Consider the following 72,089-nt stretch of genomic DNA (forward strand, 5'->3'; position numbering starts at 1 on the left):
TGTGCATTTCAGGTAAAAGATCAACCCAATGCTTATATGTCAGGACAAATTAGCAAGCAACAGCAAGCAGGCCATCTAAATTACCATAAATGTTTAATGCTTTTTGAGCTGTCCCCAAATTAAAATAGTTGGTTGAGTTTGTTTTGATATTTCAAATTGCATGTCCTGATCGAGTCTGGTGTGGGTGGGCAAAAATCAACATGCACATGCAGTCTGGTCAGCATGTTATGGTTGCTGTCCTGTTGGAAGGTGAACCATCGCCCCAGTCTAAGGTCCTTAGAGCTATGGAGTAGGTTTTCATCAAGGATCTCTGTACTTTGCTCCGTTCATCTTTGCCTCGATCCTGACTAGTCTCCCAGTCCCTGCCGCTAAAAAAATCCCCATAGCATGATTCTGCCACCACCATTCTTCATCGTAGGGATGGTGCCAGGTTTCCTCCAGACGTGATGCTTGGCATTCATGCCAAAGAGTTCAATCTTGGTTTCATCAGACCAAAGACTCTTGTTTCTCATGGTCTCAGGTGCCTTTTGGCAAACTCCAAGCTACCTGTCATGTGCCTTTTACTGAGGAGTAGCTTCCGTCTGGCCACCCTACCATAAAGGCCTGATTGATGGAGGGCTGCAGAGATGGTTGTCCTTCTGGAAGGTTCTTTCATCTCCACAGAGGAACTCTGGAGCTCTGTCAGAGTGACTATCGGGTTCTTGGTCAACTCCCAGACCAAGGCCCTTCTCCCCTGATTGCTCTCTTTTGCCCTGCGACCAGCTCTAGGGAGTGTCTCAGTGGTTCCAAACTTCTTCCATATAGGAATGATGGAGGCCACTGTGCTTTTTGGGACCTTCAACGCTGCAGAAATGTTTTAGTACCCTTCCCCCAGATCTGTGTTTCGACACAATCCTGTCTCGACGATCTACGGACAATGATTTCAACCTCATGGCTTGGTTTTTGCTCTGACATGCACTGTCAACTGTGGGACCTTATATAGACAGGTGTGTGCCTTTCCAAATGATGCCCAATCAATTGAATTTACCAATCAAGTTGTACAAACATATCAAGGATGATCAATGGATGCACCGGAGCTCAATTTCGAGTATCATAGCAAAGGGTCTGAATACTTATTTATGTAAGGGTTTCTGGTTTTTAAAATGTTAATAAATTAGCTACATTTTCTAAAAACCTGTTTTCACTTTGACATTATGGGGTATTGTGTGTAGATTGCTGAGGATTTTTATTTAATCAATTTTAGAAAAAGGCTGTAACGTAACTACATGTGGAAAAAGTCAAGGGTTCTGAATACTTTCCGTAGGCACTGTATACTATTCTATCCTACGTATTCTACAGATACACTAAATATTCTTCCCACATACTGTCCATAATGTCTATCACACCCACACACAGGAGAGGCATTTGAACATTTATGATTTTTTTTTTTTTTTTTTTTTTTAATCTAAATGCGTTTTTTGGCAGAAATGCCTTATGGAACATTTGAACTTTCATGTGCCTTAACAAACTTGTATGCCATCTGTAAATATGAATAAAGTTGTTAAATTACAAGCCAAGTTGGTTTAGCAACAGAAAAAGACAGGACCTTTTCCGCTAGCCATGATGGCCTGAGATAATGAATGGGCTGGACTTGCCGAGAGATGAGTTTCGGATTGGTCAAACACATAGCATCTTATGTCTATTTGAGCTGGTCAGTAGGTGTAGATAATCCTTTCTACTGCAGTTTTTTCAAAATATATAATGTTAGCCATGGAGAAGTGAAAATGTGTTATTGAGAGCATTAGCAGCATTGCTGTCCTAAATTTATCAGGTGCTATCGACAAAGGTCAGTGGAAAAAAAGTTGTGATCGACTACTTTCAGGAGGACGATTGTAGCATGCTGACTCTCTCCAAAAGAAAACATTGTAGAATCTTCTGATGACAGCGACGGGGAAGAAACGGAGATCAACAGTGTTGTTGTCACGGAAGACGTTGACATGAGTTTTGAAATCTGGGGAATGTCTGGTAGAAGCAGAGTTTGATAAGGAGATTAATACAATTCTGGCGTTTGATTGCAAATGCAGAGGGAGTTGAAAAGAGAACACAGAAGGCGGTTGTATAAAACACTCTCCAGATTACATCTTCAAATTTAGGGCAACCATGGCATCCGTGACAGAGGGAGAAAGATCTGATGATTTTCATGGCATTGCACACGGTCAGTGTGAAACAGAGTGACTTGACAACGCGGGCCAAGCAAGTTGTACAAACAAAATGGAAATGACACAGGACGTGTCTTATTTAATGAAAGGGGTTGCAGTCTGCTGTGAAGCGTTCATCCATGTTTACGGGTGAGAGTCTAGCTATAGTTTCAGATATGTTTCTAATTTGTCCAAGTTGTTTTCATTGCAAGTTAATGCTTACTGTTAAGCTAGCTAGCTATCTGACGTTAGGTGACTGGCTCACTAGCTAACATTAGCATTAAGTGTATGATCTGTGTAGCAATATTATCTCATAAACTCATTTACATTGCTAGTTATAGCTTTCTAACATTAGGCTAACTAGCTAACATTGGTCCGATTTGGTTAACTTTAGCTAGCTACGACAATCTATTTTTATTGCTAGTACTCTATGGATTAGGATTATGGTTCCTGGTTTAGCTAGCTAGCTACATGATTACATGACCCATCAAGTTAGCCAGGTGTGTCTGACAGTGATTACGGCCATCAATTGTTTAATAATGCTAAAATGTGTGTCTGGAATGTCTTTCAGCATCAGTAGAGCACGCCTGACTCTCCTCCACCAGTCATACAAGGAGAATGGTCTAATGCCTCCCATCAAAAAGAGAGCTGGCCCAAGCAAGAACAGGTTACACCTGAAGCATGAGGACTTGCAGAAAGTTGTGAACTTTAACTATGCAGAGAATAATGCAATAGTATTACCAGGACACAAATACTTTGGTAGAAAGCTGTTGCCATCTCATGTGACAAAAGCAGCGGTGTGGTGTCTCCACAAGGAATCGATGACAACACTTGGTATGTAAAGCATAAACACGTTTTCATTATTTAATTTACCTCTAACATGATTGGCACTACTTTTATTGATCTCACATTATTTCTGTATTCCCCAGAGGTATGTGTAGTCGGGTTGTCAAATGCTCCACAGAGTTCAAGTAACAGACATCTCAACATCATCTGTTCAGGGGAGACTGTGTGAATCAGTCCTTCATGGTCAAATTGCTGCAAAGAAACCACTACTAAAGGACACCAATAAGAAGAGACTTGCTTGGGCCAAGAAACACAAGCAATGGACATTAGACTGGTGGAAATCTGTCCTTTGGTCTGATGAGTCCAAATTTGAGATTTTTGGTTGGGACCGCCGTGTCTTTGTGAGACGCAGAGTAGGTGAATGGACGGATGATCTCTGCATGTGTGGTTCCCACCGCGTGAAGCATAGACGAGGAGGTGTGATGGTGCTTTGCTGGTGACACGGTCTGTAATTTATTTAGCAATCAAGGCACACTTAACCACCATGGTGACCACAGCATTCTGCAGCGATACGGCATCCCATCTGGTTTGCACTTAGTGGGACTATCATTTGTTTTTCAACAGGACAATGACCCAACACACCTCCAGGCTGTGTAAGGGCTATTTGACCAAGAAGGAGAGTGATGGAGTGCTGCATCAGATGATCTGGCCTCCACAATCACCCGACCTCAACCCAATTGAGACGGTTTGGGATGAGTTGGACAGTAGAGTGAAGGAAAAGCAGCCAACAAGTACTCAGCATGGTTGAGAGAATGCCAAAAGTGTGCAAAGCTGTCATCTAGCCAAAGGGTGGCTATTTTGAAAAATATAAAATATACTTACATTTTTTTTTAACACTTTTTTGGTTACGACATGATTCCATATGTTAATTTCATAGTTTGATGTCTTCACTATTATTCTACAATGCAGAAAATAGTAAAAAAAAATATTTTAAAAATAACCTTGAATGAGTGCAAACTTTTGACTGGTACTGCATGCATTTGATATATATTTATATTATATATACACAGTTGAAGTCAGAAGTTTACAAGCACCTTAGCCAAATACATTTAAACTCAGTTTTTCACAATTCCTGACATTTAATCCTAGTAAACATTCCCTGTCTTAGGTCAGTTAGAGTCACCACTTGATTTTAAGAATGTGAAATATAGGAATAATAGCAGAGAGAATGATTTATTTTAGCTTTTATTTCTTTCATCACATTCCCAGTGGGTCAGAAGTTTACATGAACTCAATTAGTATTTGGTAGCATTGCCTTTAAACTGTTTAACTTGGGTCAAACGTTTCGGGTAGCCTTCCACAAGCTTCCCACAATAAGTTGGGTGAATTTTGGCCCATTCCTCCTGACAGCTGGTGTAACTGAGTCAGGTTTGTAGGCCTCCTTGCTCACACATGCTTTTTCAGTTCTGCCCACAATTTTCTATGGGTTGAGGTCAGAGCTTTGTGAAGGCCACTCCCAACATCTTGACTTTGTTATCCTTAAGCCATTTTGCCACAACTTTGGAAGTATACTTGGGGTCAATGTCCATTTGGAAGACCCATTTGCCACCAAGCTTTAACTTCCTGATTGATGTCTTGAGATATTGCTTCAATATATCCACATAATTTTCCTACCTCATGATGCCATCTATTTTGTGAAGTGCACCAGTTCCTCCTGCAGCAAACCACCCCCACAACATGATGCTGCCACCCCCGTGCTTCATGGTTGGGATGGTGTTCTTCAGCTTGCAAGCCTCCCCTTTTTCCTCCAAACATAACGATGGTCATTATGTACATTTTCATTTCATCAGACCAGAGGACATTTCTCCAAAAAGTACAATCTTTGTCCCCATGTGCAGTTGCAAACCGTAGTCTGGCTTTTTAATGGCGGTTTGGAGCAGTGGCATCTTCCTTGCTGAGCTGTCTTTCGGGTTATGTCGACTCGTTTTGCTGTGGATATAGATACTTTTGTAATTGTTTCCTCCAGCATCTTCACAAGCTCCTTTGCTGTTGTTCTGGGATTGATTTGCACTTTTCACACCAAAGTATGTTCATCTCCAGGATTCAGAAAGCGTCTCCTTCCTGCGTGGTCCCATGGTATTTATACTTGCATACTATTGTTTGTACAGATGAACGTGGTACCTTCAGGCGTTTGGAAATTGCTCCCAAGGATGAACCAGACTTGTAGAGGTCTACAATTTTGAGGTCTTGGCTGATTTCTTTTGATTTTCCCATGATGTCAAGCAAATAGGCACTGAGTTTGAAGGTAGGCCTTGAAATATATCCACAGGTACACCTCCAATTGACTTAAATTATGTCAATTAGCCTATCAGTAGTTTCTAAAGACAAGACATCATTTTCTGGAAATGTCAAAGTTGTTTAAAGGCACAGTCAACGTAGTGTATGTAAACTTCTGACCGACTTTAATTGTGATACAGTGAATTATAGGGGAAATAATCTGTCTGTAAACAATTGTTGTAAAAATGACTTGTGTCATGCACAAAGTAGAGGTCCTAACCGACTTGCCAAAACTCTAGTTTGATAACAAGAAATTTGTGGTGGTTGAAAAATGAGTTTTAATGACTCCAACCTAAGTGTATGTAAACTTCCGACTTCAACTGTATATACTCCGACAGAGCTCGTCAGAGCATGTCTCTGTACTGAAGCATGTCTCTGTACTGAAGCATGTGCCAACCATCCGTAGGCCAACAGCCATGTGAGTGTGTGTGTGTGTGTGTGTGTGCACGCAGCATGCCAAAGCATGTCCCTGTGCTGAAGCATGTGCCAACCCTTCCACATTAAGGGCAACAGCCTTCCCAATATAGCCTTCACACAAACTGCCAATAGCTAAATAATTTAACAATTGAAATGTGTCAAACACAAATCCTTCAATATGTATATCTTAAAATGGCCATAACTGATGAACATAAGCTATTCACCATTTAGCTTTGAATATGACACAATATGAAGGAACAGATTGGTTCCATCCAGCGAAAGTCTTTAAGGACAAATCTAGCTGGATATAAAATGTAAGGCAGAGCCGGCCCGCTCACTAGGCGGACGCCTATGGCGGTAGATTGACAAGGGCGGCATTTTCTAAGCTTAACTGGCCAACACGCGCCTCCAACAACACATCATACCTCACATGATTCTGCCCAAAAACAATGACAAGTTCTCTCAACCAGTGGCATATGGGCTTTTTAGGTGAGCGCTGATGCCGCCCTATGATTAGCAGTGCCCACTTTGTCAATGGCAGGGACACAAAATATTTATCTTGTCCATTCCCAGCGCACGTCTCCAGGGTGCTGTTGGAGAGACGGATGGCTGCGGCACTCAACCAACATTCCGCCCCCCACCCCAAAAAAATCCAACATAAACCATGTAGCAGATATGGAATAAAGAGTGTGTGGCCTTTTCTGTAGCCTTCAGGCTGGAGATAAAATGGATGACAATGTAATGGAAACTTTTTAGGATATATCATGCAGGTTTCTCTGATCAAATAGCCTAACCTAAATGGCACCCAATCAAAAAAAAATAAAAAAATGCACTGACATGTTAACAAACAACATATCCTAAAAACAGGACAGGTCAAAGTAAAATTGACAATATGGAATGGACAATCACAACTGTTGTCCAGGAGTTTTACCCGGTTGTCATGATCAGTGGTTTCAAGTTTGTATCAGTATATTTTTGACAAGCGAAAAAGCAAATACAAATACTGCATTTCCCACTGTGTAAACACATTGCAAATAGGCTCAGGATAACTCCTGATAAAGTTGGGTAGCTGATATTTAGCACTTAAATAGACTAATTGATTAGTCACAGGAATCAGGAGTAATAAAGCCAATGCAACGGCCTGTTTTACAAAACGTGGTAGACTACACCCCAGTAAGCACGGTCCGACATCTTTTGGACATCCGTTTTTGGTCCTGTCCGGACCGGCCATCTTTTTTGGGGTGTTTTACAAAATAATAGGCCTACCACATAGATGGGCACCTGAAATAACATTTCAAATGCCACTGTAGGCCAGGGATGCACAACTCCAGTCCTCTGGGCCCTGATTGGCGTCACACTAACACATCTGACAGCAACAGTGAACTAATAATGATCCTCAGTTTAGAATGCAATTAGTTTCATCAGCTGTGTTGATTAGGGAAGGGGAAAAAGTGTGACACCACTCTGCCCCCCCAAGGACTGGAGTTTCCCCATCCCTGTTGTAGGCTATACCTCAGTAAACACAGACCGATGTTGATGCCTTCTGGACGTCGTTTTTTTTGCCCTGTCCAGACCGGACTTGTATTTTTGGTGCAGTCCGGACCGACCTTGGATTTACACAAAAGTTGTTTTTTGGTCCGGTCTGAACCAATCAGATTTTGGCTGGTCTGGACCAGCTTTGATTTGGCCCAAACATAGACATCTAAAAATGACATATTTTCAACTTTCATTCAGAACCAAAAACAAACCTGATTTCAACTTCTGGAAAATTTATATTTTCACCTTTCACTCAGAACCTAAATTGAATAACTTCAATATCTGGACAAATACGTATTTTAGACATCTTTACAACGACATTTTGCTTACTGTCACGATCCTTGTAGGGGCTGCAATTTTTTGGGTCTCACCTACGGTAGCAGAAAGGCCAGGACCGGCCCTGATGCATGGCTTGGTAATCCCCCCCATTACGATATTTCTCTAATTCAATCTGAACGAATGTGGACTAGAGCGCGACAGTGAGTGCATTTTGTTGTTACAACGTTTACATGCACACTCATAATTAAATATTAAACGGATTATGGGCAGTAGGTAGATTACACAAATCATGTAAACACCATACTCTGTTTATCTTAATCGGCACAAGGTCAATATCGCCGATTAAAACACCTGGTTTTCTGAGTAATCTTTGTAACTATTAGAACATGTAAACACCTTAATCGGCGTTCCAGTGTTGCATTCAATCTGCGAATGTGCACCAGCCGAGCGAGCTTCCCTCTTTAGCGCGAGTGAGTTGTGTTCTGAACAACTGAATGTATCCATCTTTTAGAAGTAGTTTTCACATATAAACTTTAATGTCCGAACATGTTCGCTGTTGTAGAAAGAGCGTTTATTTTGGATTGGCGATGTTCTACATTTTATAGAGCCATTATGTAGCCTGATTTCAGATGTGTCCATGTAAACAGGATTAGTATGGAAATCGTTCGTGCAAAGCATGTACACGTTTTAATCGAACTATTATTAATCTGATTATGTACAATCACATTATTATGTGCATGTAACCGTACTAATTAATGTTCCAACGGTGTAATAGCATTAACGTCCGCTATATGGCAACATTGTAATCACATTTGTGGCGATGTATCATTTGCAAAACAAGGGGACGAGATTCAACCGGCCTAAATCAAAACACCAGAAAATATCGGTTAGTATTGACAAATACTTCTCTACAATCTGTAGTTTGACAGCCTTTGAGACACAGCGAAAGCGGCACCATTTAAACCGATTACATACACCGAAACTTGACACGTTATAAAATCTTACCCTGTGTGTGTGTTGAGGACTTCCAAACAAGCTGCTTTGCACCGTTAATCACACAGCGACATAAGCGGTCGTTTGTTTTCTGTCGCATCTACAGATGCAACTGGACCTCTTCTGGCGCACGTGGGCATGACGTTTGGGCGCTGGGCACTGCTCGTGCACTAGCTCGCCTGTTCAATTAGGCTACTAATGCAATATGTATTTTAATACATGTCATTCAATTACGTTATTCTTTTTATTTCTTAGCCTAATAATTGATGTTCCAACACGACTCAATATCAGATAAAAAACGTCCTATAGGTCTACTATTTGGAATGAAAAACTACAGACCGTGTGTGTGTGTGTCATAGAAAGCGAGTCAGTCAGAGAAAGCGCGCACTGAGCAGTCTTTTTTAAATTGTTAATTTCACATTTGTTTATTAGCAATTTCACTTGCTTTGGCAATGTAAACATATGTTCCCATGTCAATAAAGGCCATAAATTGACATTTAATTGATACTGACCGGCACAGACGAAGCAGGACCGAGTTTGGGAAAGCCAACGTCTGTTGTTACCTACCTCAATGGCTGCAACAGCATCAACCGACACAGACAAGCGAGATGGTGGGCTTTAAGGGTAAGACGTTTAACGCTAGTAATTCATACATTGAGGACATAACCAGCTATAGATTTGACTGTTTAATAAATATAGTTTTTTTTGTGTTGTTTTTCGGGAATTCTCTTTACCGACAACTTTCTTTGCTGTGTCTAGCCAAAACCGGGCGGACTAGTCTATGACTAGCTAGGGTGTTATGATAACACTGGTTGTTCGTAATGAAGGCATTGATTTGAATAGTTGATTGCTATTTGGTAACTCAGAAGCTATTTGATAGCCTTTACATGTAGACTACAGCGCTTGAGCAAAGGACGAAATGTATGCTTAGAATGGCAGCCTCATGCTAACCTTCAAGCCAACATCTACCGGTGGGTTTTTATTTATTTATTTAACCAGGTAGGCCAGTTGAGAACAAGTTCTCATTTACAACTGCGAGCTGGCCAAGATAAAAGGTTATTCCATCTCACAACCAAAATAAGAGCCTAAAAATGGGCCTGGTATAACCTACATGTATAAAGGTGCTCAATGTTGACCTATTTTTCAGACGTCCATGTCATCATCACAGGAAAAGATAAACGGTTTACTTTGATATACTTTAAAAGCTTACAAAAGGGGTTGCCAAACTATTTTATCATTTCTTTTAAAAAAAGCTTAAAATGTATGACTTTAACCTCAATTCTCAAAACAGTTTTTTTTCTTCTCATAAGCGTATGTTGTAGTTTAGACCCACATCTAAGGTGTTTGTTGTGCCTGCCATCGGTTGAAACACAACAAGCTCTTGAATACAGGGTAGGTGTCATTTTAATCATTGAAATAGATTTCATAAAATTGACCTATCCCTTCAAACCACTGCAGTTTAGCTGGTACATGAAATTTAAATTGAACTGACATTTTTACTTCCAATTACTACCACAAAGATGGCCGCCGGTCCACCCACCTTCGAATGTCTTCTTCTATGGTGTCATAGCGGTCCGCAAACAATCTTTTAAGTGCATGCTGCCACCTACTGTGCTGGAATGTACGCTCAATCATGATCTGCCCAATTCTGTACTGTCATGAAAATAAAATTGTAAAACAAATGAATCCCTAACTTCTACCTTCATTGTGTCTCAACCGATGGCAGGCACAGCACAAAAACCTCAGATGACATCAAATAGGGTCTAAGCTACAAGTTTACAGGTTTTTAGATAATTGATGTTTAATAGGTTAAAAATCTAAATTATTATTAAACAACATTTTAAAATAGTTAAGCTTTAATATGTTTTCAATCTCAACTGTAATTTTTTTCCAATGATGAAGACATGGATGTCTCATTGTATGGTGGATATGCAAAATAGGTAAACTTTTAGCACCTGTATTATCTTTGAGAACCTTTTATCTATTTTGACATTGAGGTCCAAAAAGTCACTTTTTGAGCACTTCTACCAGAGGAGGTTGGTGGCACCTTAATTGGGCAGTACGGGCTCGTGGTAATGGCCGGAGCGGCATAGGTGGAATGGTATCAAATACATCAAACAGAAGATTTCCCCTATATAGTCAACTATTTTATGCAGGTATTTATGCTATTTTGAACAAGTGGATTATAGTGTTTGTTACTTGAGTACGTTCAGCTTGTGATGTTGCAGACTGAGAATTTATAATAGAATTAGATAAAATACATTTCACATAAACCGACAAATGACATTGGGATTTAAAGAAGACGAAACACCCCATCCATTCCTTCCCGTACAGATGTGGAGGAGGCTCTACACTCCAATGGAGAGCTGATCCCTTGTAAGATCTATGGAAGGACCTTCTACACTACAGTCCTGGGAAGACACAAACACACAGATTTGTGTACAGATTCATGTTGCTTTCTCTGATGAGCCACAGCTGGTATACACATCCCCCAGGCTTCATAATTACACCCTTCCCTCTGCAGCAGAGTAAAACATGGATTATGTTTTGATATGCTTACCAAACACTGGTGAGGTTAAGTATCCATGTTTACAGCAGCTAAAAATATGGAGTCGGTGATGAAATAATGACCACTATCTGTGTTTTGTTGCCAGTTTCCACAGCAGTTGTCATCAGATGGAGGACCGAGGCAGCAGCTGCTAGTCATTCTGTTGCTGTATTGCTGACTGAGTTGAGGTGTGACTCCCTCCACAGATTAATCAGGGGTATTATGTACTGTATCAACGTACACACACAAGCAGCTCTATTTTTGTGAAATTTCAGACTTTTTGGGGAGTAAAAACATTTGACCATTAAATTGTATTTTCCCTACACCTAACCATTACCTTAACACAAAACCCTAAACTTAACCCTTGAGCTTAAAATAGCATTTGAACAAATTCAGGACATTAAAATAAGTCCTGACTTTTCAAAAAAGTTGTTTTCCTACGTTGTCAAGATATTCAGGTGAATTTGTTTGTACACTGGGGCCCTGATAAGGTAGGAAAACAAGTACATACACACACTATAGCAGTTGCATGCGTGTATTGCGGTTTAAACATCCCTGCCCCTTTCCTTGTCCCCCTGCCGAAGAAACATACCTCCCTATTTGTCAGCAAGCACCAGCTAAGACGAGGAAGATGTTTGATTATGGAAAGCAGAGAGCTGAGGGAACAGAGATCTACATTTTCAAACCCGTCAAACCAAAGGTGAGACAACACAACAGCACACGGTTCATAATAGGAGAACAGCTCCAATAATCATGCCAAAGCTTGCAACAGACTGCTGTGGAAGGGACCTAGTGATGAATTGAATGAAGACAAAAGACCCACTCTACTGTAATACAAGCCCACATTTATTAGCTAAATGTGAACGACACTATATATGCAAAAGTATGTGGACACCCCTTCAAATTAGTGGATTCTGTTATTTCAGCCACACCCGTTGCTGACAGGTGTATAAAATCGAGAAAGAAAAAAATCGGAGTTTACAGGTTTTTAGATAATTGATGTTTAATAGGTTAAAAAGTATTTTTTTATTAAACATTTTAAAATAGTTAAGCTTTAATGTGTTTTCAGTCTCAACCGTAATTTTTTTCCAATGATGAAGACATGGATGTCTCATTGTATGGTGGGTATGCAAAATAGGTCAACTTTGAGCACCTATATTATCTTTGTGAACCTTTATGTATTTTGGCAATGAGGTCCAAAAAGTCACTTTTTGAGCACTTCTACCAGAGGAGGTTGGTGGCACCTTAATTTGGGAGGATGGGCTCGTGGTAATGGCCGGAGCGGAATGGGTGGAATGGTATCAAATACATCAAACAGAAGATTTCCATGTATTTCCCCTATATAGTCAACTATTTTATGTAGTTAATTATGCTATCTATATTGTAAAACAAGCCTACATTTGTTAGCTAAATGTGAACCTACACTATATATGCAAAAGTATGTGGACACCCATTCAAATTAGTGGATTTGGCTATTTCAGCCACACCTGTTGCTGACAGGTGTATAAAATCGAACACACAGACATGCAATCTCCTTAAACAGACATTGGCAGTATGGTGGCCTTACTGAACGTGGCACCGTCATAGGATGCCACCTTTCCAACAAGTCAGTTTGTCAAATGTCTGCCCTGCTAGAGATGCCCCAGGCAACTGTAAGTGCTGTTATTGTGAAGTGGAAACTTCTAGGAGTAACAACGGCTCAGCCGCTTAAGCGGTAGGCCACACGAGCTCACGGAACGGGACCGCAGAGTACTAAAGCGCGTAGCAGGTAAAAATCGTCTGTCCTCGGTTGCAACACTCAGTACCGAGTTCCAAACTGCCTCTGGAAGTAACGTCAGCACAATACATTTTTTTATTTTTTAAATGAATGAAATGTATGCAATGTAAGTCGCTCTGGATAAGAGCGTCTGCTAAATGACTAAAATGTAAATGTAATAACTGTTCGTCGGAAGCTTCATGAAATGGGTTTCCATGGCCGAGCAGCCGCACACAAGACTAAGATCACCATGCGCAATGCCAAGCGTCGACTGGAGTGGTGTAAAGCTTGCTGCCATTGGACTCTGGAGCTGTGGAAATACGTTCTCTGGAATGATGAATCACGCTTTACCATCTGGCAGTCTGACGGAAGAATCTGGGTTTGGCGGATGCCAGGAGAACGCTATCTGCCTGAATGCATAGTGCCAACTGCAAAGTTTGGTGGAGGAGGAATAATGATCTGGGGCTGTTTTTCATGGTTCAGGCCCCTTAGTTCCAGTGAAGGGAATTCTTAACACTACAGCATACAATGATGTTCTAGACGATACGGTGCTTCCAACTTTGTGGCAACAGTTTGGGGAAGGCCCTTTCCTGTTTCAGCATGACAATGCCTATGTGCACAAAGCGAAGAACATACAGAAGTGATTTGTTGAGATCGGTGTGGAAGATCTTGACTGTCCTGCACAGATCCCTGACCTCAACTGCATCGAACACCTTTGGGATGAATTGAGCCAGGCCTAATCGCCCAGCATCAGTGCACAACTTAATTAATGCTCTTGTGTCTGAGTCCCCGCAGCAAAGGGGAGACCAACTCCATATTAATGCCCATGATTTTGTTCAACGAGCAGGTGTCCACATACTTTTGGTCATTTAGTGTATCATCATTTCTGTTTCCAGATTTGTTATATACCTTAAACCACTTATGTATTTCAGTCAAAACTTCTACCACCACCACTAGGGCTGTGAAAGTAAGTTGAATAGTTTTTCTTTTATGTATGTTTGTGTGGTTTTGAAACACATCATTGCTGTGTGTATTAGCTAGAGTATTCAAACGTGTATTGGCCTAGCCCTTTGGGCACTGCATCTTGCTCTATTGTGTCAGAAGCATAATTTAGAAACAGTAACCTGACATCGGTAGTGCTGGCCTGTAGCCTGACATTGGTACCCTGGGCATTAACAGTGCCTTAATGCCAATTCCATACATGAACCTACAGGCCAGCACTATATATGGAACAGATCATAACCATACATGAACCTACAGGCCAGCACTACATATGGAACAGATAATAACCATACATGAACCTACAGGCCAGCACTACATATGGAACAGATCATAACCATACATGAACCTACAGGCCAGCACTACATATGGAACAGATCATAACCATGAGAAGGAGACAAAGTATCTATCGTGTTGGAAAATCCTATGATCTCAGAATATCATATGACCAATTCAAGACTGTCGTCTGACAACTGCATGCACTAATCCACCGCTAAATTATCTCCCTATGTTTGAAATTCACTTTTTCAAACCAATCTATTTTGGGAAACTGGAAATGTAATTCTGGTCTAAAGCTGTATGTGCTTGGGCCTTCCAGAGCAGAGCTTGGCTCCTAGCCCTGTCCCAGATCTGTTATTTAGCTAAACTAGCTTGGTCCCAGATTTGTCTTTAGCTCAACTAGTCAGACTATTGCTTGTTGTGTAGACGGCAGTCCAATTGACAAGGAGTAGCTAGATGACTAGACTATTATCCACTGCTTCTGCCTGAGTTTGCCACGCTGCCTGAGTTTGCCACGCTGCCTGAGTTTGCCACGCTGCCTGAGTTTGCCACGCTCGTCACTTACTGTTGAACACTGAAAGAAGGTTTGTTGTTTTGGGAAATTTTGAAGTCTATTGAAAAAGTTGAGTTACTAGCTAGCTACCTTTTTTGAGTTTGAATCCTGCGATGTGATTGGCATCAGTTGCTGGGACCGTTATTATCTGTCCAGTGATCCTGCCAACCAAGGCCGGGTCTGAGGAGCAGTTTGTCGTAGCAAGTAACCTAGCTGCTACCTAGCTAGCTTGGTTTTCTTGAGGGCTTGAACGCAGCCCGCGATGCGGTTAGCCATTGTGGCTGGGACCGCGGATTGTGGCTGTCTAGATTCCTGCTGTTTGTTGTTGTTTTCAATCTTCCTTGCGACCTGCCATGTCTGGAACTGCGAGGAGTAACAGTGTAACCTACGTTGTTACCATGATAAAGACCAAAGCCAGCGGGAGTAACGTTACCATTGAGGACAGTGGTGTCTCTGTCACAGGGGAAGGATCTTTTAAACTAACAAGAATTGCAGCATCTTTATAGGAGACCTGGGTGGAGTCTGAGGACAAAGTGAGAGAAATGATCTCAGAGAAACTGAAGAGGGACCACGGGATGATTGAGGTGGAGCTGGCCCACAGGACTGGAAAACCCACCACCGGCCCAGATGACAGGCCCAGGCCATAGTGGTCAAGTTCCTGAGGTTCAAGGACAAGGTAGCTGTTCTGGAAAGAGCCAAGAACTTGAGAGGAACATATATCTTCCTCAATAAGGACTATCCTGAAGCTGAGCGCCAGAAGAGGAAAGAACTTATCCCAGCCAAGAAAGCTGCCAGATCCCATGGGGACTATGCTTACATCCAATATGACAGGCTCATTGTCCACCATCCCTCCCAAAAGCTTGGAAGGGATGAGAGAGCCCATGGGTTCGTAGCATTGACCCCGCAGCGCTCACACACACCAACTGATTAATGGAATGTATATGTTTTTCTCTTGCTTTGTTTGCTCTTTTTTTGATAACAGTCAGTATCTAATATGCTTGCTAATGTATGTGATGTAAACAGAGAGGTCTACTTTCTTGGGGACCTGAATATTGACAGTCCACTCAAGAGAACTTCTCACTGTAACCATTGCCAGTTATCTGGTTCAGGTTATTAATCAACCTACCAGGGTGTTTACAAACACTACAGGAACAAGATCATCCACATGTATTGATCACATTTGTACCAATGCTGTAGAACTTTGTTCTAAAGCTGTATCCGTACCCATGCAGTGATCACATATAGTGACTATATCCAGGAAAGCCAAAGTTCCAACAGCTGGGCCTAAAATAGTATATAAAAGATCATACACAAGAGTTTGCTGTGACTCTTATGTGGATGATGTTAAAAATATTTGTTGGTCTGATGTGATTAATGAGGAGCATCCAGATGCTGCACTTGACGAATTTATGAAATTGCTTCTTCCAATTATTGATAAACATGCACCTGTTAAGAAACCTTCCCTGTAGCTCAGTTGGTAGAGCATGGTGTTTGCAACGTCAGGGTTGTGGGTTCGATTCCCACGGGGGGCCAGCACAGGAAAAAAAAAAATGTATGAAATGTATGCATTCACTACTGTAAGTCACTCTGGATAAGAGCGTCTGCTAAATGACTAAAATGTAAACTGACTGTTAGAACTGTTAAGGCTCCATGGATTGATGAGGAATTGAAAAACTGTATGGTTGAAAGAGATAGGGCAAAAGGAGTGGCTAATAAGTCTGGCTGCAAATCTGACTTTCTGCAAATTGAGATATGATGTGACTAAACGAAGAAAATTACTAAAAGAATAATAAACTATATTATGAAGCCAAGATCAACGATATGAAGAATTTTAAATTAAAGTTATGGGCAGAAAGACAAGTTCAACTCCATCTTTCATTGAATCAGATTGTTTGTTTATTCATCACAAAACCATTTGATGTGGCCAATTATTTTGATGATTATTTAATTGTGGGCAAACTTAGGCAGGAAATGCGAACAGTGAGCCATTGTACTCATGCATAAAAGGAAAAACAAATAATGAAAGAAAAGCATTGAAAGTTGAATTTTGTAAAGTTAGTGTGGGAGACTTGGAAAAATGATTATTGATCAATAATGACAAACCTGGCATTGACAACTTAGATGGAAAGCTACTGAGGATGGTAGCTGACTCTATAGCCATTCCTGTCTGTCATATCTTTAATCTGAGCCTAGAGGAAAGTTTTTGTCCTCAGGCCTGGAGGGAAGCCAAAGTAATTCCGCTACCCAATAGTGGTAAAGCGACCTTTACTGGTTCTAACAGCAGACCAATCAGCTTGCGTGTGTTTGACCAAATAGAATGCTATTTCTCTGTTAACAAATTAACAACAGACTTTCAGCATGCTTATAGAGAAGGGCACTCAACATGTACTGCATTGACACAAATTACTGATGATTGGTTGAAAGAAATTGATAAGGAGATTGTTGGAGCTGTACTGTTAGATTTCAGTGAGCCTTTGATATTATCGACCATAACTGGTTGTTCAGAACTTTTTTTTTTTCTACCTCTGCAGTATCGTGGATTCAGAGCTATCTTTCTAATAGAACTGAGTGTTTTTATTTTAATTGAAGCTTCTCTAATGTCAAAGCCCATCTACTCTTTTGTATTTTTACCAATGACCTACCAATGGCAGTAGACAAACAAAGCATGTGTCCATGTATGCTGATGACTTAACCATATACACATCAGCAACCACACCTAATGAAGTCACTGAAACCCTTAATAACCTGTTGCATAGCGGAACGTCTAGCCAATATCCAATGGAACAGCGTGGCGCGAAATACAAAAACCTCAAATCCAATAATTTCAAATTTCTCAAACATACGACTATTTTACACCATTTTATAGATACACTTGTCCTTGATGTAACCACATTGTCCGATTTTTCAAAAAGGCTTTACAGCGAAAGCAAAACATTAGTTTATGTTAGGAGAGTACATAGACCAAAATAATCACACAGCCATTTTACAAGCAAGCATATATGTCACAAAAACCCAAAACACAGCTAAATGAAGCACTAACCTTTGATGATCTTCATCAGATGACACTCCTAGGACATTATGTTATACAATACATGTTTTGTTCAATCAAGTTCATATTTATATCCAAAAACAGCTTTTTACATTGGTGTGTGATGTTCAGAACATGTGTTCCCACCAAAAACTTCCAGTGAATTTACAAAATTACTCATCATAAATGTTGACAAAATACATAAATCATTTTAAGAATTAAAGATAATGAACTCCTTTATGCAATCGCTATGTCAGATTTTAAAATAGCTTTTCGGCGAAAGCACATTTTTCAATATTCTGAGTACATAGCTCAGCCATCACGGCTAGCTATTTTGACACCCGCCAAGTTCGGGGCAAACTAAACTCAGAATTAGTATTCGAAAAATTGTATTACCTTTGCTGATCTTCATCAGAATGCACTCCCAGGACTGCTACTTCCACAAGAAATGTTGTTTTTGTTCCAAATAATCCATAGATATGTCCAAATACCTCGTTTTGTTCGTGCGTTCAGGTCACTATCCAAAGGGTAACGCGCGAGCGCATTTCGAGACGAAAAAAGTAAAATTGTTCCATTACCGTACTTAGAAGCATGTCAAACGCTGTTTAAAATACATTTTGATGGTATTTTTCTCGTAAAATAGCGATAATATTCCAACCGGACAAGTGTATTCATTCAAGGAGGAAAAGAAAAAACAGCGTGCTCGCGTGAACGCTCATATAAAATCAAATGTATTTATATAGCCCTTCTTACATCAGCTGATATCTCAAAGTGCTGTACAGAAACCCAGCCTAAAACCCCAAACAGCAAGCAATGCAGGTGTAGAAGCACGGTGGCTAGGAAAAACTCCCTAGAAAGGCCGAAACCTAGAGAGGAACCAGGCTATGAGGGGTGGCCAATCCTCTTCTGGCTGTGCCGGGTGGAGATTATAACAGCACATGGCCTAGATGTTCAAATGTTCATAAATGACCAGCATTGTCAAATAATAATAATCATAGTAGTTGTCGAGGGTGCAACAAGTCAGTAACACAAGAGTAAGTGTCAGATCTTTGAGAGTATCTCTACCGCTCCTGCTGTCTCTAGAGAGTTGAAAACAGCAGGTCTGGGACAGGTAGCACGTCCGGTGAATAGGTCAGGGTTCCAGCAGGTCTGGGACAGGTAGCACGTCCGGTGAACAGGTCAGGGTTCCATAGCTGCAGGCAGAACAGTTGGAACTGGAGCAGCAGCACGGCCAGGTGAACTGGTTAGGTTAGTGATTAATTTTAGCTGTATTTCTGTTTTTTGTGACGCATCTCCTTGCTTGTAAAATGGCTGTGTGGTTTTTCTTGTCAAGGTGATGTGCTAACATAATCTAATGTTATGCTTTCGCCGTAAAGTCTTTTTGAAATCGGACAATGTGGTTGGATTAAGGAGAAGTGTATCTTTAAAATGGGATATAATAGTTGTATGTTTGAGAAATTTAAATTATGAGATTTTTGTTGTTTTGAATTTGGCGCCCTGCTATTTCACTGGCTGTTGAATAGTGTGTCCCGCAGGTGGGACGGTCACGTCCCACATACCCAAGAGAGGTTAAAGGGGTATAATGGATGTTCAGGACCAGTTTATTACTGGCCACCCATTCCAAAACAGACTGCAACTCTTTGTTAAAAACTGTTTAGGATAGGGGGCAGTATTTTCACGGCCGGATAAAAAACGTACCCGATTTATTCTGGTTACTACTCCTGCCCAGAAACTGGAATGTGCATATAATTAGTAGATTTGGATAGAAAACACTCTAAAGTTTCTAAAACTGTTTGAATGGTGTCTGTGAGTATAACAGAACTCATATGGCAGGCCAAAACCTGAGAAGATTCCATACAGGAAGTGCCCTGTCTGACAATTTGTTGTCCTTCTGTTGCATCTCTATCGAAAATACAGCATCTGTGCTGTAACGTGACATTTTCTAAGGCTTCCATTGGCTCTCTAAAGCTGGAAGTTTACGTACAATTGGGTTGGAGTCATTAAAACTCGTTTTTCAACCACTCCACAAATTTCTTGTTAACAAACTATAGTTTTGGCAAGTCGGTTAGGACATCTACTTTGTGCATGACATGACTAATTTTTCCAACAATTGTTTACAGACAGATTATTTCACTTACAATTCACTGTATCACAATTCCAGTGGGTCAGAAGTTTCCATACACTAAGTTGACTGTCCCTTTAAAAAGCTTGGAAAATTCCAGAAAATGATGTTGTGGCTTTAGAAGCTTCTGATAGGCTAATTGACATAATTTGAGTCAATTGGAGGTGTACCTGTGGATGTACTTCAAGGCCTACCTTCAAACTTAGTGCCTCTGTGCATGACATCATGGGAAAATCAAAAGAAATCAGCCAAGACCTCAGAAAAAAAATTGTAGACCTCCACAAGTCTTGTTCATCCTTGGGAGCAATTTCCAAATGCCTGAAGCTACCACATTCATATGTACAAACAATAGTACGCAAGTATGAACACCATGGGACCACGCAGCCATCATACCGCTCAGAAAGGAGACGTGTTCTGTCTCCTACAGATGAACGTACTTTCGTGCGAAAAGTGCAAATCAATCCCAGAACAACGGCAAAGGACCTTGTGAAGATGCTGGAGGAAACGGGTACAAAAGTATCAATAATCCACAGTAAAACGAGTCCTATATCGACATAACCTGAAAGGCCGCTCAGCAAGGAAGAAGCCACTGCTCCAAAACCGTCATAAAAAAGCCAGACTATGGTTTGCAACTGCACACGGGGACAAAAATCATACTTTTTGGAGAAATGTCCTCTGGTCTGATGAAACATAAATAGAACTGTTTGGCCATAATGACCATTCTTATGTTTGGAGGAAAAAGGGGGAGCCTTGCAAGCCGAAGAACACCATCCCAACTGTGAAGCATGGGGGTGGCAGCATCATGTTGTGGGGTTGCTTTGCTGCAGAAGGGACTGGTGCACTTCACTAAATAGATGGCATCATGAGCAAGGAAAATTGTTCTGTCTAGCAACAGAGATGCATTGGCTTTTCAGTTGTGGAGGAGAAGACTCAGCCTAGGCGAAAGGGTTAAATATCAGTGCTTGTGTGAAATGTGTTTTGTCTGAATTACAGCTGTAACGACCCTTTGGGAAGAATTAAACTTGGTTAAGCTTCTATAGTGTCTGTGATTTATGTACTCAAAATTAGAACCTAAAATGATCCTGCTGTTTAATCAGCTTCTTGATATGCCACACCTGTCAGGTGGCTGGATTATCTTGGCAATGGAGAAATGCTCACTAACAGGGATGTAAACAAATTAGTGCACACAATTTGAGAGAAATAAGCTTTTTGTGCATATGGCAAATTTCTGGGATATTTTATTTTAGCTCATGAAACATGGGACCAACACTTTTCATGTTGCATTTTTTTATATTTTTGTTCAGATTCAATGGTTGTATAGATTGGGCTCTGCTTTTTTGACACCTCACTCCACAAAGCAAGTCCTGCAGGCTCTAGTTGTATCTTATCTTGATCATTGTCCATTCTTGTGCTGCAAAGAAAGACCTAGTTAAGCTGCAGCTGGCCCAGAACAGAGCGGCACGTCTTGCTCTTCATTGTAATTAGAGGGATAATATTAATACTATGCATGCCAGTCTCTCTTGGCTAAGAGTTGAGGAAAGAATGGCTGCGTAATGTCATGTTTTTATAAGAAACATTCATGTGTTGTGAATTCCAAATTGTCTGCATAGTCAACTGACACACACACTTACCCCACCAGACAAATTCAAGGAAACGTACGGTATTATACAGAGCCATGAGTGCATTGAACTCCCTTCCATCTTATATAGAGCAAGTGAACAGCAAACCTGGTTTAAAAAAAATAAACAGAATAAAGCAACACGGCACAACGCCTCTACCCCATGTAACCTTCTTCTTGTGTGTCTGTACTGACATGTGACCTACTTGTTGTGTGTGTGTGTGTGTACTGACATGTGACCTACTTGTGTGTGTGTGTGTGTGTGTGTACTGACATGTGACCTACTTGTTGTGTGTCTGTACTGACATGTGACCTACTTGTTGTGTGTGTGTACTGACATGTGACCTACTTGTTGTGTGTGTGTACTGACATGTGACCTACTTGTTGTGTGTGTACTGACATGTGACCTACTTGTTGTGTGTGTGTGTACTGACATGTATGTGGAGCTGATAGATGCAAACACACTGTTAATGTTTTTAAATGTATGTATTGTAAAGTATTTTGTCTGTAATGTCTTTTTTGTTATGTGTCGGACCCCAGTAAGAATAGCTGTCACCATTGGTGTCGGCTAATGGGGATCCTAATAAATCAAATCAAAGCTAGTCACGCTGCCTGACAGCTAGCTGAGCTAGCCACGCTGCCTGACAGCTAGCTGAGCTAGCCACGCTGCCTGACAGCTAGCTGAGCTAGCCACGCTGCCTGACAGCTAGCTGAGCTAGCCACGCTGCCTGACAGCTAGCTGAGCTAGCCACGCTGCCTGACAGCTAGCTGAGCTAGCCACGCTGCCTGACAGCTAGCTGAGCTAGCCACGCTGCCTGACAGCTAACCCAAATTACACCCCATGTCCTATAGTGCAATACTTTTGGGACAGAACTAGGTGTGTTCTCCTGTAGTAACGTTTTCATGGGAGAAATCATATGTAGGTAGACTCTGTGTGTAATAGGTAGGCATGCACTTTGGTACCTATAACATTAATTCACATTTAGGAATCTAACTCACTGTCACTATTCTCCAGGGCTTGCAGGTGCTTAAACATTATGGTAAATGCAATGTCTTGGTACTGTCCTTTTAATGACCGTACTAAACCCGGAGCATGCAGATATCTAGAGGAGATAATGTGTTTTGAATTGGGACTGGTGAACTGCACTGCACTTTAAAGGGAGTATCCACTTATTGGATGTGCATATACAGTGTAGTCTGTATTAAACCCAGTTTAATCACTGAGGGATACAAGCGTGTGATCTGAGCTGTAACCAGATATGAGGTGACTGCGAGTGTCATGTGACCAACCGTGAAGTGGTATGACGCCAAACCACTTCTGTCACTAGTGGTACATCTCAGAGTCCAGGAAGACCTAAAGCACTGTTATAGAGGACTTTACAATATATGCTGGCCAAATATATCAGCATCACAATCAGTGGACAAAACAGTTTCTTAGAAGCAATTGAGAGACTTTGCTCAGAGGATTCTTGGTGTTGCTCAAGGCTAAAAAAAAACAACAGCCACCAACACACTGACGGCACCATCTCGGACCTAGTTAGCCCTTCATCATTCTATACCAATGGATCACTGAAGTGTGTGTGTGTGTGTGTGTGTGTTCCAGCCAGAGCCTTCCAAGAAGCAGTCCAACTGGCGTAGGAAACACGAGGACTTCATCGCCACCATCAGAGCTACCAAGGGCCTCACTCAGGTCAGGGGGGGGGCTCCTACGTACGTAACAGGTAACACCACCCTTATCTCCTCCTCCACCCCCCCACGTCCCAGTGACTGTGATTGTGTTCCAGATTATATCCAGTGACTGTGATTGTGTTCCAGATTATATCCAGTGACTGTGATTGTGTTCCAGATTATATCCAGTGACTGTGATTGTGTTCCAGATTATATCCAGTGACTGTGATTGTGTTCCAGATTATATCCAGTGACTGTGATTGTGTTCCAGATTATATCCAGTGACTGTGATTGTGTTCCAGATTATATCCAGTGACTGTGATTGTGTTCCAGATTATATCCAGTGACTGTGTTCCAGATTATATCCAGTGACTGTGATTGTGTTCCAGATTATATCCAGTGACTGTGTTGTTCCAGATTATATCCAGTGACTATGTGATTGTGGTGTTTTCAGATTCCATTCGGTGACTGTGTGATCAAATAAAATTGTATTTGTCACATGCGTTGTAAAAAACAGGTGTACATTTACAGTGAAATGCTCACTTACAGGCCATTTCCAACACTGCAAAGAGAGGAGAAATAATTGAAAAATAAAATCACAAGGAATAAATACGCAATGAGTAACGAAAACTTGGCTATATACACGGGGTAACAGTACCGAGTAAATGTGCTGGGGTACGAGGTAATTGAGGTAGATATGTACATGTACAGTGCATTCAGAAAGTATTCAGACCCCTTGACTTTTTCCACATTTTGTTACGTTACAGCCTTATTCTAAAATGGATGAAATAAAAAAAATCCTCAGCAATCTACACACAATACCCCATAATGACAAAGCGAAAACAGGTTTGGAAAAAGTTCTGAAAATGTATTAAAATAAATAACAGAAATAACTTACTTTCATAAGCATTCAGACTCTTTGCTATGAGATGCGAAATTGAGCTCAGGTGCATCCTGTTTCCATTGATCATCCTTGAGATGTTTATACTTGATTGGAGTCCACCTGTGGTAAATTCAGTTGATTGGACATGATTTGGAAAGGCACACCTGTCTATATAAGGTCCCACAGTTGACAGTGCATGTCAGAGCAAAAATCAAGCTATGAGGTTGAAGGAATTGTTTGTAGAGCGCAAAGACAGGATTGTTTCGAGGCACAGATCTGGGGAAGGGTACCAAAACATTTCTGCAGCATTGAAGGTCCCCAACAACACAGTGGCCTGTTGCATTCTTAAATGGAAGAAGTTTGGAACCACCAAGAATCTTCCTAGAGCTGGCTCCTGGCACAAACTGAGCAATCGGGGGAGAAAGGCCTTGGTCAGGGAGGTGACCAAGAACCCTATGGTCACTGACAGAGCTCCAGAGTTCCTCTTTGGAGATGGGAGAACCTTCCAGAAGGACAACCATCTTTGCAACACTCCACCGATCAGGCCTTTATGGTAGAGTGGCCAGACGGAAGCCACTCCTCAGTAAAAGGCCGTTGTCACCTTGGCTGCTGTAGGTTCATTCACCTCAGTCCACCAACAAACACACAGCCTATTAGCTTTACAATTGTAATGTTTTACCTCTGAAAGAGGGGGAAAATGATTCACACTGACACTTAGCATTAGCGATAAAACAAGTGTTTTGCCTTTCAATGTAGGTTTATAGGAGGCCTAGGCCCATGTGGAGATCTTCATATTGATTGGTAACATGTTTCGTAAGATTAGTACAGATTTTCTCATGGGACCCCCAACCCCAAGAGCCAATGTACTAACTGATAAAAGAATTCTATATCTTGATGATAATAATCAATACTCAATACGCCTTGACTAATGCCCAAGGTTTGTAAGACAATGGGTTAAATAATTAGGCAAGGACTCAGCTTTCTGCAAAAGGTTTCTGTAGCTTTATTCAGAGAACGTTCTGAGGTCAGGATAACAAAACAGTCATTTTATAGTTCTTGCTTTCTTACGCACATGCATTTACACACAAACTGTTGGTGAACTGCCTCTCCACTTTGACTCCCCACACTGTTTATCACTATCCAGCACAGCCTGTTCCTTTCCTTCAAGGTTAGGAACTCTTTGAAGTTTTTACTCCCTTTACCATCTGGCTCCTGTTCCCATGGGCACACTAAATACTCACACACATTTCTTTCCCTCTACAGCCTCTACTAGATTTTCTGGGACTAATTGGACTAATCGATCACTACATTGATCATTACATTGATTATTCATTAACCATGCTGTATGACTAATAATTCATCATGGTTTATTGATTCATTTACCTTTATTAGATAATTCTCTTATCACTAACCTCTCTCTTTCTCTGCTTGCTTCCTCTCTCTGTCTCCACTGCTTCCTCCTGCATGCATTGCAGCTTGCCTCAGCCTCACCACTGAGCGCTGTATAGCAAAGTTAGTCTGAGAACTGTGTGATTATGTTGTCTCAGATTATGTCCAGTGTCCATCCTGCCAGCGGCGGTTCAGTGAGAATGCAGCAGACACATTAAATTATGTAAGGAGCTGCACTGACGCATGGGTATGAGTGTTTAACGGTTCTTTTAAGTGTGTGAGCCATACACAGTGAGTGTGTTGCACAGCATAGAACAGTGTGGGTGTGCGCACACATGCACTCTCCACAGTTCAAGCCTCCTGCTCCTGGGAAGAAGGCCAACTCTCCTGCTGTGTCCTACTCTTCCTCCTGTTTACCCCAGAGATCTGGCCTGGCTCAGCACTCGGGTAACACACACATTTAACACACACTGACTGAAACTAACACTGGAGCTTGTACTCTGTAGTACTGTACTAAACTAATATGAGCTAGTACTCTGTAGTACTAAACTAATATGAGCTAGTACTCTGTAGTACTAAACTAATATGAGCTAGCACTCTATAGTACTAAACTAATAGGAGTTAGCACTCTGTAGTACTAAACTAACACTGGAGCTAGCACTCTCTAGTACTAAACTAATGCTGGAGCTAGCACTCTATAGTACTAAACTAATGCTGGAGCTAGCACTCTGTAGTACTAAACTAACGCTGGAGCTAGCACTCTATAGTACTAAACTAATAGGAGCTAGTACTCTGTAGTACTAAACTAACACTGGAGTTAGCACTCTGTAGTACTAGACTAACACTGGAGTTAGCACTCTGTAGTACTAACACTGGAGCTAGCACTCTGTAGTACTAGACTAACACTGGAGCTAGTACTCTGTAGTACTAAACTAATAGGAGCTAGTACTCTGTAGTACTAAACTAACACTGGAGCTAGCACTCTGTAGTACTGAACTAACACAACCTCTTGGGCTGTGCAGCCATCAGCCATTCAGATACAACGTCACTGAACTAAAGCCACTTTGCTGGAGAGAAAGGACTGTCATGTTTTTGTCTACACCCTGTATTCCTCTCCCCTCTTCGCCTCCTCTCACCTCTTCTCTCCACGCCTCCTCTCTCCACTCCTCCTCACATCCTCTCTCTGCCTTTCCTCTCTCTCCTCATCTCCTCTCGGCTTTCCTCCCCTCGTCTCCTCAAATCAAATTTGATTTGTCACATACACGTGGTTAGCAGATGTTAATGCGAGTGTAGCGAAATGCTTGTGCTTCTAGTTCCGACCATGCAGTAATATCTAACAAGTAATCCTCCTGTCTCCTCTCCACTCTCCTACTTTCTTGTCCTCATCCCCCCTCTTCTCTCCTCTCTCCCCTGATCTCCTCCCCTCTTCTCCGCTCTCCTCATCTCCCTTCCGCTCTCCTCATCTCCCTTCCGCTCTCCTCATCTCCCTTCCGCTCTCCTCATCTCCCTTCCGCTCTCCTCATCTCCCTTCCTCTCTCTGCTCTCCTCATCTCCCTTCCGCTCTCCTCATCTCCCTTCCGCTCTCCTCATCTCCCTTCCGCTCTCCTCATCTCCCTTCCTCTCTCTGCACCTCCTTTCTCTGCACCTCCTCTCCTGTCCTCATCCCCCCTCTCCTCCTTCCTCTCCTCTATTCTCCTTTTCTCTCTCCTCCCCTCCCTATAGGGATCCCATCCATTAAGGTTACATCTGCAGGATCAGTGAGGAGCACCCCTTCTGGTTACTCTCCTAACTGCACTGCTGTGTCGGGCCTGACTAGTCCTCCTTTAGGGTTAGTACACACACACACACACACACACACACACAATGTACATACCATGCGCGCGCACACACACACACAATGCACATACCATGCGCGCACACACACATACGCACACGTCAATAAATCCTGTCAATATGTAACACAATATTAATGTAAGTCCACCAGTAAAAACTATTCCCTATTCCTTCTTTCCCTTTCATTCCTTCTCCTCTCATTCTGTCCCTCTTCCTTTCTCCTCCTCTCAGTGTTGGAGGTAAGACCCGTCCAGTAGGTTCCTACGGCTCTGTGAAGACCTGTCTGTCAGCAGGGGAACTCAACAGCAGGGAAGCAGACAGCTCCAACTCCAGGTAGGAAAGGGCCTGTCTGAGTGACTGGGAGTGTATTGTGTGTGATGACGTGTTAGACAACTCCAAGTCTGGAGAATGAATACTGATCTCTTGTAGTATTGCTCAGCATAATTAAACCTCTGCAGTGGTTGCCCTCTCTCTCTCGCTCTCTTTGCCTTTCTCCACTTCAGGAACGATGCTAAACGCGACAACGATGTGGATAATGGTGGAATGATGACAATGTTCTGCCATGAGTGTGTATCCAAGTACCCTGTAGACTGGGCCAAGTTCTGATGTGAGTGTGGATCCAAGTACACTTTAGACTGGGCCAATTTCTAATGAGAGGAGAAAAGAGAAGTGGAGAGGAGAAAAATAGGAAATGAAATTGAAGGGTGGTAGTTTACTGGAACCCTGGGCTATATTGGTGTTATGACACATACCGTTACCTAGCTAAAATAGCACATGGCCTGCCAGACATTTTTGGGGGATCCTAACATCAGTCAATTTGGCATCAGTTGCCATAACTTTTTATGACATTATTAGGACAGGGTTATGTTGGCTTCATTTCCACTATGAACATGAGCCCATCCAGTCCCTATGAACCATGGTCTATAAACCCTCTCCAATGCAACTCACACTCTCATCCCATTCAGTCCCTCTCTACCGTTTCTCTTCTGCATTACGTATTCAATGTGTTACTATTGAAGTGCAATATGATTGACTACTGATTTAAAAAAAAATAATAATAATTGTTTCAGAATTTTATAATGAAGCTGAATGGAATGTGTCATTTGTGCTAAGGGGACACATTATTTTCATTGGGTCATGAGTAGAATGAACTGTTAAGTATTTGGCAAATACATTATTTTCACTGGGACCAATGTGAGGCCATTGCTGTTAAATAGTTGTGGTACAGGTCAGGGTTTTAAAGTCCACCATTTCAATACGATACAACATATACAATACAAAGCTTTGAAATGGACCATAATTCATACCCTGATATTTCCACATACAGTTGAAGTCGGAAGTTTACATACACTTAGGTTGGAGTCATTAAAACTAGTTTTTCAACCACTCCACAAATTTATTGTTAACAAACTATAATTTTGTCAAGTCGGTTAGATCTACTTTGTGCATGACACAAATCATTTTTTCCAACAATTGTTTACAGACAGATTATTTCACTTATCATTCCAGTGGGTCAGAAGTTTGCATACACTAAGTTGACTGTGCCTTTAAACAGCTTGGGAAATTACAGAAAATGATATCATGGCTTTAGAAGCTTCTGATAGGCTAATTGACATAATTTGTGTCAATTGGAGGTGTACCTGTGGATGTATTTCAAGGCCTACCTTCAAACATCCTGTGGCGTTCTGCATTAGCATCGAATAGCCCCCGCGATATGCAACTTTTCAGGGAAGTTAGGAACAAATATACACAGGCAGTTAGAAAAGCTAAGGCTAGCTTTTTCAAACAGAAATTTGCATCCTGTAGTACTAACTCAAAAAAGTTCTGTGACATTGTAAAGTCCATGGAGAATAAGAGCACCTCCTCCCAGCTGCCCACTGCTCTGAGGCTAGGAAACACTGTTACCACCGATAAATCCACTATAATTGAGAATTTCAATAAGCATTTCTCTACGGCTGGCCATGCTTTCAACCTGGCTACCCCGACCCCGGTCAACTGCCCGGCACCCTCCACAGCAACCCGCCAAAGCCCCCACCATTTCTCCTTCACCCAAATCCAGATAGCTGATGTCCTGAAAGAGCTGCAAAATCTGGACCCATACAAATCAGCCGGGCTAGACAATCTGAACCCTCTCTTTCTAAAATTATCTGCCGAAATTGTTGCAACCCCTATTACTAGCCTGTTCAACCTCTCTTTCGTATCGTCTGAGATTCCCAAAGATTGGAAAGCTGCCGCGGTCATCCCCCTCTTCAAAGGGGGAGACACTCTAGACCCAAACTGCTACAGACCTATATCTATCCTACCCTGTCTTTCTAAGGTCTTCGAAAGCCAAGTTAACAAACAGATTACCGACCATTTCGAATCCCACCGTACCTTCTCCGCTACGCAATCTGGTTTCAGAGCTGGTCATGGGTGCACCTCAGCCACGCTCAAGGTCCTAAACGACATCATAACCGCCATCGATAAGAAACAATACTGTGCAGCCATCTTCATCGACCTGGCCAAGGCTTTCGACTCTGTCAATCACCACATTCTTATCGGCAGACTCGACAGCCTTGGTTTCTCAAATGATTGCCTCGTCTGGTTTACCAACTACTTCTCTGATAGAGTTCAGTGTGTCAAATCGGAGGGCCTGTTGTCCAGACCTCTGGCAGTCTCTATGGGGGTGCCACAGGGTTCAATTCTCGGGCCGACTCTCTTCTCTGTATACATCAATGATGTTGCTCTTGCTGCTGGTGAGTCTGATCCACCTCTACGCAGACGACACCATTCTGTATACTTCTGGCCCCTCTTTGGACACTGTGTTAACTAACCTCCAGACGAGCTTCAATGCCATACAACTCTCCTTGCGTGGCCTCCAACTGCTCTTAAACGCAGGTAAAACTAAATGCATGCTATTCAATCGATCACTGCTCGCCCGTCCAGCATCACTACTCTGGACGGCTCTGACTGAGAATACGTGGACAACTACAAATACCTGGGTGTCTGGTTAGACTGTAAACTCTCCTTCCAGGCTCACATTAAGCATCTCCAATCCAAAATTAAATCTAGAATCCGCTTCCTATATCGCAACAAAGCATCCTTCACTCATGCTGCCAAACATACCCTTGTAAAACTGACCATCCTACCGATCCTCGACTTCGGTGATGTCATCTATAAAATAGCCTCCAACACTCTACTCAACAAACTGGATGCAGTACATCACAGTGCCATCCGTTTTGTTACCAAAGCGCCATACACTACCCACCATTGCGACCTGTACGCTCTCGTTGGTTGGCCCTCGCTTCATACTCATCGCCAAACCCACTGGCTATAGGTTATCTACAAGTCTCTGCTAGGTAAAGCCCCGCCTTATCTCAGCTCACTGGTCACCATAGCAGCACCCACCCGTAGCACGCGCTCCTGCAGGTATATCTCACTGGTCACCCCCAAAGCCAATTCCTCCTTTGGTTGTCTTTCCTTCCAGTTCTCTGCTGCCAATGACTGGAACGAACTGCAAAAATCTCTGAAGCTGGAGACTCATATCTCCCTCACTAGCTTTAAGCACCAGCTGTCAGAGCAGCTCACAGATCACTGCACCTGTACATAGCCCATCTGTAAACAGCCCATCTATCTACCTACCTCATCCCCATACTGTATTTATTATTTATCTTGCTCCTTTGCACCCCAGTATCTCTACTTGCACATTCATCTTCTGCACATCTACCATTCCAGTATTTAATTGCTATATTGTAATTACTTCGCCACCATGGCCTATTTATTGTCTTCATTTACCTCATTTGCACTCACTGTGTATTGACTTTTTGTTTTCCTTTGTTCTACTGTATTATTGACTGTATGTTTTGTTTATTCCATGTGTAACTACAGTGGATACAAAAAGTCTACACACCCCTGTTAAAATGGCAGGTTTTTGTGATGTAAAAGAATGAGACAAAGATAAATCATGTCAGAACTTTTTCTACTGTTAATGTGACCTATAATGTGAACAATTCAATTGAAAAACAAACTGAAATCTTTGAGGGGGGGGAAATAAAAAACTCACAACCTGGTTGCATAAGTGTGCACACCCTTAAACTAATACTTTGTTGAACACCCTTAAACTAATACTTTGTTGAAGCACCTTTTGATTTTATTACAGCACTCAGTCTTTTTGGGTGGCACATCTGGATGTGGCAATGTTTGCCCACTCTTCTTTGCAAAAGCGCTCCAAATCTGTCAGATTGCGAGGACATCTCCTGTGCACAGCCCTCTTCAGATCACCCCAGAGATGTTCAATTGGATTCAGGTCTGGGCTCTGGCTGGGCCATTCCAAAATGTTAATCTTCTTCTGGTGAAGCCATGCTTTCTTGGATTTGGATGTGTGCTTTGGGTCGTTGTCGTGCTGAAAGGTGACCTTCCTCTTCAGTTTTCTAACGGACACCTGAAGGTTTTGTGCCAAAATTGCCTGGTATTTGGAACTGTTCATAATTCCCTCCACCCTGACTAAGGCCCCGGTTCCAGCTGAAGAAAAACAGCATGATGCTGCCACCACCATGCTTCACTGTGGGTATGGTGTTCTTTGGCTGATGTGCAGTGTTGTTTCTGCGCCAAACATACTTTTTGGAATTATGGCCAAAAATTCAACCTTGGTTTCATCAGACCATAACACATTTTCCCACATGCTTTTGGGGGACTTGATGTTTGTTTTTGCAAACTACAGCCGGGCTTGGATGTTTTTCATTGTAAGAAAAGGCTTCCGTCTTGCCACCCTACCCCATTGCCCATTCATATGAAGAATACGAGAGATTGTTGTCACATGTAGCACACAGCCAGTACTTGCCAGAAATTCCTGCAGTTCCTTTAATGTTGCTGTAGGCCTCTTGGAAGCCTCCCTGACCAGTTTTCTCGTCTTTTCATACATTTTGGAGGGACGTCCAGTTCTTGGTTATGTCTCTGTGGTGCCATATTTTCTCCACTTGATGATGACCGTCTTCACTGTGTTCCATGGTATATGTAATGCTTTGGAAATTATTTTGTACCCTTCTCCTGACTGATATCTTTCAACAATGAGATCCCTCTGATGCTTTGGAAGCTCTCTGCGGACCATGGCTTTTGCTCTGAGATGCAACTAAGAAAATGTCAGGAAAATCCTACTAGAACAGCTGAACTTTATTTGTGATTAATCAGAGTCACTTTAAATGATGGCAGGTGTGTAATGACTTCTATTTAACATGAGTTTGAATGTGATTGCTTCATTCTGAACACAGCCACATCCCCAGTTATAAGAGGGTGTGCACACTTATGCAACCAGGTTATTGTAAGGTTTTTATTTTTCATTTTTCCCCCTCGAAGATTTCAGTTTGTTTTTCAATTGAATTATTCACATTATAGGTCACCTTAACAGTAGAACAAGTTCTGACATGATTTATCTTTGTCTCATTCTTTTACATCACAAAAACCTGGCATTTTAACAGGGGTGTGTACTTTTATATCCACTGTATGTGTTGTTGTATGCATCGAATTGCTACTCTTTATCTTGGCCAGGTCGCAGTTGCAAATGAGAACTTGTTCTCAACTAGCCTACCTGGTTAAATAAAGGTGAAACAAAAAAAAACTCAGTGCCTCTTTGCTTGACATCATGGGAAAATCAAAAGAAATCAGCCAAGACCTCAGAAAAAAATTCTAGACCTCCACAAGTCTTGTTCATCCTTAGGAGCAATTTCCAAATGCCTGAAGGTACCATGTTCATCTGTACAAACAATAGTATGCAAGTATAAACACCATGGGACCACGCAGCCGTCATACCGCTCAGGAAGGAGACACGTTCTGTCTCCTAGAGATGAACGTACTTTGGTGCGAAAAGTGCAAATCAATCCCAGAACAACAGCAAAGGACCTTGTGAAGATGCTGGAGGAAACGGGTACAAAAGTATCTATAGCCACAATAAAACGAGTCCTATATTGACATAACCTGAATGTCCACTCAGCAAGGAAGAAGCCACTGCACCAAAACCGCCATAAAAAAGCCAGACTACGGTTTGCAACTGCACATGGGGACAAAGATCGTACTTTTTGGAGAAATGTCCTCTGGTCTGATGAAACAAAATAGAACTGTTTGGCCATAATGAGCATCATTATGTTTGGAGGAAAAAGGGGGAGGCTTGCAAGCCGAAGAACACCATCCCAACCATGAAGCACAGGGGTGGCAGCATCATGTTGTGGGGGTGCTTTGCTGCAGGAGGGACTGGTGCACTTCACAAAATAGATGGCATCATGAGGAAGGAAAATTATGTGGATATATTGAAGCAACATATCAAGACATCAGTCAGGAAGTTAAAGCTTGGTCGCAAATGGGTCTTCCAACTGGACAATGACCCCAAGCATACTTCCAAAGTTGTGGCAAAATGGCTTAAGGACAACAAAGTTAAGGTATTGGACTGGCCATCACAAAGCCTTGACCTCAATCCTATAGAAAATTTGTGGGCAGAACTGAAAAAGCGTGTGCGAGCAAGGAGGCCTACAAACCTGACTCAGTTACACCAGATCGATCAGGAGGAATGGGCCAAAATTGACCGAACTTATTGTGGGAAGCTTGTCGAAGGCTACCTGAAACGTTTGACCCAAGTTAAACAATTTAAAAGCAATGCTACCAAATACTAATTGAGTGTATGTAAACTTCTGACCCACTGGGAATGTGATGAAAGAAATAAAAGCTGAAATAAATAATTCTCTCTAATATTATTCTGACATTTCACATTCTTAAAATAAAGTGGTGATCCTAACTGACCTAAGACAGGGAATTTTTACTAGGATTATATGCCATGAATTGTGAATAACTGAGTTTAAATTTATTTGGCTAAGGTGTATGTAAACTTCCGACTTCAACTGTACATGGGTAAGGACCCTAATTCATATTCTGCTATTTCCACATACCTGGGTAAGGACCGTAATTCATACCCTGCTATTTCCACGTACTTGGGTAAGGACTATAATTCATATCCTGCGGCCCGCCAGGACCAGGGATGAAAAGCATGTTCACTACAATCACTTCCAACCACATCTGTCAGTTTCTATCTGGAAGAAAACTAAGCTGTACAGTATCTGCCTGCTACCCAGCTCATTGTAAATAATAATTACTGTAAAGTCTGCCTGATGCAGGCATTATTACTGTAAAATGATGCCTGATGCAGGCATTATTACTGTAAAATGATGCCTGATGCAGGCATTATTACTGTAAAATGATGCCTGATGCAGGCATTATTACTGTAAAATGATCCCTGGTGCAGGCATTATTACTGTAAAATGATCCCTGGTGCAGGCATTATTACTGTAAAATGCTCCCTGGTGCAGGCATTATTACTGTAAAATTCTCCCTGATGTTGTCCAACCAATACGCAGCGGGTTGACTGTTCCAGATCATATTTATTATAGATGGAAACGACAAAACAAAATAAACACGCAAAGGAGAAAGGTGACAGTTTCACAGGTGAAACGAAACACAGTGCAAAATACAATTACCCACAAACACACAGACAAACACACCCAACTAATATAGGACTTCCAATCAAAGGCAACACCACACAGCTGCCTTCAATTGGAAGTCCACCCCAATTAACTCTACATAGAAACACCCAACCTAGACATAGATAACCTAGAACCTAAACCAACACTCACAACCCCACTATACCATAACCAAACATAACTCTGCCACGTCCTGACCAAATATAATCCACAAATACCTAAGTATATGGTCAGGACAGATGTAGGCATTATTACTGTAAAATGCAGCCTGATGCGGGCAATATTACCTGACTGGATAGGACATTCCTATTCTGAGTATTGATTTGAGACACCCTAGTATGGACATGCTTTAATGCCACTTCCATCCTTTAAATTTAACAATAAACATTGATGAAGAATAGTCGGTGTGTGTGTGTTCTTTAGCTAGTAGAAACAGCAGACTGTTTTTAGATGTCCTTTAATTTGCAGGTTAGTTGGTCTTTAAAGAAGGAATATACCGTAGAAGGTATTTGCTGTTGAATTTAAAAATATACACTGAACAAAAAAATAAACACAAGATGTAAAGTGAAAACTTGTTCCAAGGATCAAGCAAAGCTCATTTTCCAGTTGAGTTTATTCAAGCAATTGCAAGGAAGTTATCTCTCTGGATATACCGGGGAGGAACTTGATTATTTACATGTTAGTCTTTATATACTGTATATACACACACAAAAAGTATGTGGACACCCCTTCAAATTAGTGGATTCGGCTATTTTAACCACAAGCGTTGCAGACAGGTGTATAAAATCGAGCGCACAGCTATGCAATCTCCCATAAACAAACACTAGCACTAGAATGGCCTTACTGAAGAGCTCGGTGACTTTCAATGTCGCACCGTCAAAGGATGCTAGCTTTCCAACAAGTCAGTTCGTCAAATTGCTGCCCTGCTAGAGCTTCCCCGGTCAACTGTAAGTGATGTTATTGTGAAGTGGAAACGTCTAGGAGCAACAATGGTTCAGCTGCGAAGTGGCAGGCCACACAAGCTCACAGAACGGGACTGCCGAGTGCTGAAGCACATAGCGCGTACAAATCGTTCGTCCTCGGTTACAACACTCACTACCGAGTTCCAAACTGACTCTGGAAGCAACGTCAGCACCAAAACAGTTTGTCGGGAACTTCATGAAATGGGTTTCCATGGCCGAGCAGCCACACACAAGCCTAAGATCACCATGCGCAATGCCAAGTGTCGGCTGGAGTGGTGTAAAGCTCGCTACCATTGGACTTTGCAGCAGTGGAAACGCGTTCTCTGGAATGAGGAATCACGCTTCACCATCTGGCAGTCCAACGGCCAAATCTGGGTTTGGCGGATGCCAGGAAAACGCTATCTGCCTGAATGCATAGTGCCAACTGTAAGGTTTGATGGAGGAGGAATAATGGTCTGGGGCTGTTTTTCATGGTTCAGGCCCCTTAGTTCCAGTGAAGGGAATTCTTAACAGTACAGCATACAATGACATTATAGACGATTCTGTGCTTCCAACTTTGTGGCAACAGTTTGGGGAAGGCACAAAAGTGAGATCCATACAGAAATGGTTTGTCGAGATTGGTGGGGAACAACTTGACTGGCCTGCACAGATCCCTGACTTCAACTGCATCGAACACCGATTAGCCAGGCCTAATCGCCCAACATCAGTGTCTGACCTCACTACAGCTCATGGCTGAATGGAAGCAAGTCCCCGCAGCAATTGTTAAACATGTAGTGGAAAGCTTTCCCAGAAGAGTGGAGGCTGTAATAGTGTAACCGATGTGAAATGGCTAGTTAGTTAGCGGTGGTGCGCGCTAATAGCATTTCAATCAGTGACGTCACTCGCTCTGAGACTTGAAGTAGGGTTTCCCCTTGCGTTGCAATGGCCGCGGCCTTTGTGGCGCGATGGGTAACGATGCTTCGGTGGGTGTCAGTTGTTGATGTGTGCAAGGGTCCCTGGTTCGAGCCCGGGTTGGGGCGAAGAGAGGGACGGAACCTACACTGTTACAATAGCAGCAAAGGGGGGACTAACTCCATATTAATGGCCATGATTTTTGGAATGAGATGTTCGAAGAGCAGGTGTCCAAATACTTTTGGCCATTTAGTGTACTTCATCTACAAAAAGAGCTATACTCCCTTCTAGGGAGAGGTAAGCTTACAAAAGAGAAGGGATAACATCCTGAGGTTCCACATCCTTAGAAGAATAGTACAAACAAGAACCGGTACTAACCAGTTCTCACAGCGTTCATGTCGAAGATAGGGGAGTGATAAGATCTTTAGAGTCTAAACAGACAGAACAAGAATTTAGCCTGGTTGCTAATGAGACAATAACAAATCACTCCTTTCTGTGGTGTATGAAGAGGTTACTGGACATCAGGGGAAATTACCAGTGAATAGCACTATTCAACTCAAGCATTTCATAGCATTTTAGGCTAACGAAACCATTTTACCCCCACACTACCTTAGAAAGCTTGAAATCAAGATAAGCATTGTTCATCAAATAAGGGGAGAAGACCTGCACGAAGGCTATGGCTGAATTTCACAAGATCTAAGTTGGATTAAAAAAAAAAATTGAAGTCTTTAGTAACTTGGATTTCATTTAAGAAACCAGAGTTGAAAGCAAACATTCAGCTTTGTATGTTTGCTTTGGGATAATTGTCACAGGCTTACCATTGCAACAGAACAACTCCCACTCTGTCTTTTGTTTACTTTGCCACGTACATATTTTCCCCTTTTGTATATTATATACTGAACAAAAATATAAACGCAACATGCAACAATTTCTAATATTTTACTAAATTACAGTTTATATGAGGAAATCATACAATTGAAATAAATTCATTAGGCCCTTAATCTATGGATTTCACGACTGGGAGAACAGATCTGCATCTGTTAGTCACTGACTGATACCTCTGCGGTTGGGATGCCTGTTGCACCTACTGCCAAATTCTCTAAAACGACGTTTGAGGTGGCTTATGGTAGAAAAATTAACATTCAATTATCTGGCAACAGCTCTGGTGGACATTCCTGCAGTCAGCATGCCAATTGCATGCTCTCTCAACTTGAGACATCTGTGGCATTGTGTTGTGTGACAAAACTGCACATTTTAGAGTGGCCTTTTATTGTCCTCAGCACAAGGTGCACCTGTGTAATGATCATGCTGTTTAATCAGCTTCTTGATATGGCACACCTGCCCGGTGAATGGATTATCTTGGCAAAGTAGAAATGCTCACTAACTGGGATGTATACAAATGTGTGAGATATAAGGTTTTTGTGCCAATGGAACATTTCTGGGATCAATTATTTCAGCTCATGAAACATGGCCCCAACACTTTACATGTTGTGTTTATATTTTTGTTCAATGTAGTAATTCCATAGAATTTAGCATTTTTTCTAAACACGTTTTTAGCAGGATTATACAACCTTAAAGGACTATATATAGACTATACTACCTTTACAGGAATTAACTACCTTACAGGATGATATAATATACTGTACATAGACTGTCCTACCTCACAAAACCATACCACCTTAAGGACTATACACTATATACAGATAATACCACCTTACAGGATTGTACTGCCTTACAGGCCTATATACTATATATGGACAATACCACCTTACAGGACTATATATTAGACATAGACTATACTACCTTACAGGACTATATATAAACTATACTTCATTACAGGTCTATACTACCTTACAGGACTATATACTATATATACACCATACTTCCTCCCAGGATTATACTAATTACAGGACTATAAGTAAATTACTATAAGTAATTACAGGACTATAAGTAATTTCCTTACCATCTTAAATAAGCATGCCCCTTCCAAAAAAAATGTAGAACTAAGAACAGATATAGCCCTTGGTTCACTCCAGACCTGACTGCCCTTGACCAGCACAAAAACATCCTGTGGCGGACTGCAATAGTATCGAATTGTCCCCGCGATATGCAACTGTTCAGGGAAGTCAGGAACCAATACACACAGTCAGTCAGGAAAAAAATGCTTGCTTTTTCATACAGAAATTTGCATCCTGTAGCTCTAACTCCAAAATGTTTTGGGACACCGTAAAGTTCATGGAGAACAAGAGCACCTCCTCCCAGCTGCCCACTGCACTGAGGCTAGGCGACACGGTCACCACCGATAAATCCATGATAATCGAAAATTTCAATAAGCGTTTCTCTACGGCTGGCCATGCTTTCCTCCTGGCTTTCCTCCTGGCTACCCCAACCCCGGCCAACAGCTCCGCACCCCTCGCAGCTACTTGCCCGAGCCTCCCCGGCTTCTCCTTCACCCAAATCCAGATTGCAGATGTTCTGAAAGAGCTGCAAAACCTGGACCCTTACAAATCAGCTGGGTTAGACAATCTGGACCCTCTCTTTTTTTAAATGATCCGCTGCCATTGTTGCAACCCCTATTACCAGTCTGTTCAACCTCACTTTCATTTCGTCCGAGATCCCTAAAGATTGGAAAGCTGCCGTGGTCATCCCCCTCTTCGAAGATGGTGACACTCTAGACCCAAACTGTTAAAGACCCATATCCATCCTGCCCTGCCTTTCTAAAGTCTTTGAAAGCAAAGTTAATAAACAGATCACCGACCATTTCGAATCGCACCCTACCTTCTCCGCTGTGCAATCCGGTTTCCGAGCTGGTCACTGGTGCACCTCAGCCACGCTCAAGGTACTAAACGATATCATAATCGCCATCGATAAAAGACAGTACTGTGCAGCCGTCTTCATCGACCTGGCCAAGGCTTTCGACTCAGTCAATCACCGTATTCTTGTTGGCAGACTCAATAGCCTTGGTTTCTCAAATGACTGCCTCGGCTAGTTCACCAACTGCTTCGCAGATAAAGTTCAGTGTGTAAAATCGGAGGGCCTTTTGTCCGGACCTCTGGCAGTCTCTATGGGGGTACCACTGGGTTCAATTCTTGGGCCGACTCTTTTCTCTGTATATATCAACGATGTTGCTCTTGCTGCGGGTGATTCCCTGATCCACCTCTATGCAGACGACACCATTCTGTATACATCTGGCCCTTCTTTGGGCACTGTGTTAACTAACCTCCAAACGAGCTTCAATGCCATACAACACTCCTTCCGTGGCCTCCAACTGCTCTTAAACGCTAGCAAAACCAAATGCATGCTTTTCAACCGTTCGCTGCCCGCACCCGCCCGCCCGACTAGCATCACTACTCTGGACGGTTCTGACCTAGAATACACGGACAACTACAAATACCTAGGTGTCTGGCTAGACTGTAAACTCTCCTTCCAGACTCATATCAAACATCTCCAATCCAAAATCAAATCTAGAATCAGCTTTCTATTTCGCAACAAAGCCTCCTCCACTCACGCCGCCAAACTTACCCTAGTAAAACTGATTATCCTACCGATCCTAGACTTCGGTGATGTCATCTACAAAATAGCTTCCAATACTCTACTCAGCAAATTGGATGCAGTCCATCACAGTGCCATCTGTTTTGTTACCAAAGCGCCTTATACCACCCACCACTGTGACCTGTATGCTCTAGTCAGCTGGCCCTCGCTACATATTCGTTGCCAGACCCACTGGCTCCAGGTCATCTACAAGTCTATGCTAGGTAAAGCTCCGTCTTATCTCAGCTCACTGGTCACGATAACAACACCCACCCGTAGCATGCGCTCCAGCAGGTATATCTCACTGGTCCTCCCCAAAGCCAACACCTCCTTTCCTGCCAGTGACTGGAACGAATTGCAAAAATCGCTGAAGCTGGAGACTTACATTTCCCTCACTAACTTTAAACATCAGCTATCTGAGCAGCTAACCGATCGCTGCAGCTGTACATAGTCCATCTGTAAATAGCCCACCCAATCTACCTACCTCATCCACATATTGTTTTTATTTACTTTGCTGCTCTTTTGCACACCAGTATCACTACTTACACGCCATCATCTGCTCATCATCATCTATCACTCCAATATTAATCTGCAAAATTGTAATTACTTTGCTACTATGGCCTATTTATTGCCATACCTCCTCATGCCATTTGCACACACTGTATATAGACTTTATTTTTTTTCTATTGTGTTATTGACTGTACGCTTGTTTATTCCATGTAACTCCGTGTTGTTGTTTCTGTCGCACTGCTTTGCTTTATCTTGGCCAGGTCGCAGTTGTAAATGAGAACTTGTTCTCAACTACCTTACCTGGTTAAATAAAAGGTGAAATATTTTTTTTTATAAATAAATAAAAAGAGACTATACTACCTCACAGGATGATATACTAAAGATATTCCTGTAAGGAAGTATAGTCTATGTACTATATAGAGACTTACAAACAGGACAATACTACCTTAAAGGATTAGATACTATACATAGATTATACTGCCTTACAGACTTATACTATAAACTATCCAACCTTACGGGACTATACTACATTATGGGAGTATATACTATACATAGACTTTACTATCTTACAGGAATGTATACTATATAAAAAGACTATACCACCTTACAGGTCTATGCTACCTTATAGGACCTTATACTCTATATATTGCAGGCTATTCTACCTTACAGGACTATATATGGACTACACTACCTTACAGGACTATACCACCTTACAGGACTATATAATATATATATATATACTATACCACCTTACAGTACCATACTACCTTACAGGACCTTATACTATATATATTGCAGGCTATATACCATACAGGACTATATACAATATATAGACTATACTACCTTACAAGACTATACTACCTTACAGGACTATACTACTTTACAGCACCATATTACCTTGCAGGACTATATACAATATATAAACTATGCTACCTTTGTCACAGGCGTCAAAGTGAGTAGACCAAGGTGCAGCGTGGAATATGTTCATCTTGATGTTTAATGAAAGAATGAACACTTACAAATTAAACAAGAATGACAGCAGACAGTTCCGTCAGGTACTCACAACTAAACGGAAAACAACTACCCACAAAAAACAAAGGAAAAACAGGCTGCCTAAGTATGGCTTCCAATCAGAGACAACGATAGACACCTGCCTCTGATTGGAAACCATACCCGGCCAAAACATAGAACACAAAACATAGAATGCCCTCCCACCTATCACACCCTGGCCTAGCTAAACAGAGAAAACACAGCTCTCCTAGGTCAGAGCGTGACAGTACCCCCCCCCCCCAAAGGTGCGGACTCCAGGCCACAAACCTGAACCTATTGGGGAGGGTCCGGGTGGGCATCTATAATTGGCGGCGGCTCTGTTTCGGGGTGTAGCCCCCACACCGCCCGCTGATCCCCCCGCTTCTGTGTCGCCGGAGGAACCAGACCATGGATCAGCGCCGGAGGCTCTGAACTGCCGACCGCCGCTGAAGACTCTGGGCCGCGGGCCACCGCTGGGGGCTCGGGGCCGCGGACCGTCGCTGGGGGCTCGGGGCCGAGGAGCGTCGCTGGGGGCTCCGGACAGGGGAGCGTCTCTGTAGGTTCCGGACCGGGGACCTTCGCTGCCGGCTCCGGGCCATGGATCATCGCTACTGGTTCCGCGCCATGGATCATCGCTGGAGGCTTTGTGCCATGGAATATCACTGGAGGCTTCATGCCATGGATCATCCCTACAGGCTCCGTGCCATGGATCATCACTGGAGGCTCCGTGCCATGGATCATCACTGGAGGCTCCGGGCCATGGATTATCACTATAGGCTTCGGGCCATGGATCATCACTACTGGCTTCATGCCATGGATTATCACTGGAGGCTTCGGACCATTGATTATTACTGGAGGCTTCCTACAGGGAGCTGGAACCAGTCTCACCAGATTGGGGAGACGCACTGAGGACCGCGTGCTCAAAGCAGGCACCGGCCGTACTGGGCTATGGAGGCGTACTGGAGGAAGAGTGCGAGGAGCAGGCACAGGACGTACTGGGCTATGGTGGTGCACTGGAGGGAGAGTGCGCTGAGCTGGCACAGGACGTACTGGGCTATGGTGGAGGGAGTCTGGAAGGGCATCTAGGAATCTTTGGGTTGTCTGATAATTTATAACACGGCTTTTGATGATCTTTGGTTGGGGTCTGAGCAGATTTTTTGTTGCGATTGCAAACGTAATAAAATGGTGGTCCGATAGTCCAGGATTATGAGGAAAAACATTAAGATCCACAATATTTATTCCACGGGACAAAACTAGGTCCACAGTATGACTGTGGCAGTGAGTACGTCCGGAGACATGTTGGACAAAACCCACTGAGTCGATAATGGCTCCGAAAGCCTTTTGGAGTGGGTCTGTGGACTTTTCCATGTGAATATTAAAGTCACCAAAAATATGAATATTATCTGCCATGACTACAAGGTCCGATAGGAATTCAGGGAACTCAGTGAGGAACGCTGTATACGGCCCAGGAGGCCTGTAAACAGTAGCTATAAAAAGTGATTGAGTAGGCTGCATAGATTTCATGACTAGAAGCTCAAAGACGAAAAAGCAGTCTTTTTTTTGGTAAATTGAAATTTGCTATTGTAAATATTAGCAGCACCTCTGCCTTTGCGGGATGCGCGGGTGATATGGTCACTAGTGTAACCAGGAGGAGATGCCTTATTTAACACAGTAAATCAGGTTTAAGCCATGTTTCAGTCTGGCCAATCACATCAAGATTATGATCAGTGATTCGTTCATTGACTATAACTGCCTTGGAAGTGAGGGATCTAACATTAAGTAGCCCTATTTTAAGATGTAAGATATCATACTCTCTTTCAAGAATGAAAGGAATGGATGAGGTCTTTATTCCAGTGAGATTGCTAAAGCGAACACCGCCATGTTTAGTTTTGCCCAACCTAGATGGCACAGACAATCTGAGGCACAGACAAGGGTCTCAATGGGGATAGCTGAGCTGACTACACTGACTATAGTAGTGGCAGACTCCAGTAAGCTGGCAGGGTGGCAAACAGACTATACATCCTTGCAGCACGAAACATAGACTATACTATCTTACAGGACTTTCCAACCTTACATGACTTATACTATATGTAGACTATACTACCATAAAGGACTATATATAAACTATACTACCTTACAAGTCTGTACTACCTTAAAGGACTATATGCTATATAGAGACTATACTACCCTACAGGACTATATACACTATACACAGACTATACTACCTTACAGAACAATACTACCTTACAGGACTATATAATATACGCAGACTATACTACCTTTACAGGGCTATACCACCTTACAGGACTATATATAGACTATAATACCTTACAGGACTATATATAAACTTTACTACATTATAGGTATATACTAACTTACAGGACTATAGACTATACTACCTTTACAGGGCTATGCTTCCTTACAGGACTATAAACTATATATAGAATATAGTACCTAACAGGACTATATATAAACTATACAACCTTAAAGGTCTATAATACTTTACAGGACTATAGACTATAGGACTATAGACTATAATACCTTACATGACTATACTTCTTTACAGGCCTAAATACTACCTTACATTTACATTTAAGTCATTTAGCAGACGCTCTTATCCAGAACGACTTACAAATTGGTGCATTCACCTTATGATATCCAGTGGAACAACCACTTTACAATAGTGCAAATCTTTTAGGAGGGGGGGGGGGGTTAGAAGGATTATATACTATATATAGACTATACTATCTTACAGGACTATACTACCTTACAAGACCATACTACCTTACATGACTATATACTATATATAGACTATAGTACTTTACAGGGCTTATAAACACTACTACATTACAGGTCTACACTACCTTACAGGACTATATACACTGTGCACAATTATTAGGCAAGTGAGTATTCTGATCTTATCATTGTTTCTATTCACATTTTCGAACTCCAAACCATATAAACTTGAATGCTTATTGGATTTAATCATTTTCAGGTGATATGTATTTGTGTAATGAGGGAGGGTGTGGCGAAAGTGAATAACACCTTATATCAAGGTGTGCATAATTATTAGGCAGCCTCATTACCTCAGGTAAAATGGGCCAAAAAATAAATTTAACTGACACTGAAAAACCAAAAATGTAAAATGCCTTTCAGACGGATGCGACACTCTTTAAATAGCTAAACTATTGAGGTGTGACCACCGGACATTCAAACGTTTTGTTGCGAATAGTCAACTGGGGCGCAAAAAAACGCATGGGGAAGAAAAGGCACAAATTAACTGCAAAAGACTTGAAAATAATTAAACGTCAAACTACCAGGAACCCATTATCCTCCAGCGCCACCGTATTCCAGAACTGCAACCTACCTGGAGCGTTCAGAAGTACAAGGTGTCAAGAGCTCAGAGACATGGTCAAGGTCAAGAAGACTGAAACAAGACCAGCACTGAATAAGATTCACAAGTTGAAGCGTCCAAAGATTGGGCAAAGAAATACCTGAAGGCAGATTTTTCAAAGGTTTTATGGACAGATGAAATGAAAGTGACTCTTGATGGACCAAATGGATGGGCCCATGGCTGGATCAGTAATGGACACAGGACACCACTTTGAGTCAGGTGCCAGCAAGGTGAAGAAGGGGTACTGGTATGGGCTGCTATCATTGAGGATGAGGTAGTTGGACCTTTTCGGGTTGAAGATGGACTGAAACTCAACTCCCAAACCTACTGTCAGTTTCTGGAAGATTCTTTCGTCAAACAGTGGTACAGGAAGAAGTCCTCGGCATTCTAGAAGGCCATGATCTTTATGCAGGACAATGCTCCATCACATGCATCCAAGTACTCCACTGCTTGGCTAGCCAGCAAGGGCCTCAAAGATGCCTGAATAATGACCTGGCCCCCTTCCTCACCTGACTTAAATCCTATTGAGAACTTGTGGGCCCTTCTCAAACGTGAGATTTACAGTGATGGAAGACAATACACCTTTTTGAACAGCATTTGGGAGGCTGTGGTTGCTGCTTCAGCGAAAATTGATCGTGAACAGATTAAGAAACTGACAGACTCCATGGATGGAAGGCTAATGGCAGTTATTGAAAATAAGGGTGGCTATATTGGTCACTGAATATTTTTGAAAGGCCAAAAATGTTATATAATTGTCATTTTGTGTTACTTAACTGTTACACTTACTCTAAAAATGTTGAATAAACAAGTGAGTTGAGAGAAATTATTTTTGTAATTTAGTTGCCTAATAATTGTGCACACTAATAGTTGCCTAATAATTGTGCACACTTATATATTTCCCTGAGAAAGACAAAACTCCCTTTTCCTTTGTTAAACATTCAGGTTTGATGTTCAATAACATTTTGGATTGACTGAGAGCATTGTGTTTGTTCGACAATAAAATTAATCCCGAGGAATACAATTTGCCTAATAATTGTGCATGCAGTGTAATATACATAGACTATACTACCTAACAGAACTTTATATAAACAATACTACCTTACAGGACTATATACTATATATAGATAATACTACCTTACAGAAAAATACTACCTTACAGAAAAATACTACCTTACAGGACTATATAATACATAGACTATACTACCTTACAGGACTATATACTATATATAGACTATACTACCTTACAGGACTATACGCTATCTATAGACTATGTTACCTTACATACAAATACTACCTTTCAGGACAATACTACCTTACAGGACTATTTACTATACACTACCTTACATGACTATTTACAAACTATACTACCTTACAGGTCTATACTACACTACAGGACAATATACTATCTATAGACTATACTACCTTATTTGACTATACTACCTTACATGACTATATACGATACTACCTTTTCAGGGATATACTGCCTTACAGGACTATACTACCTTACAGGACTATACTACCTTACAGGACTATACTACCTTACATGACTATTTACGATACTACCTTTTCAGGGATATACTGCCTTACAGGACTATACTACCTTACAGGTCTATACTACACTACAGGACAATATACTATCTATAGACTATACTGCCTTACATGACTATATACGATACTAACTTTTCAGGGATATACCTTACAGGACTATACTACCTTACGTGACTATATATAGACTATACTACCTTACGTGACTATTTATAAACTATACTACCTTACAGGTTTATACTACCTTACAGGACTATATACTATCTATAGACTATGTTACCTTAAATAGAAATACTACCTTACAGGACTATATAATATACATGGACTATACTAACTTTACAGGGCTATACTACCTTACAGGACTATATACGATATATAGACTTGTGTCACGACTTCCGCCGAAGTTGGTCCCTCTCCTTGTCGCCGCCCGAAGTCACCGAGCTTCTAGCCATCGCTGATCCTCTTTTCATTTTCCTTTGGTTTTGTCTTGTCTTGTATCACACCTGGTTCCAATCCCATTCATTACATGTTGTGTATTTAACACTCTGTTCCCCCTCATTGTCCTTGTCGGTGATTGTTTGTTTGTAAGCTTTGTGCAAGATATGTTCTGGTGTGTAACGGGTTTTGTACCCACTTGTATTATTTTGTATATTTTGGTTTTCGGAGTTTGAGTACCTATTAAACTGCTCCGTTTATACCAAGTTCGAGCTCCTGCGCCTGACTTCCCTGCCACCAGCACGCACCCTTACAGAATCACTGACCAAACCATGGAGTCAGCAGGAGCAGGTACCCCGGTTATAGGGATGGGGGAGCACGTCCGGGAGCACGCAGCAATGCTTCACCATCTTGGCACCGCCATGGACCGCGTTGTCCATGGCGCTGGGAGAGACCGCTGGGAGAGACAGGGAGTTCTTCCAGCGCCTCCACCAGCACAACCGGGGTCTCCTCTGAGCGCCCCTTTTCCACCTGGTTCCAGTGGGATTCGTCTCTCCCTGCCCCAGGAGTACGACGGAGAGGCTGCAAACTGCCAGGGGTTCCTGCTTCAACTGGAGCTATACCTGGCCACCGTCCACCCGGCTACATCAGGCCGTGAGAGGGTGTCCGCCCTCGTCTCGTGCCTCACTGGGAAAGCCCTGGAGTGGGCCAACGCCGTGTGGAGAGAGAGAGAGATGCGGCGTTGGACCAGTTTGAGGAGTTCACCCGCCGTTTCAGGGCAGTATTCGACCACCCGCCCGAGGGTAGAGTGGCGGGTGAGCGCCTCTTCCATCTGAGGCAGGAGACGAGGAGCGCCCAGGAGTTCGCCCTGGAGTTTAGGACCCTGGCTGCCGGCGCGGGATGGAGCGACAGGGCCCTGATTGACCATTACCGCTGAAGTCTGCGCAAGGACGTCTGTCGGGAGTTGGCCTGCAGAGACATCACCCTCACGTTCGGCCAGCTGGTGACCGTGTCCATCCGGCTGGACAACCTGCTGGCTACCCGTGGACGTTCTGATCGGGGTACGGTGGTTCCATCCTCCCGCACCCCCTCTCCGATACCCATGGAGCTGGGAGGGGCGGTGCGCAGGGAGACCGGAGAGGGTTCCCGCTCGTGCACCATCTGTGGTCGCAGAGGTCACTGCTGGTCGGTGCCAGGTTGGTTCCTCTGGGGATCGAGGCAGCAGGCAGGGTGAGTCACCCCAGGTGAGCCAGCACCATTCTCACCCAGAGCCCTCTGTTGCACATATGTTTGTGTTTGTCACTTTCCCTGAGTTTTCCCCGCATTCCCAGCATAAGGTGCTCGTTGATTCAGGCGTGGCTGGGAATTTTATTGATAGAGCTTTAGTCCATAGTTTAGGGATCCCCATCGTTCCCGTGGATGTGCCCTTCCCCGTTCATGCCTCAGATAGTCGACCAGTAGTGTCAGGGTTGATTAGGGAGGTCACCGCTCCTTTAGGCATGGTGACGCAGGGGGGTCATACGGAGAGAATTAGTCTCTTCCTTATTGACTCTCCTGCGTTTCCCGTGGTGCTGGGCCTACCCTGGTTAGCTTGTCATAACCCCACTGTTTCTTGGACACAGAGGGCTCTCACAGGGTGGTTGCGAGAGTGCTCGGGGAAGTGTTTAGGGGTTTCCGTTGGTGCTACTATGGTGGAGAGTCCAGACCAGGTCTCCACCGTGTGCATTCCCCCTGAATATGCCGATTTGGCTCTTGCCTTCTCCAAAAAGAAGGCGACTCAATTACCAACTCATCGACGGGGCGATTGTGTGATAGATCTCCTGGTAGACGCTGCACTTCCCAGCAGTCACGTGTATCCCCTCTCACAGGCGGAGACAGAGGCTATGGAAACACATGTCTCTGAATCCCTGCGTCAGGGGTACATTTGGTCCTCCACTTCACCCCTCCAATTTTTTTTGTGAAGAAGGAGGGAGGTCTGCGCCCGTGTATTGACTATCGGGGTCTGAATCAGATCACTGTGAGGTATAGTTACCCGCTACCGCTCATAGCCACAGCGATAGAGTCAATGCACGGGGCGCGCTTCTTCACCAAACAAGATCTCAGGAGTGCTTACAACCTGGTGCGTATCAGAGGGAGATGAGTGGAAGACGACTTTCAGTACCACCTCTGGGCACTATGAGTACCTCGTCATGCCGTACGGGTTGATGAATGCGCCATCAGTCTTCCAAGCATTTGTAGACGAGATTTTCAGGGACCTGCATGGGCAGGGTGTAGTGGTGTATATTGATGACATTTTGATATACTCCGCAACATGCGCCGAGCATGTGTCCCTGGTGCGCAGAGTGCTTGGTCGCCTGTTGGAGCATGACCTGTACGTCAAGGCTAAGAAATGCTCTTCTTTCAACAGTCCGTCTCCTTCCTAGGGTATCGCATTTCCACCTCAGGGGTGGAGATTGAGAGTGACCGCATTGCAGCCATGCGTAATTGGCCGACTCCCACCACGGTAAAGGAGGTGCAGCGGTTCTTAGGGTTTGCCAACTACTACCGGAGGTTTATCCGGGGTTTTACCTCACTGCTGAAGGGGGGCCCGGTGCGCTTGCAGTGGACAGCTGAGGCGGACAGGGCTTTTAGTCACCTGAGGGCTCTGTTTACTTCGGCTCCCGTGCTGGCCCATCCGGATCCCTCTTTGGCGTTCATAGTGGAGTTGGACGCATCCGAGGCTGGGATAGGAGCTGTGCTCTCTCAGCGCTCTGGTATGCCACCGAAGCTCCGCCCCTGTGCCTTCTTCTCGAAGAAGCTCAGCCCGGCGGAGCGAAACTATGACGTGGGGGACCGGGAATTGTTGGCTGTCGTCAAGGCCTTTCAGGTGTGGAGACATTGGCTTGAGGGAGCTAGACACCCTTTTCTCATCTGGACTGACCACCGCAATCTGGAGTACATCCAGGCAGCGAGGAGACTGAATCCTCGCCAGGCAAGGTGGGCCATGTTTTTCACCCGTTTTGTGTTTACCCTTTCTTACAGACCAGACTCCCAGAATGCGAAGGCAGACGCATTGTCCCGGCTGTATGACACAGAGGAGCGGCCCATGGATCCCACTCCCATACTCCCCGCCACCTGCCTGGTGCATGCAGAGCCCGCTCCCGTCCAGTGTCCCGCTGGGCGTCTGTACGTCCCGTCTGCTGTCCGTGACCAGTTGATCTATTGGGCCCACACGTCACCCTCCTCTGGTCATCCTGGGATCGGTCGTACAGTGCGCTGTTTGAGCGGGAAGTACTGGTGGCCTACCTTTGCTAAGGACGTGAGGGTTTATGTTTCCTCCTGCTCGGTGTGCACCCAGTGTAAGGCTCCTAGGCACCTGCCCAGAGGTAAGCTACACCCCTTACCCGTTCCACAGCGGCCTTGGTCGCACCTGTTGGTGGATTTTCTTACTGATCTTCCACTCTCACAGGGAAACACCGCGATCCTGGTCGTTGTGGATCGTTTCTCTAAGTCCTGTCGTCTCCTCCCTCTGCCCGGTCTCCCTACGGCCCTACAGACTGTGGAGGCCTTGTTTACACATGTTTTCCGGCACTACGGGGTGCCTGAGGATATAGTGTCTGATCGGGGTCCCCAGTTCACGTCTAGGGTCTGGAAGGCATTCATGGAACGTCTGGGGGTCTCGATCAGCCTTACTTCAGGGTTTCACCCCGAGAGTAATGGGCAGGTGGAGAGAGTGAACCAGGATGTGGGCAGGTTTCTGCGGTCCTATTGCCAGGACCGGCCGGGGAGTGGGCGGAGTTCGTGCCCTGGGCCCAGAACTCGCTCCACCACTCCTCCACTAACATCTCTCCCTTCCAGTGCGTACTGGGGTACCAGCCGGTTCTGGCACCTTGGCATCAGGGTCAGACCGAGGTTCTTGTGGTGGGCGACTGGTTCAGGCGTGCGGAGGAGACATGGGAAGCCATCCGTGTCCACCTTCAGCAGACCATGACGCGCCAGAAGGTTAATGCAGATCGCCACCGCAGTGAGACCCCGATGTTCACACCGGGGGAACCGGGTCTGGCTCTCGACCCGAAACCTGCCCCTCTGCCTGCCCTGCCGGAAGCTGGGTCCGCGGTTTGTGGGGCCATTTAAAGTCCTGAGGTGAGTGAACGAGGTTTGTAATAGGTTACAGCTTCCACCAGATTACAATATTAACCCCTCGTTCCATGTGTCTCTCCTCAGGCCGGTGGTGGCTGGCTCGCTCCAGGAGTCTGAGGTGCGGGAGGTTCCTCTGCCCCCTCTGGACATCGGGGAGGCCCCGGCGTACTCCGTTCGCTCCATACTGGATTCGAGGCGCCGGGCAAGGGGCCTTCAGTATCTCGTGGAGTGGGAGGGGTACGGTCCGGAGGAGAGGTGCTGGGTTCCGGTCGAGGACGTGTTGGACCCATCTATGCTGCAGGAGTTCCACCGTCTCCGTCTGGATGTTCCTGCGCCTCGCCCTCCGGGTCGTCCCCGAGGCCGGTGTTGACGCGCTGCTGGAGCCGCACGTCACGACTTCTGCCGAAGTTGGTCCCTCTCCTTGTTCGGGCGGCGTACGGCGGTCGAAGTCACCGACCTTCTAGCCATCGCTGATCCTCTTTTCTTTTTCCTTTGGTTTTGTCTTGTCTTGTCTTGTATCACACCTGGTTCCAATCCCATTCATTACATGTTGTGTATTTAACCCTCTGTTCCCCCTCATTGTCCTTGTCGGTGATTGTTTGTTTGTAAGCATTGTGCAAGATATGTTCTGGTGTGTGACGGGTTTTGTACCCACTTGTATTATTTGGTATATTTTGGTTTTCGGAGTTTGAGCACTTATTAAACTGCTCCGTTTATACCAAGTTCGATCTCCTGTGCCTGACTTCCCTGCCACCAGCACGCACCCTTACAACTTGAAACGTCTGATTCCAATTCACACCCTCAAACACCTAGATCCCCTGAACGCAGCTCACTCTCCAGATCCCAATCACTTGAATTCTAATCACCTGTTCACATTTCTGTAGGTCATTATCACACACTATTTAGTTCAGTTCTTTGCACCCCATCACTGTGAGATATTGTTTGTTTTGTGACACTTCTTTCGGATCGCTGGTTTTCCCGTGATTTACTCTTCCCGTGTATGATAGTTTTTTCCTGTCTCACTAATGACGCCTTTTGCCTATTCCCTGCCTGTACTTTAGCCTATCGGATTTCCTGTTACCTATCTATTGCTTGATCTCCTGGACTAAGTTACTAGCTTTTCCCTGCCTGTACTGTTGCCCTTTTGGACCCCCTGTGTATGACCTTCTGCCTGCCCCTGGACCCAGCTACCTGCCTCCTCCTGAGGTCCTTTGCAATAAACACCTGCTGCGCTTGAAACCAGCTCTCTGTCTCCCCTCATGTTCATTACAGAATATCTCACCAAAAATGGATTCAGCGTAGCTGCCGCTACGTCTGGCCCGACAGGAGGAACGAGTTGAGGAACTCTGCAACCTCCTTCGCCAGTCCATTCCTACTTCACCGATATCAGGTGCTACAGCCTCCTCTCGTTCAACTCCCCCCATATTCATGCCTAATCAATATGATGGCTCCCAAAGGAAATGTCAAGGATTTCTCATGCAGTGTAACCTGTACATTGACCATCATCCCGCTGACTTAACCTCTGACAAAGACAAGGTGGACTTCATTATCTCCCTACTGTGGTGGATGAATCAGAATTAGTTGGGTAACATAGATAATTAAGATGTTTTATTAGTATAATATGCTTATGTGAGATACTTGTCATTAGAAAGTGTCCTTTGGACTCTGGTGTCTTTCAGATGCACGTTTCCCTTAGCTGGGGCTCAGTCACCTGGGGCCCAGAAAGGGGGAGGTCAGACTTGTCTTTTACATGTCTCTGTTGCTATGCAGAATATCAGCAAGAGAGGAGGACAGAATGAAACTGTCTTCATATGTGAATATGTCTTTACCGATTTCTTAAACCATGTGAAGGGATGGTGTGATTAATGGGGAACCAATTATTTGTCTCCACAATGTCTGTGCGCAGGTCACTCCCCTCAGTGAGCTTGTCCAGGAGTAGGGTCAAGAGGGGGTTTGCTTGAGATGGGAATATCTAGAGTTGACAATTGATATATGCCATTGGATGAAATGGTGTTTTGTTCTATGAAGTACCAGGGACGAGATTAGAACCTTGTCATTAGGGACCAAACTGAACGATAATTTATAGCGAATGCTATCTGGCTGTAGATACTCCTCTCTAAAGTAAACAGTCTTTCTTTGTGAACCGTTCCTAAATGTCTGTGGTTTGTCATGTCAAAGGGGGGTGGATATTTGCTATAAAATATCTCAGTAGCCATTGAACCTTCCTGGTTCATTCAAGAGAGTACATTATTAAAGGTCAAGTGCTTTTGCAAAAGTATCTTAAGTATTAAATATGTAGTTTAACTCAGACTGGTGTGTTTGTAACTCTCCTCATTTGGTAATGCAGCAATTAGCCACCACACTACTCACAGGCAAAGTTCTGATCTGTCCTCTGAACCACGTTTTCACACCCTCTTCAAGGAGGTGTTCGACCATTCAGTTTTAGGTCGTCACACCGGTGACCTGTTATGTGAGCTGTGACAGGGCCGTTGCTCCACCACTGAGTATGCCATTGAGTTCCGTACCATGGCTGCCGGCAGTGGATCGAGTGAACCAGCTCTCCTTACAGTCTACCGGAGGGGTCTTAACTTCACTAGGGTAGGGAGCAGCATTCAGAATTTTGGATGAAAAGTGTGCCCAAATTAAACTGCCTGCTACTCAGGCCCAGAAGCTAGGATATGCATGTAATTGGTAGAGTTGGATAGAAAACACTCTAAAGTTTACAAACTCTAAAGTTTACCGTGGGTGCTAGCGGGTGGGACGCTAGCGTCCCACCTGCCCAAGAGAGGTTAAACCTATGTATAACACTTGTATGTTTTCTGAATTTTTATAATGAATATTTCTGTTTTTGAATTTGGCGCTCTGCAATTTCACTGGATGTTGGCCAGGTGGAACGCTAGCGTCCCAGGTTGGCCAGGTGGGACGTACACTAGTGAGGTTAATCGGGAGTTACAGACCAAACTGGCCTGCAGAGGAGATTTAACGGACCTAAACCAATACATCCGGATGTCCATATCCATTGACAACCTACTGGTGGACTGCAGACCTATTCAGTTGCCCATGGCCTGTGAGTCTTCCACGCCTGTCTCTCGTCCACCACGGTCTAATAGCCCCGAACCCATGCAACTCGGCCGCGCCCCTCTTTCACGCCTGCTGAGAGACTCCGGAGGTTACGTGAAACCCTGTTCCTATATTGTGGAGAGAGTAACCGCCTACTCAATAGCTATCTGATTCACCCCCCCCCCCCCCCCCCACCCATGAAGGGGTGACCACAACCCCTCCACTTCCGCCCGGGTAAGCACCTCTACGTTTTTGAACATTACCTAAAGACAGTTTAGGATCCCGGCTCTTCTTTCTGCTAATGGTGTCACTCAGTTTGTGGAGGGACTAGTGGACTCGGGGGGCTGCAGGAAATTTTGACAAACAATTGGCACAACAGTTATCAGCTTTCTCAATCCCCTGAATTCTAATCACCTGTTCACACACCTGTAGGTCATTATCACACACTATTTAGTTCAGTTCTTTGCACTGTCTTTGTTTTTCCTGTAATTTACTCCTCCCGTATATGATAGATTTTGCCTGCCTCACTAACGACACCTTTTACCTATTCCCTGCCTGAACTTTAGCCTATCGGATTTCCTGTTACCTACCTATTGCCTGATCTCCTGGACTACGTTACTAGCCTGTACATTACTAGCCTGTACTGTTGCCCTGTATGACCTTCTGCCTGCCTCCTGGAACCAGCTACCTGCCTCCTCCTGTGGTCCTTTACAATAAACACATGCTGCGCCCTGCGCTTGAAACCTGCTCTCTGTCTCCCCTCGTGTTCAATAGAATACTATACTACCAAACAGCTCAATATATAAACTATACTACCTTACAGGACTATATAATATATATATATATAGACTATAGTACCTTACAGGACAATATACTACATATAAAATATGCTACCTTTCCTTGACTATATACTACACATAGACTATAGTACCTTACAAGACTATACTGTTTTACAGGACTATATACTATATATAGACTATACCACCTTACAAGACTATACAGTTGAAGTCAGAAGTTTACATACACTTAGGTTGGAGTCATTAAAACTCATTTTTCAACCACCACAAATTTCTTGTTAACAAACTAGAGTTTTGGCAAGTTGGTTAGGACATCTACTTTGTGCATGACACAAGTAATTTTCCAACAATTGTTTACAGATTATTTCACTTATAATTCACTGTATCACAATGCCAGTGGGTCAGAAGTTTCCATACACTAAGTTGACTGTGCCTTTAAACAGCTTGGAAAATTCCATAAAATGATGTCATGACCTTAGAAGCTTCTGATAGGCTAATTGACATAATTTGAGTGAATTGGAGGTGTACCTCTGGATGTATTTCAAGGCCTACCTTCAAACTCAGTGCCTCTTTGCTTGACATCATGGTAAAATCAAAACAAATCAGCCAAGACCTCAGAAAAAGACCTCTGGTTCATCCTTGGGAGCAATTTCCAAATGCCTGAAGGTACCACATTCATCTGTACAAACAATAGTACGCAAGAATAAACACCATGGGACCACGCAGCCGTCATACCGCTCAGGAAGGAAACGTGTTCTGTCTCCTAGAGATGAACGTACTTTGGTGCTGTCACGCCCTGACCTGAGAGAGCCTTTTTCTGTCTCTTTTTAGGTTTGGTCAGGGTGTGATTTGGGTGGGCATTCTATGTCCGTGTTTCTAAGTTTAGGATTTCTTTGTTTCGGCCGGGTATGACTCAATCAGGAACAGCTATTTATCGTTGTTGCTGATTGGGAGTCATACTTAGGCAGCCTGTTTTTCCTTTGGGTTTTGTGAGTAGATGATGTAGCTACTTTGCCTTATGGAACTGTGTAGTCGTTGTTTTTGTTTATTTTGTAAGTGTTCACTTTTCTCAATATTAAAAAAGATGAGCATTCATATTCCCGCTGCGTTTTGGTCCTGTGTTCACGACGACCGTTGCAAGTGCGAGAAGTGCAATTCAATCCCAGAACAACAGCAAAGGACCTTGGTATTGGACTGGCCATCACAAAGCCCTGACCTCAATCCCATAGAAATTTTGTGGGCAGAACTGAAAAAGTGTGTGCGAGCAAGGAGGCCTATAAACCTGACTCAGTTACACCAGCTCTGTCAGGAGGAATGGGCCAAAATTCACCCAATTTATTGTGGGAAGCTTGTGGAAGGCTACCCGAAACGTTTGACCCAAGTTAAACAATTTAAAGGCAATGCTACCAAATACTAATTGAGTGTATGTAAACTTCTGACCCACTGGGAATGTGATGAAATAAATAAAAGCTGAAATAAATCATTCTCTCTACTATTATTCTGACTTTTCACATTCTTAAAATAAAATGGTGATCCTAACTGACCCAAAACAGGGAATTCTTCAATACTTGGATTAAATGTCTGAAACTGTGAAAAACTGAGTTTAAATGTATTTCGCTAAGGTGAATGTTAACTTCCGACTTCAACTGTATTCATGTAAGGTAGTATAGTCCTGTAAGGTAGTATAGTCTATATATAGTATATAGTCCTGTAAGGTAGTATAGTCCATATATAGTATATATTCCTGTACGGTAGTATAGTCTTGTAAGGTAGTATAAAAATGACTTGTGTCATGCACAAGGTAGATGTCCTAACCGACTTGCCAAAACTAGTGGTTGAAAAATGAGTTTTAATGACTCCAACATAAGTGTATGTAAACTTCCGACATCAACTAGATGTACTATATATATATATATATATAGACGTGGACATATATTTAGAAGATGTATGTTTGTGGTTTTGTTTTGACCTTACAGGACTGTACTACCTTACAGGACCATATACTATATATAGACTACACTCACATTCAGGACTATGTTACCTTACAGGACTATATACTATATATAGACTATACTTCCTTTTAAGACTATACTGCCTTACAGGACTACATACCAGATATAGACTACACTACCTCACAGGACTATATACTAAATATAGATTATGCTACCTTACAGGACTATTCCACTATTCCAGAAATAAACGCATGTCAAAAATGTTATAAAATCAAAAGGAAAAACAAAACAATGCAAATCAATTTATAACATTGTTGACATGCGTTTATCTGGATATTTTTGTTGTTATTCTGTCTCTCACTGTTCAAATAAACCTACCATTAAAATTATAGACTGATCCTTTCTTTATCAGTGGGCAAATGTACAAAAATCAGCAGGGGATCAAATACTTTTTTCCCCCACTGTAGACTATACTGCCTTACAGGACTACATACTAGATATAGTCGCTCTGGATAAGAGCGTCTGCTAAATGACTTAAATGTAATGTAAATGTAAATATAGACTACACTACCCAACAGGACTATATACTAAATATAGATTATACCACCTTACAATACTATATACTACATATAGATTATACTTCCTCACAGGACTGTACAGACATACAGGACTATGTACTTTTACATGACTATACTACCTTACAGGACTTTACTACCTTACATTACTATATACTATATATAAAATATACTACCTTACAGGTCTATACTGCCTTACAGGACAATGTGCTATATAGACAAAATTACCTTACAGGACTATACTACCTTACAGGACTATACTACCTTACAAGACTATACTACCTTACAAGACTATACTGTCTTACAAACTATATATACACTATTCTACCTTACAGGATTCTATATTATATATAGACTATACTAGCTCACAGGACTGTACAACCATAAAGGACTATGTAGTATATATAGACCATGCTAACTTACAGGACTGTATTACCTTACATGACTATATATAGACTATACCACCTCACAGGACTATATATAAACTATTCAACCTTACTACATTACAGGACTATATTACCTTACAAGACTATACTGTCTTACAGGAACTTATACTATATAGAGACTGTACTACCTTACAGGACTATACTACCGTACATGACTATATACTATATATATATATATACAATATTAACTTACTATATTACCTTACTATATTACCTTACAAGACAATACTGACTTAAGGGACTGTACACTACATATATAGATTATACTACCTCACAGGACTATACTACCTTATAGGACTATATACTATTTATAGACTATGCTACCTTACAGGACTATATACTATATAAAGGCTATAATATCTTGCAGTACTATATACAGACTACACTACCTCACAGGACTATATACTATATACAGACTGCACTACCTTACAGGACTATACTACCCTACAGGACTACATACTATATAAAGGCTATACTACCTTACAGGACTGTACTACCTTACAGGAATATACTAACTTACAGGACTATATACATGTACACTATACTATACAGGACTATACTACCTTACAGGAATATATATTATATATACACTATACTACCTTACAGGACTATATTACTCTATATAGACTTACTACCTTACAGGACTACACATAGACTATGCTACCTTACAGGACAGAAATACCTTACAGGACTATACTACCTTACAAGACTATATACTATATATAGACTATTTTACCTTACAGGACTACACATAGTCTATACCTCCTCACAGGATTTACTACCTTACAGGACCATATGTAGACTATGCTACCATACAGGACTGTACTACCTTACCGGACTATACTATCTTACAGGACTATATATAAGCTATGCTGCCTTAAATCACTGTACAACATTACAGGACTATACTACCTTACAGGACTAAAGACAACGTATAGACTATACTACCGTACAGGAATATATACGATATATAGACTATACTACCTTACAGGGCTATATACTATACATCAACTATACTATCTTACAGGACTATACTACCTTACATGACTATAGTACCTTACATGACTATATGCTATTTATAGACCATGCTACCTTATAGGACTATATATAGACTATCCTACCTTACAGGACTGTATTACCTTCCAAGACTATACTGTCTTACAGTACTTATTACATTACATTACATTTAAGTCATTTAGCAGACGCTCTTATCCAGAGCGACTTACAAATTGGTGCATTCACCTATAATATCCAGTAGAACAAACACTTTACAATAGTGCATCTAAATCCTTTAAAGGGGGGGGGGGTTAGAAGGATTACTTTATCCTATCCCAGGTATTCCTTAAAGAGGTGGGGTTTCAGGTGTCTCCGGAAGGTGGTGATTGACTCCGCTGTCTTGGCATCGTGAGGGAGATTGTTCCACCATTGGGGTGCCAGAGCGGCGAACAGTTTTGACTGGGCTGAGCGGGAACTGTGCTTCCTCAGAGGTAGGGAGGCGAGCAGGCCAGAGGTGGATGAACGCAGTGCCCTTGTTTGGGTGTAGGGCCTGATCAGAGCCTATATATAGACAGTACAGTCCTGTGAGGTAGTACAATCTTACATGACTATATACTATATTTAAACTATACTACCTTACAAGACTACATATAGACTATACTACCTTACTGGACTTTATTTACTACCTTACATGACTATATGCTACATATAGACTATACTACCTTACAGGACTAAACTACCTTACAGGACTATATTACCTTACAAGACTATACTGTCTTACAGGACATTATACTATATATAGACTGTACTAACTCACAGGACTGTACTACCTTACATGACTATATACAATATATAAACTTTGCTACCTTACAGGACTATACTACTTTAATGACTATATACTATATATAGACTATGCTACTTTATAGGACTATATATAGACTATGCTACCTTATAGGACTATATATAGACTATGCTACCTTATAGGACTATATATAGACTATGCTACCTTATAGGACTATATATAGACTATACAACCTTTCAGGACTATATTACCTTACAATAATATACTGTCTTACAGGACTATATACTACATATAGACTGTACTACCTCATAGGACTGTACTACCTTAAATGACTATATACTATATATAAACTATACTACCTTACTGCACTATACTACCTTACATGACTATATACCATCTATAGACTATACTACCTTACAGGACTATATATAGACTATAGTACCTTACATGACTACATATAGTCTATACTACATATACTACATATAGACTATACTACCTTACAAGACTACATACTATATAAAGGCTATATTGTCTTACAGGACTATATATAGACTACACTACCTTACAGAACTATACTTCCTTACAGGACTTCACATAGACTATACTTCCTTACAGGACTATATGTAGACTATGCTACCTTACAGGACCATACTACCTTACAGAACTATACTAACTTACAGGACTATATACTGTGTATAGACTATATTACCATACAGGAACATAGACTATATATAGAGACTACACTACCTTACAGGACTATACTACCTTACAGGACTATATGTAAACTATGCTACCTTACAGGACTATACTGACTTACAGTACTATATATAGACTATACTACCTAACATGACTATATACTATATATATACTATACTACCTAACAGGACTACACATAGACTATGCTACCTTACAGGACTATATATAGACTATACTACCTTACATGACTATACTACCTTACATGACTATATACTATATATACACACACTATACTACCTTACAGGAATATATATAGACAATACTACCTTACAGGACTACAAATAGTCTATACTTCCTTACAGGACTATACTACCTTACAGGATTATCTGTAGACTATGCTATCATACAGGACTGTACTACTTTACAGGACTAAATACTATGTATAGACTATACTACCGTACAGGAATATATACGATATATAGACTATACTACCTTCCAGGACTATACATAGAGTCTACTACCTTACAGGACTTTATTACCTTACATGACTATATATACTATACTACCTTACAGGAATATATACTGTATATAGACTCTACTATCTTACATGACTATACACTATATATGGACTATGCTACCTTATAGGACTATATATAGACTATACTACCTTTCAGGAATATAGACTATATATAGACTATACTACCTTGCAGGACTACACATAGACTATACTTCCTTACAGGACTACACTTCCTTATAGGACTATGAACTATACAGTCCCCTTGGAAAGTATTCAGATCCCTTGACTTAAATATATCAAAATCCTCAGCAATCTACACACAAAACCCCATAATGAGAAATCAAAAACAGGTTTTTAGAAATGTTTGGAAATTTATCAAAAATAAAAACAGATACCTCATTTACATAAGTATTCATACCCTTTGGTCTGAGACTCGAAATTGAGCTCAGGTGCATCCTGTTTCCATTGATCATCCTTGAGATGGTTCTACAACTTGATTGGAGTCCACCTGTGGTAAATTCAATTGATTGGACATTATTTGGAAAGAATCACACCTACAGTGGCTTGCTAAAGTATTCACTCCCTTGGCATTTTTCCTATTTTGTTGCCTTACAACCTGGAATTAAAATGAGTTTGTATCATTTGATTTACACAACATGCCTACCACTTTCAAGAAGCAAAATATTTTTTATTGTGAAACAAATAAGAAATAAAACAAAAAAAACTGTAAACTTGAGCGTGCATAACTATTCATCCCCCAAAGTCAATACTTTGTAGAGCCACCTTTTGCATCAATTACAGCTGCAAGTCTCTTGGGGTATGTCTCTATAAGCTTGGCACATTTTGCCACTGGGATTTTTTCCCATTCTTCAAGGCAAAACTGCTCCAGCTCCTTCAAGTTGGATGGGTTCCACTGGTGTACAGCAATCTTTAAGTCATACCACAGATTCTCAACTGGATTGAGGTCTGGGCTTTGACAAGGCCATTCCAAGACATTTAAATGTTTCCCCTTAAACCACTCGAGTGTTGCTTTAGCAGTATGCTTAGGGTCATTGTCCTGCTGGAAGGTGAACCTCCGTCCCAGTCTCAAATCTCTGGAAGACTGAAACAGGTTTCCCTCAAGAAGTTCCCTGTATTTAGCCATCCATTATTCCTTCAATTCTGACCAGTTTCCCAGTCCCTGCCGATGAAAAACATCCCCACAGCATGATGCTGCCACCACCATGCTTCACTGTGGGGATGATGTTCTCGGGGTGATGAGAGGTGTTGGGTTTGCGCCAGACATAGCGTTTTCCTTGATGGCCAAAAAGCTACATTTTAGTCTCATCTGACCAGAGTACCTTCTTCCATATGTTTTGGGAGTCTCCCACATGCCTTTTGGCGAACACCAAACGTGTTTGTTTGTTTTTTTCTTTAAGCAATGGCTTTTTTCTGGCCACTCTTCCATAAAGCCCAGCTCTGTGGAGTGTACTGCTTAAAGTGGTCTTATGGACAAATACTACAATTGCCACTGTGGATCTTTGCAGCTCCTTCAGGGTTATCTTTGGTGTCTTTGTTGCCTCGCTGATTAATGCCCTCCTTGCCTGGTCCCTGAGTTTTGGTGGGCGGCCCTCTCTTGGCAGATTTGTTGTGGTGCCATATTATTTCCATCTTTTAATAATGGATTTAATGGTGCTCTGTGGTATGTTCAAAGTTTCTGATAATTTTTTTTATAACCCAACCCTGATCTGTATTTCTCCACAACTTTGTCCCTGACCTGTTTGGAGAGCTCCTTGGTCTTCATTGTGCCGCTTGCTTGGTGGTGCCCCTTGTGGTGTTGAAGACTCTGGGGCCTTTCAGAACAGGTGTATATGTACTGAGTTCATGTGACAAATAAAGTCCACCTGGTAATTGGTTGTACCAGATCTTATTTAGGGGCTTCGTAGCAAAGGGAGGGAATATATATGCACGCACCTTTTTTCCGTTTATTTATAAAATAAAAAAATTTAAACAATTAATTTTTTGAATTTCACTTCACCAATTTGGACTATTTTGTGTATATATATTTTGCATAAATCCAAATAAGAATCTATTTAAATTACAGGTTGTAAAGCAACAAAATAGGAAAAATGCCAAGGGGGATGAATACTTTTGCATGGCACTGTATCTATATAAGGTCAGTTGACAGAGCATGTCAAAGCAAAAACCAAGCCATGGGGTTGAAGGAATTGTCTGTAGAGGTCCGAGGCAGGATTGTGTCAATGCACAGATCTGAGGAAGCATACCAAAAAATGTCTGCAGCATTGAAGGTCCCCATGAACACAGTGGCCTCCATCATTCTTAAATGGAGGAAGTTTGGAACCACCAAGACTCTTCCTAGAGCTGGCCGCCTGGCCAAACTGAGCAATCGGGGGAGAAGGGTCTTGGTCAGGGAGATGACCAAGAACTCGATGGTTACTCTAACAGAGCTCCAGAGTTCCTCTGTGGAGATGAGAGAACCTTTCAGAAGAACAACCATCTCTGCAGCACTCCACCAATCAGGCCTTTATGGTAGACTGGCCAGACAGAAGCCACTACTTAGTAAAAGGCACATGACAGCCTGCTTGGAGTTTGCAAAAAGACACCTAAAGACACAGACCATGAGAAACAAGATTCTCTGGTCTGATGAAACCAAGATTGAACTCTTTGGCCTGAATGTCAAGTGTCACGTGTGGAGGAAACCTGGCACCGTCCATACGGTGAAGCATGGTGGTGGCAGACTCATGCTGTGGGGATGTTTTACAGCGGCAGGGATTGGGAGACTAGCCAGGATTGAGGCGAAGATGAACGGAGCAAAGTACAGAGAGATCCTTGATGAAAACCTGCTCCAGAGCGCTCAGGAACTCAGACTGTGGCGAAGGTTCACCTTCCACAGGAAAACGACCCTAAGCACACAGCCAAGACAACGCAGGAGTGGCTTCGGGACAAGTCTCTGAATGTCCTTGAGTGGCCCAGCCAGAGCCCAGACTTGAACCTGATCGAACATCTCTGGAGAGACCTGAAAATAATTGTGCAGCAATTCTCCCCATCCAACCTGACAAAGCTTGAGAGGATCTGCAGACAAGAATGGGAGAAACTCCCCAAATACAGGTGTGCCAAGCTTGTAGCGTCATAGCCAAGAAGACTTGAGCCTGTAATCGCTGCCAATGTTGCTTCAACTGAATATTGGGTTTAAATACTTATGCAAATGTCATATTTCAGTTTTTTGTTTTTTTTTGCAAAAATGTCTACAAACTTGTTTTTGCTTTGTCATTATTGGGTATTGTGTGTAGATGAGGGGGAAAAAATGATGTATTACATTTTAGAATAAGGCTGTAACTGTAGGAGCGAAACTCATGCCAATGATTACATTTCCAGTATTCGGACTGATCACTTTGAAGTGTTGAGACAGAAAAACATATATAACGAATAAGACATATGTGGGCAGAATATCTGCTGAGCTCAGATAAATGGACAGAGCTAGATAAACATAGAGTTGACCATTAGACTACAGTAAAAACATCATGTCAGCAGAAAAGACATATGGAATTCATCACCAGACATGAAGAAATTGCATATCAGCAGGAAAGGTATATGAAGCTGATAACCAGACATGTAGAAACAGGATGTCTGCAGAACATGTAACAAAGAAATCATGGTTGTACTGATCTAGGATCATCGGAAAATAACTAATACTGGAGAAATATGTATGCAATAAATGTATTCTTTTTTGTATCCCAACCAGGGCCCCACCACCAGACTGGAAAATAATGGTGGCGCAAGGCCAAGGTGAGTTAATCATATACATACAAGGGAGTATGTGTTATGTAAAGAAGGAAAACTAGACAGAGCTCTGTGATAAGAAGGGGGGTTGTTCCATGGAATTGCTTGGCTCTGTTACTTTGTAATGAAGTCTAATTGAATTTACAAGTTCCGGTATCTCTGAAATATTTTGAGTCAATATTCCACAACATAAACTAACAAAATGTGGAAAAAGTCAAAGGGTCTGAATACTTTCCGAAGGCACTGTATATAGACTATACTACCTTACAGGATATTTACTATACACTTTCTTTTTACAGTAACTGTATACATTTTACAGTAATATCCCTTTCATACACATACCAAAATCCCACTAATTTACCATGCCTGCATTTTTATACCAGCTAATAGTTTTTCTAACCAGGTTTCCTGCTAACATTTTTATGCGAGGAAAGTACATGTCGGATAAAAAATGTCAAGACAAGCTTGATGGAAACAGCTAATTTGTCGGTAAACTTTCCAAATGTCGACAAAACAAAATACTCTAGACAAGATGGGATCGTTGTTTGTCAAATGAATTATGCGAGAAATGGCAGCGGAAACTCTTATGTGCAAATATTGATATAATAACCATCATATGGAAGTAAACTTGGAGGCACGTGATGACATGTTGTGTGGTCCTCCTCCTACGACTCAGAAAAGCATGTCGTTTATTAGGCTACAGATGAAATAAGTTATGATGAACTTCGCAGGGAGGTGAAAGTGTAAGGTGATGGGCTTTATGCTCTTTTCCAATAAATATCGAGGGTCTTATTCTGGTGACATGATGATCGATGCTTGGCTGCTGTTTGACAAACAAAAATGATCTTGCTCTTTTGTCAATAAGAATCTCATCATGTAGGCACTGTATCTGCGATAGAGCGTACATGCCAATACCTGAGTGGGTACAATCGTTATATAACTCAACATGTTTAGTGACAAAACCATCAGTAGAGTTAAATTCAATGGAAAGCCATTTAACTTGTATTTTTTTATTCTGTACATGGTCATTTATATGTGCACTCCATCCTTACGCACAGCCTTTTATCAGAAACAAGTACATTTGATGGAAACATGTCTGGTGGGAAAATGTGCATGTTTTTTTATGTGCATTTTAGAATATTCACATCTGTCACCAGTTGAATGGAAACCTAGCTTATGAAAGGTGTAGAAAGCATGGAAAATAAAAACCACCTAAAGACCTAGTCATGATTCCTGCATTTTCACAGACCCTGTAAACAAAATACAGGAATGAATCTGTGTGAATGTTTCTCTTTGCTTTTTTGCAGGTAAATGAATTAACACTTCATTGTTTAACCCCTTCCTAATTTGAAATGCAAACAGCCCCCATGGTTTAAAAACACTCTCCACCCCTCTGATTTTGCCAGTTACCCACTGATATGCATAAAGGGGTATACCTACAAGAAAGTGGTAAATGAATGCTTGGTGCGGTTAGCTCTGCCGCATCTCTCCTCTCATTTCAGGTCTCCATGTCTTTCAGCCAGGGACATGTAGCACACCTTCAGGCTGTCCACAAACACCTTCAGTCCACACTGTCTCCTCCTCCTTTTCATGGCCTCTGTGCTCCTGCTTCTCTCCTTTCTCAACCGTCCCTGCTGTTTCCCACTGTCCAACCTCTCCCCTCCCTCCGTGGTCCCTCTGTTCTCCTCCATTCTCTCTTTTTCCTCCACCGTTTCTCCTCCTGGCTTCTTCTTCTTTCTCCTCTGATGCTGATGGGTTGTGTGCTGTCCTTGTGAACTCTTCTGGACGTTGAGAAACCGGAACATTGACAACACAATAATAATATGCTCAATAAATATCTATGGTCAGGAAAAATACAGTGATTAGATGTAAGGAGAAGTGTAGTTGGTTTAATAGTTGGTAACGTTAGTTCTACTAATGAATGGATCTCACCTGTTTTCTAGGACAGTAGCGGCCCAGTGAGCACAGGATTTCTCTCTTGAGCCTCTCTAGCTTAAAGAGCCTAATGAGTCTGGTATGGCTACACATCATGTTGTAAATAAACTGTCTCTCCTACAAAACAATGTGACCAGAGCAATAATTTAGATGGAAGGAAGTCCAGAGTAGATTTTTAAAAGAAACAGTGGATTGTTCAGAATATTGTAAATACTCACGTTATCTTTCTCACATTCAGGCATTTCCCCTGTGCAGCTTTTATGAGACACTTTTAATGATTCAGTGATGTTGTTCTCCTAGGAGTGAGAGCAGAGATCTCAGTTTAACACAGTTTAAACTCCATGAACTCTATTGATATCTCAATGGCAACATGAAAACTCCTTGTCCATCATGTTACTTACAAGGTTCTGAAGGAGCAGGGAGATGACAGTCTCGTAGTCCTCAACGATCTCTCTCATAGTACGGTTGCTGTCACAAGACAACACCAGAGGTAGCAGCATGAGAGAAAAGACAGAGGTGCCAAGAAGATGCTGTGTGTGTGTGTGTGTGTGTGTGTGTGTGTGTGTGTGTGTGTGTGTGTGTGTGTGTGTGTGTGTGGGGGGGGGGGGGGGGGTGTGTGAGAGAGACATACAGAGAGAGAGAGACATACAGAGAGAGAGTGAGAGAGACAGAAAGGTGTACAAAAATCAGTCTTGTAGCATTATTCACACCAGTTAAAAATAAGACGTTTTTGACCTATTCATACTTTACCGATCCAGGTGAGTGCCATTGAGGTTTTTGTTATTTTTACAAGGGATCTCTGGTCTGGCAGTAGCCTAGCCTACTGTGGAACTACAGACAGATGGTCGCATGTTTTCGGAATTATAAAAAAATAAGTTCTTCAACATCCACTGAAGTAGATAGCAAGTTTACTAGATAGCTACGGTAGTTTCAGTTGGTAACCAAACAGACTTGCTAGTTTAGCTAACCAAACAGTCCTAGCTTGCTATTATGACAATCGAATTCAACAATACTAATACTGTTTTGAAATCGACTTCTGCTTTCAAAATCTGCTCAAACAAAACATGTAAAAATGAACTAAAGCCATTGAATTCTACCGTGCAAATATACCGTGATTTTATAGGAAATTATAAAATGGGTTGGTCTAATCTTGAATGCTGATTGGTTAAAACCGCATTCCATCCGGTGTCTATTCCACAAGTTACCACCAGCTAAATCTATGAATTTGAAATACCTATTTACTCTGTTCCATCTGACTGCACAATCCACTGTCTCATCAGCCCATTTAGTTTTTAACAGTGGAGATTTGTATAAACTTGGCTGTCTGTCTCTCTGACATTTGCAATATTGTTTTAATATTCAAATTGGATCTTCAGCTGTCGCATAGCAATGAATGTGTCGGGAGTCAGGATGAGACAGACAGGCAGGAAGGCAGCGTTTCTCAGCCAGTCAAAATCATCAATCGGCATCATTTATTTCGGAGGTTGCAGTCTTTCCAGCTTCAGTTTGAAGTTATTGTGTTAGCTGTGTTGTTGGCTAGCTCCTCTGAACAACACTGTCCTGACAAGAGAGCACATTTTCTATGCCAGGTGAAATCTCACATCATTAGCTCATTGATATGGATGTATCCAAATAAATATCACTAGAAAGCAGCTTAAACAAACGCAAATGCAGATACTTTGTTGTTATTCTGGCTGCACTGTTAGACATGACTATAAATTAGCCATAGTTGGCTAGCTAGGCAGCAAAGGATAAGAACGTTGCCAACAAGTCTGGCTATAGAGCATTTAGAACGAACAACTGGATTGTGTCCACAGATACAGTCGTATGAAAAAGTTTGGGTAGCCCTGACAATTTCCATGATTTCCATTTATAAATAATTGGGTGTTTGGATCAGCAATTTCATTTTGATCTATCAAATAACTGATGGACACAGTAATATTTCAGTAGTGAAATGAGGTTTATTGGATTAACAGAAAATGTGCAATATGCATCAAAACGAAATTAGACAGGTGCATAAATTTGGGCACCCCAATAGAAAAATCACATCAATATTTAGTAGAGCCTCCTTTTGCTAAAATAACAGCCTCTAGACGCTTCCTATAGCCTCTAATGAGTGTCTGGATTCTGGATGAAGGTATTTTGGACCATTCCTCCTTACAAAACATCTCTAGTTCAGTTAGGTTTGATGGTTTTCCAAGCATGGACAGCCCGCTTCAAATCATCCCACAGATTCTCAATGATATTCAGGTCTGGGGACTGGGATGGCCATTCCAGAACATTGTACTTGTTCCTCTGCATAAATGCCCGGGTAGATTTTGAGCAGTGTTTTGGGTCGTTGTCTTGTTGAAATATCCAGCCGCGGCGTAACTTCAACTTTGTGACTGATTCTTCAACATTATTCCCAAGAATCTGCTGATATTGAGTGGAATCCATGCGACCCTCAACTTTAACAAGATTCCCAGTACCGGCACTGGCCACACAGCCCCACAGCATGATGGAACCCCCACCAAATTTTACTGTAGGTAGCAAGTGTTTTTCTTGGAACGCTGTGTTCTTTTGCCGCCATGCATAACGTCCCTTGTTATGACCAAATAACTCAATCTTTGTTTCATCAGTCCACAGCACCTTATTCCAAAATGAAGCTGGCTTGTCCAAATGTGCATTTGCATACCTCAAGCGTCTCTGTTTGTGGTGTGTGTGCAGAAAAGGCTTCTTCTACATCACTCTCCCATACAGCTTCTCCTTGTGCAAAGTGTGCTGAATTGTTGAACGATGCAGTGACACCATCTGCAGCAAGATGATGTTGTAGGTCTTTGGAGGTGGTCTGTGGGCTGTTCTCACCATCCTTCGCCTTTGCCTCTCCGATATTTGACTTGGCCTGCCACTTCTGGCCTTAACAAGAACTGTGCCTGTGGTCTTCCATTTCCTCACTATGTTCCTCACAGTGGACACTGACAGCTTACATCTCTGCGATAGCTTTTTGTAGCCGTCCTCTAAACCATAATGTTGAACAATCTTTGTTTTCAGGTCATTTGAGATTTGTTTTGAGGCCCCCATGTTGCCACTCTTCAGAGGAGAGTCAAAGAGAACAACTTGCAATTGGCCACCTTAAATACCTTTTCTCATGATTGGATGCACTTGTCTATGAAGTTCAAGGCTTAATGAGCTCACCAAACCAATTGTGTGTTCCAATTAATCAGTGCTAAGTAGTTACAGGTATTCAAATCAACAGAATGACAAGGGTGCCCAAATTTTTGCATAGCCTATTTTTCACATCTGATTTAATTTCATACAACTTAATATTTCTACACTAAAATTCTTTGTCTGGACAATACCCCAGCTTTTATTAGAAAATGAATGGCATGCCACTGTGATAATTTTCTGTGACGCCAGAGTAAATTATTATGCATCCTCAGAGGGGTGCCCAAACTTTTTCATACGACTGTACAGATTAAAATGACAACAACTGGGTCGCGTCTCTGGCAACCGAACCGATAGAACGAACGACGAGCTGGCTTGGGTAGTAACCCTAGATTTGGGTCAGGACTATATCTTGTGGAAGGATGAAACGAATAAATTAATCAAAATAAAGTTTTTACTGAAAATATGTACATCATTTACATTTTAGTCATTTAGCAGAAGCTCTTATCCATATGGTCAACATACCAAGGCCAAGGGCTGGTTTTATGCACGACGCAATGCAGAGCCGTGGTATATTGGCCATATATCATAAACCCCCGAGGTGCCTTATTGCTATTATAAAGTGGTAACCAACGTAATTAGAGCAGTAAAAATAAATGTTTTGTCATACCCGTGGTATATGCGCTGATATACTACGAATGTCAGCCAATCAGCATTGATTATATTATGGTGTTTATAATTCTGTACGTCATAACTGAACTTTGGCTAGATATGCAGTCGTCTATTGTTTCTAACCTACCATTTGTATGTAGGCTACTTGGTTCATATTCACAAAAAGATGCCACTCCCACCACATTTACAAAAGTTGTCATAAATTGTAGTGTTTCTCACTGAAACCGCTTCTGTACATTCTTAGCTATAAGCCTAAAATTTCCCGGGCTTGTTTCTCTATCAATCTCCCTGCATGGTTGGCGGACAGCAAGACATGACCTTTAAAGGCCCAGTGCAGTCAAAAAAGGGATTTTCCTGTGTTTTATATACATGTCCACATGATGAGGTTGGAATATTACTGTGAAATTGTGAAAATTATGATAATGCCCTTTTAGTGTAAGGGATGTTTGAAAATACCTGAAATGTCAGCCTGTTTTGTGGGATGGAGTTTTGGCCTGCCTGGTGACATCACCAGGTGATCAGTTACTTAATAGATCAATAAGAAAGAGTTCCAAATAGGGCTGGGCAATATGGCCTTACAATCATCAAACATTTTTACACGGGCGATTCACAATATATAGATTTTGTTTTAACGTTTTCTCTAAATAAGCTTTATTGCACGATTAAAAAAGGTCAAAGCACTGGATGTAAAATTATACCTAACCTGACTATAAAAGCCTTCCACAACCATGAGGTAAAATAATGAAATTATCAAAATAGTTTAACCTGCTTTTTAGAATTAATCACTGATCTGGCTTTCAAGTCTGTCTATGAAAATTCAATATTTGCACAACCCACATCTGCTAAAAACAATTACCAACTTCTTGTAGCAGGAGTTATAGAAAATGAACACAGGTCTCAAACAATCTCTCAAGCCAATGTGCTAGTGAGTAGTCAGCTTATCTTTAAATATAAAGTCTAGCCAACTTGGATCTATTCTGAATAAAAATATAAAAATGCAACATGCAACAATTTCTAAGATTTTACTGAGTTGCATTTCATATAAGGAAATTAGTCAATTGAAATAAATTCCTTAGGCCTGATTCTATGAATTTCACATGACAGGGAATACAGATATGCATCTGTTGGTCACAGAAATCTTAGAAAAAAAGGTAGGGATGTGGATCAGAAAACCAGTCAGTATGTGGTGTGACCACCATTTGCCTCATGCAGCGCAACACATCTCCTTCACATAGAGTTGATCAGGCTGTTGATTGTGGCCTGTGGAATGTTGTCCCACTCCTCTTCAATGGCTGTGCGACGTTGCTGGATATTGGCTGGAACTGGAACACGCTGTCATACACATCGATCCAGAGTATCCCAAACATGCTCAATGGGTGACATGTCTGGTGAGTATGCAGGCCATGGAAGAAGGCGACATTTTCAGCTTCCAGGAACTGTGTACAGATATTTGTGACATGGGGCCGTGCATTATCGTGCTGAAACATGAGGTGATAGTGGCAGATGAATGGCGCGACAATGGGCGTGGTGTAGGGCCTCTTGGATGGCTGCTTGGATTTCCCACTGTATGGGTCCCACGACACAAGACAGAGGCAGGATGG

The 72,089-nt window shown here is 42.3% G+C and overlaps 2 protein-coding genes across 5 annotated transcripts in view; one reads left to right on the plus strand and one right to left on the minus strand.

Moving 5' to 3' along the window:
* The first annotated feature begins 8,291 nt into the window (after positions 1-8,291).
* Positions 8,292-28,256, plus strand: LOC115195393 (zinc finger C2HC domain-containing protein 1A-like). The gene is made up of 11 exons (XM_029755206.1): positions 8,292-8,418; positions 9,046-9,149; positions 10,860-10,901; positions 11,180-11,290; positions 11,658-11,773; positions 23,032-23,149; positions 25,527-25,591; positions 25,719-25,815; positions 27,091-27,196; positions 27,433-27,534; positions 27,705-28,256. Exons 2-11 carry the CDS (start codon positions 9,134-9,136, stop codon positions 27,805-27,807), a joined length of 876 nt encoding a protein of 291 aa, XP_029611066.1. The 5' UTR covers positions 8,292-8,418; positions 9,046-9,133; the 3' UTR covers positions 27,808-28,256.
* A 36,759-nt stretch (positions 28,257-65,015) lies between these two features.
* The window catches only part of LOC115195394 (uncharacterized), a 15,746-nt gene continuing 8,672 nt past the window's right edge, over positions 65,016-72,089 (minus strand). The window contains exons 2-5 of one of the 4 annotated variants that reach the window (XM_029755208.1): positions 67,074-67,202; positions 66,891-66,968; positions 66,670-66,789; positions 65,016-66,515 (exon numbers count right to left, since the gene is read on the minus strand). In XM_029755208.1, the coding sequence (XP_029611068.1) occupies positions 66,231-66,515; positions 66,670-66,789; positions 66,891-66,968; positions 67,074-67,202 (612 nt within the window). In that variant the 3' untranslated portion in view covers positions 65,016-66,230. Of the gene's footprint in view, positions 66,519-66,669; positions 66,790-66,890; positions 66,969-67,073; positions 67,203-72,089 lie in introns of all 4 variants that reach the window. The other 3 variants (XM_029755207.1, XM_029755209.1, XM_029755210.1) reach the window with 3 other exon arrangements.

This window comes from Salmo trutta, chromosome 6 (genome assembly GCF_901001165.1).
Source record: "Salmo trutta chromosome 6, fSalTru1.1, whole genome shotgun sequence".
NCBI classification, from domain to species: Eukaryota; Metazoa; Chordata; class Actinopteri; order Salmoniformes; family Salmonidae; genus Salmo; species Salmo trutta.

What these genes read in the sequence shown, in the direction of transcription:
- LOC115195393 (XM_029755206.1), top strand. An exon ending in TCAAACCCGTCAAACCAAAG is followed by an intron (nt 11,774 to 23,031) that starts GTGAGACAACAC and finishes TGTGTGTTCCAG; the next exon opens with CCAGAGCCTTCCAAGAAGCA. An exon ending in GGCTCCTACGTACGTAACAG is followed by an intron (nt 23,150 to 25,526) that starts GTAACACCACCC and finishes ATGTTGTCTCAG; the next exon opens with ATTATGTCCAGTGTCCATCC.